Source organism: Diospyros lotus, chromosome 6 (genome assembly GCF_014633365.1).
Source record: "Diospyros lotus cultivar Yz01 chromosome 6, ASM1463336v1, whole genome shotgun sequence".
NCBI lineage: Eukaryota > Viridiplantae > Streptophyta > Magnoliopsida > Ericales > Ebenaceae > Diospyros > Diospyros lotus.
The window spans coordinates 3,396,127-3,453,610 of NC_068343.1; the positions used below are offsets into that span (position 1 = coordinate 3,396,127).

Genomic DNA, 57,484 nt, shown 5'->3' on the forward strand with positions numbered 1-57,484 from the left:
TTTTTAATTTTAGTGACTATTTTAGAATCGTCGCAAAAATTAAAAATAAATTAAAATTTTAATTGCCAGGCACGCGCGCAAGCGTGGGCAGCTAGGTCATGCACTCGGCTGCCTGGGCCTAGCCTTGCAGGCACCCCCGCTCGCGAGCGTGGGCTCCCACGCTCGACTGGCCTCTGCGCGCCACGTGGATTCATGTTCGCGTGCTATGTGGCGATACTGAAATTAACTTCTCAGCCTTCTGCTCCCTAATTTTGAACTCAGGACCTCCCCTATACTTGCGAAGCGCGCGAACCATCTGATCTGTGAAGCTCCTTATTATATATGCGCGCATATAAATTATATACTAATGCAACAACTATTTTTTAGAATTATATTTTATATTTTTTAATATAAATTTAAAAACATTAATTAATTGATTAATTTTTAAAAGAATAAAGGAATAAATTAATTGAGTTCAATTAAATAAATTAATTGATTAAAAAATAAAAGGAAGATTTTATATATTTTTTAAAAATTATTAAAATTTTATATATTAAAATTTTGTTAAATTTCTTTTTATTTTTTTAAATTAATTTTTTTAATGAATTTTGCAATTAATTTAAATTTCTTTTTAAGATTTTATATTTCTTTTTAAAATTTTATATTCTTTTATTAATTTAATTTTTAATTATTTTCTTAAGAAAATTTAATTTTTTAATAAATTTTATGGCGATTTTTAAAAACCATTACAAATGTTAATTTAATTTTAATTTTAATTTATTTAATTATTTTTTGAATTTAGCGACAATTTTTGTCAAAAAATCACAGCTAAATTCAAATTTTTAATGAATTTCACAGCGATTTTTAAAAACTACAACAAATGTTAATTTAATTTTAATTTTTAATTATTTAATTATTTTTAAAATTTCGCGATGGTTTCTCAAAAATCGTCGCAAATGTTAGTTTAATTTTAATTTTGAATTATTTAATTATTTTTTTAAATTTAGGGGCGGTTTCTCAAAAACTACCACTAAATTCAAAATTTTAATGAATTTTGGGACAATTTTTCAAAATCGTTGTAAATATTATTTTAATTTGAATTATTTTTGACTTTAACAGTAGTTTCTTAGAAATTGTCGTGTAATTTTATTTTATTTTTAATTATTTAATTATTTTCTTAATTTAGCTGTGGTTCTTTGAAAATCGCTGTAAAATTAAATGTTTTAATTAATTTTGCAGTGATTTTGAAAAATCACCACAAAATATTAAAAAAATCGTCACAAAAAATTAATTTTTTTGTAATGTCAAATCAATAGAATAGATTATGAAGAAACCTTTTACACCAGTTGCCGAGCTTAACTCAATTAGAATTCTATTGACTATTACTGCTAATTTAGATTTAAGACTACACCAACTAGATATTAAGAATACTTTTCTCAGTAACACATTAGAGATGGAAGTATATATGAGAGTTCCTCCTAGATTTTAAGCAAAGGGAGATTCAAACAAGGTATGTAAGCTAAAAAAAGCTCTTTATATTTGAAACATTCACCTCGAGCTTGGTTTTTACGGTTTAGTACTGTTATGATGGATCTTGGATACAACCAAAGGCAAGTTGATCACACCTTATTTGTGAAGAAGAATAAGTCAAAAAAACAAGCAATACTAATTATATATGTTGATGATATGGTGATCACAAGTGATAATGAAATGAAAATTGGAAATCTCAAAAATAGAGACTTCAAGCTAATTCATGATAAAAGATCTTGGGGAAACTTAGATACTTTCTTGAAATGGAGATTGTAAGAAGTCAAAAGAGATTTTCATTTCACAAAGAAAGTACACACTTAACTTAATTAAGGAGATATGAAAACTTGAGTGTAAACCTTTTATTACACCATTGGAACGTAACTGGAAGCACAATGTGTCAGATAGTGATCCTCTAGTGAATAAAAAGAGCTATCAACATTTGGTAGAAAATTCATGTACCTATCACTCACAAGATCAAATATTGACTTTAATGTGAGCGTGTAAGCCAATTCATGCATGCTCCTACAAAAAGACACATGGATGTAGCAAACTAGACTCGAGGTATTTAAAGGGAAATTATGGCAAATGATTATTCTTTAAAAAGACTAGGAGTCATGGATGGTGCTAGTTTTTTCAGATACAAACTAGGCATGAGTTGTTGATGATAACAAGTCAACAATTAGGTATTGCACAAAAGTTTGGGGTAATCTAGTGACATGGAGAAGCAAAAAACAGTCTGTGATTACTTGAAGCAGTGTAGAAGTAGAGTATAGAACCGTAACTCAAGGAACATGTGAACTCATTTGGATACAGAGATTGATGAGAGATTTAAACATGCTAGAAACATGTCATATGAAGTTGTTTAGTGATAGTAAACCAATTATCAATGTAGTCTATAATTCAATTCAACATGATCGGATGAAACATATGAGGATTGACAGAGACTTCATCGAGACCGAGATTAAGAATGAGACTATTGTCTTGTCTTACATTCCTACCAAGTTTTAGGAAACTGATATTCTAATCAAAGTACTTCAAAAATCAAGTTTCAATATCTGTATTTGCAGACCAGGAATGACTTATATCTATTCTTCAGTTTGAGAGGGAGTGTAGGAAACGAGGACAAATGATCCACAATTTTTGGGTTTTGTTTTTCTACCTTTTAGTTTGAATAATAGGATGATTAGTGAGTTATTTTGTATATACCATGTTATAAGTTAATTAGGTTGGGTGTGTGTGAAGGTATTATTGTTGTATCAATTGTCTAATTATAATTATTATTAATTTATCTTGATCACGATCGGCAACGAATTTTATTGAGATTTGTTGAGTCAGGGATGGGTTAGCTCCAATTCACGAATTAATTAATTTCCAAGAAAAGTGAAAAGAAATTCAGGTTATTATCTTAATTCCAGGAGAGCGGGTCTCACTTATCACTCGTCCACAAAGAGTTGTTCTTCAACGTCCCCACACCACACGCTTGTCATCTCCTTTCACCGCGTAACTTTGTCAGCCTCTCTTCATCACACACACACACACACAATATATAAGCGGTCGATGTGGAAATATGGATTTATCAAAACACAAATAATTAGCCATTAGGAGTGTCCCTGTCGATTGATGATAAGGAGGACTTGGAACAAAATTTTGAAAGAACTAATGCTTACCGTGTCTATATATGTCCTGTATCGATGCTCTTCCAATAGCCGGCACCGCTTGACTACTTTGGAGAGCGAGCTCGTGAGATCTCCAGTGAATCTCTCTCTCTCTCTCTCTCTCTTTCCCTCTCGCCGCCTAAATGGAAGCTGAACGACGAGACGCAGAGTCTCTTGCCATTCCTCTACTGCTCGAGGAGGATGAGAAGAAACCGCAGAAGCTTGTTGAGAAGGATACGGACGTAGAGGCGCAGCCAATCGGCCACTACTCTGCCGCCGCCGGCACCACTTCTTTTTTCAAGACCTGTTTCAATGGTCTCAACGCCTTGTCAGGTTCCTTTTTCTTTCATCTGATAATTAAGCAATAGCCAGGGAAATAATTCATCACTCTGATGATGACGACGACGACTTCTTCTGTTTTTAATCAGATCTCTCTCTCGCTAAACTCACGCGCCCCTTACTCCTTTCTTAAACTCGATCTGTCGAGCTATTAATTCTTCAACTATGTCTGTGTATATATATGTTGGATCCTGTCCACGAGCAGCAGCTAAAACTAGTAAATTTTTGTATGTTATTTGTTCAGGAATTGGGATATTGTCGACTCCACATGCACTATCGTCGGGAGGTTGGCTGAGCTTGATCGTCCTCTTTCTCATTGCCGCTGCAACTTTCTACACCGGCATGCTTATAAAAAGATGTATGGATGCAGATCCAAATGTCAAAACTTATCCCGACATCGGCCAGCTAGCCTTTGGGAAAAAAGGGAGATTAGTGGTGTCCGTTTTCATGAACTTGGAACTGTACTTGGTTGCAACAGGTTTCCTCATTCTAGAAGGAGACAATTTATATAACCTGTTCCCAATTGACGGAGTCGAAATCGCAGGGTTTAGAATCGAAGGGAAACAAGTATTCGTCATAGCTGTGGCTTTAATTATATTGCCCACAGTTATGTTAAATGACATGAGCATGGTTTCTTACATCTCTGCCACTGGAGTTTTAGCTTCTATAATCATCCTTGGCTCAATCTTGATGGCCGGAACTTATGACGGCATAGGTTTTCATGAGAAGGGAAGGCTTCTAGACTGGAACGGAATCCCCACAGCTGTGAGTTTATATGCGTTTTGCTATTGCGCGCATCCAGTTTTTCCCACCCTGTACACTTCTATGAAAGACAAGAGCAAATTCTCCAAGGTAAAACAATGTCCTTGAATCACCCAACTTGTTTTAGCTCTTAATTCAAAGCTCTAAACTTGAGAACTTTCTGGCCATTAATTGCAGGTATTGCTACTATGCTTTATCTTTTGTACCATCATCTATGCATCGATGGCTGTTTCTGGGTACCTTATGTTTGGTTCGAATGCCAACTCTCAGATAACCTTGAACCTTCCTCTCAATAGAATAAGCTCCAAAGTGGCGATCTACACTACTCTAATCAATCCCATCGCTAAATACGCACTGATGGTAACGCCAATTGTTAATGCTATCGAGGATCGACTTGCAGACAGCATTAGAAAATCAGCAGGCCCTGTGATCAGAACCAGCTTGGTGATCAGCACTATGATTGTAGCTTTGGCCATCCCATTTTTCGGGTCTCTAATGTCACTCGTGGGAGCATTTTTAAGCCTGACTGCTGCGGTGATACTTCCATGCTTGTGTTACTTGAAGGTTTCGGGTACTTATCGGATATTCAGGTTGAAATTGGTTGTCATAGCGGGTATATTGTTAGTTGGCATCTTGGTTGCAATTATTGGTACATACACATCACTTGCAGAAATAATAGGACATTTGTGAATAGTAGATCTCTTATTCTTTCTTGTCTACTACTGAATTGAGCTGTTGTAGCCTATGTAATCTGCATGTAATTCATCCAAATGTTGGGAAAAGGGGAGTCTATAAACCTCTCATAGGATTTTAACCAGTCTAGAGTCGTTCAAATGTAAGCTCAAAATGGCATCGGAACATACAATGGAATCTTCTTGACTTCTTCCCACAGGATTGGAGATTTAAAGCGCTTCTCTTCCACGGCAAACACGTGCAGATTGAATACACATGTTTCCTCAAACCATCTTATCAATCTAAACATAAATCAACAAATACAATATCTACCCATAAGTTACTTTACTCTCAGAACTTTTTAAGCAATATATCTAGCAAGTTTATCTTACAAAAGTCATTGACATCATCTTCTAAGAGCGTCTCTTGTTATCTCTTTGAGTTGCAATATTACGAGTTGAGAATTTGAAATGTTTTGAATCGACGGGACTTCTTGTTAGGATGATAGTGTTGGCAATGAAGCACCTAACGACACCGTTTCTTACTTAAGAACCCGGGGAGGAGGGTCAGCTGCAACAGTGCCACGTGGCACTGGAGGGCAGCTCGGCAACCGCTCGGGCGTCCTTCATCTCGATCGTGCCCCTTGTCTCGTCCTCCTGCAATATGAACTGTCGATGTTGCCTTTTATCTAGTGCAATCTAAACCCTTCAAATGCATCATGCGACCCCTATTTATTTACTGTGCATCGGGATATGTAATGTGACAGACGAGAGAGAGAGAGTGTTGTCGTTAGGGTTCGAGGGGGTCTTTCTCATTCCATGAATCAAACTCTCTTCGGCTCCTTCTGGGTCTTCTCTCTGGTTCGAATAGGGTAAGCCTCTGATCTATTTCTTGTTATGATTTTGAGGCGTTTTTTATAGAGAAATTGTTTCTGTAAATACGAGTGATTGTGAGGCTTGTATATAGTGTATTTGTAAACCCTATTTTTAACTCCGATAGTGCAGTGAGCTCAACGTGGACATAGCCCTTTCGGGTGAACCACGGTAAATCTCTCGTGTTCATTCTACTTTTCAATTTTATTCATACTTGTTTGTGGTGTATGTTGATTTTCGATTTTGACTCTGTTATATGTTAGAAAGGGTTTTATATCAAAGATTCAGAGTGTATATGTTTGCGTTGCCTTCTGTTTGCGCAACAGATAGATATTGTTGGTTTGAGCCTGATGAAACCAAAATGGTGATTTTACTTTCAGCCGGTAACTTAAAAACTTGGGAAAATGGGTCCATTCTACTGTCCAGCAATATTGTTTGTAGATTATTGGAATATAGCCCAGATGGGCGTCAATTCTTTCTTGAAATACAGCATCTGTACAGGATCCTATGTAAGTTAAGTTGTTATATTGATGTATGTGAGATCGGTGTACAATAGGTAAGAAGTTTTGTGTTTCTTTGAAGGGTTGTTGAAAATGGAAACCGCTAAAGACAACTTACCCATTATACATTGATCAAACAGAAAGCATTACAACCACTTAAGTCATTATGTAGATTTCACATTATTTTTATTTTTATTTTTATCTTTATTTTTATTTTTATTTTTATTTTTATTTTTATTTTTATTTTTATTTTATTTTTTTGGTCTCATAAGCTGGTATTGGCATTGATCGTTCAGGCAATACCAGAAAATACATAAGTTTGCATCATATCGGAGGTAAATATTTCAGGCAGTAAAACATGACGAGCTTGGCACCCAAAATGATTAGGAAGCAATCCAAACAACTTGCAGCATACTTTCAAAACACAAGAGAATGAGCACCTATACAAAAGCATTGTGCGTGAAAAAGAAATAGCATGGGAAACAAATAGTTTAGTCACTCTTCATCGTCTTTTATGTGCAGATATAATCCATCTAGTAAGAGATAGATGTTTTCAGAATTAACTTGAGAGTGATCCCTAGAAAGAAATCTATACGTAGACCCACCAACCTGAACATAGCTCATCCCGGCTACCTTCTTCAACCCTCCGTCTCTCATCGCGCTTCTCACATGATGCATTTTCTCCCACATTCCAACTTCAGCATATTTGTTCGATATCATCACGAAGTTCCCACTCCTCTTCGGCTCCAATTCAAATAACTTCTTTCTTACCTTCTCTCCCACCCCACCAGAGTCGTTACAATCGTGAATGTTGCATGCACTAAGCAAGGTCCTCCAGACAACTGCATCTGGCTCAACAGGCATGTTTATAACAAAGTCATATGCTTCTCTAAGATGGCAGGCACGACCCAAACAATCCACCATAGCACCATAGAGTGCCATTGTGGGCTTGATCCCGTACACATGCTGCATGTCGTGGAAGAATTGGCGCCCCTCCTCCACAAGTCGAGCATGGCTACAAGCACAGAGGATCCCTAGAAAGGTTACATGGTTAGGTTGTATTCCACAATGCTGCATTCTCTTGAAAATGTGGAGGGCATCCTTGGCAAGCCCATGCTGTGCTAATCCCATGATCAGTGAACTCCATGTCCATACATCTCCTACAATCATCCGATCAAACACTTGACTGGCACAATAAAGATCTCCGCACTTTGCATACATATTGACAAGGGAAGTGCCTAATTCACAGTTTACAAGCAATCCTTTTTCTATTACTTGAGAATGAACGCATTTCCCCAAGTCCAGGTTCCCCACCTCTGCACACGCTGAAAGCAAAATCACCATTGTGGTTTCATCAGGCTCAAACCCAGAATCTCTCATCCTAACAAAAAGCGCCATCGACTCAAAGAACTTCAGATTCTCAACACCAGCAGAAATAACGGAATTCCAAGAGACAATAGTCCTGTGCGTCATTTCCTCGAACACCTGGCGTGCATCGACAAACTCCCCACACGACCCGTAGAGACGAATCAAAGTGTTCCGAACATAAACATCGGAATCCAAACCATGCTTGACGGTGTCTACGTGTATCTGCTGGCCCTCTTTGAGGGCTAAAAGCGTAGTGCAGGCCTTGAAAAGGAAGGGGTACGTGAGCCTACTGGGCCAAACACCTCGGAATCTCATTGCAAGGAAAACCCGGATGGCTTCTATCGGGAAACTGCTCGTAGCATAACCTCTGATGAGCTTGTTCCACGAAGGCACGGCCAAGTTATCGGAGTACTCGACAAGGAGTCGGCCATGACTCAAGCTTCCCGAGGGACGCGAAGCGCAAAATTGGATGATTTCATCCATCAAATTGGGGTCACGGTGGAGTCCAAAGATTTGGATCTGAGCATGAACTTGAAAGATCTCTTTCATGGAAGAGCATTTCTTCAGGGAAGAAAGGCATTCTAGCTTCTTGGAGGCCAAGTTCAAGTTATCTCTGTAGCTTCTTGGTGGGCAAATGTGACTAGCCGTCCAGATTGCAGGTCGAACCATGCCATGGGGCATGGGCCGCCTAACCGGAGTCTAATTTCACCGGAAACCTTAAGAGGCTGTTTGGCTGAGCGGTGTAACAGGTTATAAACTATGGGTGAATTTTGGATGTTATTTAATTATTATATATTTATTAAAAATTAAAAAAAATAAACATTACCAAAATTAAACGTTATTTGACAATATTTTAAAAAATTTCTTTCAATTTTTCTTAAAAACACTGTCCATTAATACAAATGATTCCACTCTGCATAACTCAAATTAACTAAGACGTCTCAAAATTAAGCACCATAACCCTAAATACATTAAATTCAATTTTATAACCGCATATCTTTTATAAAAAATAAATTTTTACTTGAAGCATTCTTAAAAAATAGGACATTTACTTTCTTTCTTAAGGGTGGGAAACCCACATGTATGGATGCCAGCTGAGCTGGGGGCTGGCCGCGCAGGGCACGTCCCCTCTAGACTGGATTGATAATTATATATCTAAATTAGAAATAGAAATAGAAATACCAAACGACCTCTATCGTTGGTCGCCATGCCCACTGCCACTGGTGTAATTGTCAGGTATTGAGATATGTGGGTCTGTTGGGCCCATAGCTGGGCTTGGGTATCCGCCTGCCCAGAGTCCACCCGTTTATTTTATTCTTATGAAATTTATAATATTTTAAAATTTTATAAATTTAAATTTCTAAAATAAGCACAAATATATAAATTAAATTTTATTAAAACGACTCAAGCATCTTCAAAAATATATATATATATGTATATATATTGGCAAACTCCACCAATTAAAATAAATCAGCAAATGAACCTCTCCTTCACTTCAATTCATTTTGAATTTTAATTCTCATATTTAAATTTCAAGATTGTGACATCTGAAATTTGAAGTTTAAATGTATATAAATCGATATAAAATTTTCAATCTCAAATAAGATAAACATTTGAAATTTTAATATGTATCATTGGAAATTTTGAAATAGGTATAAATGTTTAAATTTGAATATTAAAATGAATTGAAAATATTTAAATAAGATGCTTAAATAAAAATGTTTTTAGAAAAATTGTAAGAGGTACCATTGATATTTGAAAAAATATGATAGGTATCCCTTAACTTTAATATAATGTTGTAATTTTTTATTTTATTAATTACCTAATTAAATATTTAAAAGCAAAGTCAACACCCCTCGTTTGTTTCTCTCTCTCTCTCTTCTCAAATTCCTTTGGCTTGTCTCTCTGTTCAAATTGACAATGACAATAGTAAAAGTGACATACGACAATGATAGTAAGTCTCTTTCTCTCATTTTTCATATTTATTTGAATTTAACTAAACTGCAAAAATATAAGCTTCCATCAAACCTTAAGGCAATTGGGTTCATTTTAACGTAGATAAATTGTTCATTTGATTTTTGTTTAACCCAAACACACTTAAGTTTGTTGGATCCCAAATAATTGTTTATATAGTTTTGTTAATTTTCTTTATTTTTCTCTATTCAAATGGCACATGGATATTAGTAATCATTAGTTGCTTGTTTTTTTATTTTTATTTTATTTTTTAAAATTAAAAAAAATAAAAAAAAGAAAGATAAGGATAAAATAATCATTTAAACTTATCTTTAATAATAGAGATGGTCATTGTCATTTTTAAATGTAAAGAAGTTTCTTATAATTTACTAAATTTCAAATGAGTTCTTTACAATTTACTCATTTAAACAAGTAATTAAAAAAATTATGTAGCACAAGTAATCTTATCATGTCAAAACTTATAAGGTATTTCAATTAATTAAATATTAGAGTTATAATTGAGTTGAGTCAGCCTAACACATTTGGGATGATTGCTCTTGCGCAACTCCAGTTATTCGTGCTTTTGATTCTAGTAGAGGAAGTTAATCACAGATATAAAGCTTTACTTCACTGCATAAGATGATTATCGAACTCACGAGTTACTAATACAAACTTAGTATATCGTTTATCTGATCGTTTGATCTATACTCTAGATACATCAGCCTAACACACTTAAGTCTAAATTCGCTTGCTTAGTTTGAAAATTAATATTTCTAATTTAAGTGGAATGCCTGCCATTTTTAATTTTTATAAAAAAAAAACTAATAAAAGTTATAAATTTTGATTTTCTCTGTCATATGGCCTAAACAAAATATAAGATAAACTTAGTACAATTCAATTAAGACACATTAATTAATTATGCGTAGACAGGTAATTAAGATATATTTTAACTTATGAGTTTAATCTCATAATTTTATTTGGCCTCACTTAATCATGTTTAACTAATTAACTTCAAAATAATAACAAAATAAAAGGCGAGACAAGACGCAATTCCCAAAAGGCTAGCCTTTTTTCCCAGTCGTCAGAGCCCAAAAGGCGTAAAAGCCTACAACAGGCCATCCCCTGGGCGGCACCGCTCGCAGTGAACGCTGCCTACTGCTTCCGCAGAGCGAATCAGGAAAATATGTTTGGTGGTCAGCTGGCATCATCATCCAAATTCGTGGTTTCTACTATGCGTTTCCCATTCTGGGACAATCAAAGCCTCACAAAACACCTCCATTATTTCCCATTCGGTGGGGACCTGAATCAAGGGATCTCCAACACATAGACGAGCTTCGTTGTTTGTTTGTCCATGGTTTCCCCTTCATTTCTTTCCAAGCTCCAGCAATTACCTTTCCTGCTTCCCTTCCCATATCTCGTAATCCTGTCCGCCATTTCCGAAAACATTAATCGGGTTTGTTATCCGTCAGTTTCCACTTAGTCGCCTCAGTCCTTCGAGGCCTCCAAGTATTACTGGTACTCAGAGGCAAATTGTCAAACAGTTGGTCACTTACCATGGAGAGCTCAGTTCTTCTTCATTGTGCGATTCTCGGGCGACCCAGGTTACCTGTCTTTCCTCATCGGCGGAGGAACCTTCATGGTTCTACGGGTTTGAACTGTTCGACATTTGGGCACGCGAAAGTTGTGCATAGAGATGTTGCCGGGGCGTCTTTATACTGTGCGAGACTGAAGAAGGGATGGGGAGAAACACGGCTGCAAAGGATCAAGAGTCTGAAGGCAAAAGGTATGGGTTCTGGGGAAAGACCGGAAGGCGAGGATCTCGATAAGCAGGAAGATACCCTTCAGGCCACGATTGAAAAAAGCAAGAAGGTTCTCGCTATGCAAACAAACTTACTGCAGCAGGTTTTTCTTTGTTGATCTTATGTATTCCTTTGTGGCGTGCTTGTCTTGACATTTGGTTTTCATTTATAGTTATCCTTGATGTTTGTCTAATTTTGATTGAACGTGGTTTTTGATTCTAACTGAACCATTGGCTAATTAAGTATCTACCTATTATATATAATGAAGCCGGAGAAGGGGTAAGTAAACTAATGAATGAGAAACCGAAGACGGGGTTTCTCAATTTTCTATTAATATAATTAGTGTGGCTTAATTAGTGGAAGATTGGAAAAAGTTCATGGTCTCTGACTGTCTCCCTCAAAAAGACACACCCATTGAAAAGATTATGTCTTTTAGGATGGATAACAGTTATAACCTTTCAGGAACAACATAATTCTTAAAACTAAAATTTTACATAACATGTCTTTTAAATTTAAACCAAAGGACATGTCTCTTAGAAATACAAGTATATATATTCACTCGCTCATTCCTTATAATATCTATCTATCTATCTATCAATGGAGTTTTTTTTTTTTTTTTAAAGAACCCCTTGTTTTAGACTTATCCTAAAATGTAGGTTATAATCGAGAATATCTTTATCAAATTGGTATGATGGCCCCTAGAAAAAGGTGTTAGTTCAGCCACTGCTTTAGAGGAACATCACAGGATGATTTATGATGTCTACATTTACCAAAAATTAGCAATTATTTTTCAACTGAAACAATCTGTTTTTTAGTTCAAATAAGTATTTGCATAGGACCAGTCAAAGCTTACTAATAAGCAGATGCAAAAGAAATAAAATATTAAAGTGGAATGAAGAATAATAAAGTTAAGCAAGAAGTTGAAACTGAAGCTAATGTCATCAAGGAATCTCACATTCTATGATGTAATAATCATCTAAGCCTCTAAGCTTGTCCTTCTCCTCAATGGCTCAACCCAGGATGCAATAATCATCTAAGCTTCTAAGCTTATCCTTCTCCTCAATGGTTCAACCCAGGATGTAATAATAATCTAAGCTTCTAAGCTTTTCCTTTTCCTCAATAGCTCAACCCAGGATGTAATAATCATCTAAGCTTCTAAGCTTGTCCTTCTCCTCAATCGCTCAACCCAATGTTCTCATAGGATATATAGTCTATGATAACTTTGGTCCTATTCCTTCTTTTGCTTTCTTTTGGATTTATTGATTAATCCTCCTTATTATTTGTTGTAATATTTGCAGGATAAATATTTAGTCACATATAAAATGGTTTATGAAGTATCCAAATAGACTTTTATTTTTGAGACAAAAAGACCATTTGTATTATATAAATTATGAAGAAATATCAAGACAGTGTTTAACCACTTAACATAAGCCTATGATTATTGATATCTATACTGGAAAATGGTGGAAGAAGTTTGAGAGGACGCAGAGTTTACAATCAAATGGTAGGAATTACAAAAAACAAGTTATTTTCAAGGAAAAAGTGTATGGTAGAAGAGATTAAATTGTGAAAAGTGAGGCTAATTCAATTTGGATAGATGGCTATTGCTATTCAAACACAACAAAGATATTCTAGAATACAACAAGAATAACAATTATTTCAAGTTTTAATCCCACTAACTACATGAATGTTAGTTTTTCAACCGTTTTTATTCATATATTGATTTTTCTAGGCGCAAATGGAAAGTCCTAAGCTAAAAAGGCTCATGATGATAGATTGGAGGTACCAAAGAAATCAAGACCAAGAAAGTTTGCTACAAGACTTTGCACATATACTTTAACAAGAAAAAATTCAACTTATATTTTGGCTAAACATAAAAAACAAAGAAGCCAGTTAGCAAAGTCAAAAGTCTTAAAAATTTGTACTAACAACTTAACACTAAAGACAAAAAGGGTATATATATATATATATATATATGTTAGCTAAAGCAAGGGGAAAAAAAGTGGAAGTCTAGCTCAGTAAAATGCATAAAACATGAAGATCAAAAGGTGTTAGTAAATAAGGGATGAAAAAAACGAGATGTGAATGAGTATTCGCCAAGCTACTTGATGAATATATAGAAACAATTATTATGTTGAGAGATTTTGATAATTTTAAAGAAGATACAAATTACATGTTTTGTAGACATATTTACCCCAAAATAATGAAGTCGCTGTCACAAGACGAGGAGGCCAAATTTTGGCCCAATTTTGCTGCAGATTTTGGTTGTTATTAATCGTTTTCTTTACTGCTTTTAATTGTAATTTCATTTTCCAGTTGGTAGTTAGTTAGTGTCAAAAGACCAGGAAAAACTTCCAATCTATTCTACATAGCAAAACCGAACACAAGATATATACAGAGAGGTTGCCAAGTTTAGGATATCTCCTAAGTTGGATACCTTCCTAAGTTAGCCTAAATGAGTTAGGCAACTCTCTAACTTAGCAATCTTCCTTAAACAAATTAGGAAGCTGCTTAAAATAAAAGATTCTAATCTACAATTTACAATCAAATAAAAGATTACAATTTACAATCAATCAACTAAGAAAAGGAAATAATATAACCAAGAAAAGGAAATAATATTAGGACAAATCAACTCATTTGCTAACACTCCCCCTCAAGATGGAGAGTGTATGTCATACATTCCCATCTTGCTGAGGATCTTGTGAAAAACACCACCCGATAAGCCTTTGGTAAAGAAATCAGCAAGCTGTCCACCAGTAGGAATGAAAGGAGTGCAAATTAAGCCATTGTCAAGCTTCTCTTTAATGAAGTGTCGATCCACCTCAACATGTTTAGTCCTATCATGTTGAACCGGGTTGTGAGCAATGTTAATGGCTGATTTGTTGTCACAATATAATCTCATAGGAGCTGTCCACCGAATCTGTAAGTCATCTAAAATAATCTTGAGCCATAATAACTGACAAATTCCCAATGCCATAGATCGAAACTCAGCTTCAGCACTAGACCTTGCCACCACATTTTGTTTCTTACTACGCCAAGTAACAAGATTGCCACCTAGAAATGTGCAATAACCGGAGGTGGACCGCCTATCAACAAGGGAACCAGCATAGTCGGCATCCGTATAGGCTTCCAAAGACATAGGGCCACCCGTCTTAAATAAAATACCTTTACCAGGAGCACTCTTAAGGTAATGAAGAATACGATGCACAGCTTTAAGATGACCCTCCTTTGGACTATGCATAAATTGACTTACTACTCCCACAGCATATGCAATATCCGGCCGAGTATGAGAGAGATAGATTAGCCTTCTTACTAACCGTTGGTAAGACTCTTTATCAACAGCACCTCCCTCCATGTCTTCACCAATTCGATGATTTTGCTCAATTGGAGTATCAAGAACCCTGCAGCCTAGCATACCGGTTTCTTGCAAGAGATCTAACACATATTTATGTTGAGAAATGAAAATACCTTTCTTAGACCTAGCCACTTCAATGCCCAAAAAATACTTTAGGTTCCCAAGCTCCTTTATTTCAAATTCTTGAGTCAAACACTCCTTCAAGGCTACAATTCCATCTTGATCATCACCTGTCACAATTATATCATCCACATACACTAGCAAAGCAGTTAGTTTACCAGTTGGAGAGTGGTGGATAAACAATGTGTGATCCCCTTGACTTTGCTTATAGCCCAAACCCAACATTACTTTGGCAAATCTCCCAAACCAAGCTCTTGGTGACTGTTTCAGTCCATAGAGAGCTTTGTTCAAGCGGCATGCTAAGTTTTTTCCTTGATTAGGAAACCCAAATCCAGGAGGAACCTCCATGTAAATCTCTTCCTCTAAGTCACCATGTAAAAATGCATTTTTAACATCATATTGATACAAAGGCCAGTTTGAAGTGGCTGCCAATGATAATAGAACCCGAACCGTGTTCATTTTGGCCACCGGAGCAAATGTTTCAAGATAATCCACGCCATATGTTTGGGTATAACCTTTGGCCACCAACCTAGCTTTGTACCTTTCTAGAGAGCCATCTAATTTGTATTTGACAGTGAAAACCCATCTACATCCCACTGGTTTCTTGCCTTTAGGAAGTTCTACCAGATTCCAAGTATGGTTCTTTTCAAGAGCATTCATCTCAACTCTCATGGCTTCCTTCCAATTCTCACTGCTTAAAGCTTCAGATAGGTTTTTTGGAATTGGTATGGAAGAGACATTGGTTAAGAAGGCCTTGTAAGCTGGGGACAGATTAGAATAACTGAGAAACAAGTGTAATGGATGCTGGGTGCAGGCTCGGGTTCCCTTCCTTAGGGCAATTGGGACATCTAGATCATCTAAATTGAGTGTAGATGGCTGATGGTCAACTGGAAGAGATGCTGGTGAAGTAGGTTTAGCTTTAGGAGAAGATGAAATAGAATTCTGGTGGGAGTCAGATGCTGGACTGCACTGATCAGGACTTAAGTTAGATAATTCAGCATGCTTAGATGGAAGTTCTGGGGCTTTTTTTCTTGTATACACTTTCAATGGTTTAGGATGTGACTGAATAGTTTCTCTTACATCAGTATTAGCACAATCCTGAGGATTAGGACAAGCTGAAAGAGTGGAGGAACATCTAGGACAAGTTGAAGAGGAACATGGAAGAGTAGGAAGATATAACTCCTTTGCATTTCCACCTAAGAAATCAGTCTCCCCATGAGTGTAGAAATTCTGGAAATATGACTGATCTTTCACAAATTTAACATCAGCTGAGACAAAGAATTTTTTGGATGGAGGATGGAAACATTTATAACCCTTTTGAGTAGGAGAATAGCCAACAAAGACACATTTGAGGGCCCTAGGATCCAATTTTCCCCTATGAGGAGAATGGTTATGAATAAAAACTAAGCTGCCAAACACTTTAGGACACAAATCTGTGGGAACAAAGTTTGGAAATCCTTGAGTAAGAAGCTGAATTGGACTTTTGAGACCAAGGTTTCTTGAAGGAAGCCTATTGATAAGATAAGCTGCAGTTAGAACAGTCTCTCCCCAATAGTGTTTAGGCACATTATTATGAAACAACAATGCTCTTGTAACGGTTAATAAGTGACCATTCTTCCTCTCAGCTAGCCCATTTTGCTGAGGAGTATAAACACATGATGATTCATGGATCACACCTCTCTCTTGAAAGAAATGGGAGAGAGTTTGATTGAAAAAATCCTTGGCATTGTCGGTTCTCACTCTTTTAATTTCAACACCAAATTGGTTTTTAATCATGGTGTAGAAATTTTGAAAAATGGAACAAACATCTGATTTGTTTTTAAGAAGGTATGACCACATTACACGGGTACAATCATCAACAAATAACACAAACCACCTTGCACCCGAAATGTTAGGGATAGGAGAAGGACCCCATATGTCACTATGAATTAAATTGAAAGGAAGAACACTTCGAGTATTATTAAGAGGAAATGAAGCTCTTTTATGCTTAGCAAATTGACAAATATCACATTGAAATTCCCTACTATCTAATCCCTTGAACAAAGAGGGATACATAGATTGAAGAACCACAAATGATGGATGCCCTAAGCGAAAATGATGAAGCCATAGGGTATCCTTATTGGATTTAGCTAAAAAAGACATAGGAGGAACATATTTCAGTTTACTAAATCCTTCAAGATAGTATAGCCCCTCTTTCACCTTAGCATGCCCAATCATCTTCCTCGAGTCCCTTTCCTGAAATTCACAAGAGGTTGGAGAGAAGATAGCAAGGCAATTAGCATCTTGAGTCAGTTTTTTAATAGAGATGAGGTTGGTGTAAAGTTTAGGAACATGAAGAACATCTCTTAGGATCAAATGATTGTTCACACTGATGTCCCCTATTCCAGCAACAGTAGTTAGGGATCCATCAGCCAGAACAATCTTTTTGGTGCTTGGACAAGGCTTATAGGATAGGAATTTTTGGGAGGAATAGGTCATATGGTCGGTGGCACCAGTGTTGAGAACCCAATCTGGTTTAAAACTTAAATCTGAAACTTTTAAGCTGGAAGAATTGAGAGTAATACCTGTGAGAGCAAGATTTGAAGAACTTGCTCCTAGTTCCTTCTCAAGTGAGCCTAATAGGGTCCTCAACTTCTCAATTTCTTCTTGTTTCAGCCCCATAAACTCAGCTTGTTCAATGCCTTTGCCTTCCACTTGTTGTCGGCCATTGATCTCTCCCGATCCCAGCTGACTGTTAGCCATATATGACTGCCCATTAGGCTTAGATTGTGGATGTTGTCCTCCTCTAATTGGTTTTCCATGGAGCTTCCAGCATTTATCAACTGTGTGCCTCGGTTTTTTGCAAAAAGTGCACCACAAATTATCTCTATCTGTGGTACTTCCATTTGAATCCACCTGTCTTCTATCTTCTTTAATCCACCTTCCACGACCAGCCCCCTTTATAGTGAGTAATGCTGATCCCTCTAACTGTGGATTCTCTAACATCACTCCTCTCCTACCTTCTTCCCCTCGAATAATAGCAATAACTTCATTTAAAGAAGGTAGGTCAGATTTACCTAGGATTTGGATCCTAACAGCATCATACTCCAAGTTTAGCCCAGCTAAGAAGTCATAGATCCGTTCTTTCTCCACAAATCTCTTTTGAATGACTGCATCCTCGCTGCACTTCATCTGGATGCACTGATAGTGATCCAATTCTTGCCACAAAATCTGCAACAGATTAGAGTACTCAGTAACAGATCGGTTGCCTTGTTTTGTTGCTGCCACTTTTGTTCTAATTTCATAAATCTGTGCAGCATCATTGATTTTGGAGTAGGTAGTCCTCATAGCATCCCATATCTCCTTAGCCGTAGTTAGAAACATTACGGTATCGCTAATCTTTGGATTCATAGCACTCCAAAGCCATGACATGATTAATGAGTCTTCTTCATCCCATGCAGCGTACGTGGGATCCTCCTTTTGAGGCCCGGTTCCCTCCAAGTGGCTCAATTTTCCCTTGCCTTTCAAGAAGGTCTTGATTAATTGAGACCACTTGAGATAATTTTTTCCGCTCAACCTATAAGCCGCTTGAATAATCGGAAGCTCTCCTCCAGTACTTATCCCATGGCTGGATCCCCCCGTAACAGCACCTGTGGCTGTGACTTCGGTCGTACCTTCCGATTCTCCAACGTCGCCCATACTATGGTTGGAAGGAAAAATGGATCAAGGTATCTCGGCTACAAACAATCACCGAAACCCTATGGCTCTGATACCATGTCAAAAGACCTAGGAAAAACTTCCAATCTAATCTACATAACAAAACCGAACACAAGATATATACAGAGAGGTTGCCAAGTTTAGGATATCTCCTAAGTTGGATACCTTCCTAAGTTAGCCTAAATGAGTTAGGCAACTCTCTAACTTAGCAATCTTCCTTAAACAAATTAGGAAGCTGCTTAAAATAAAAGATTCTAATCTACAATTTACAATCAAATAAAAGATTACAATTTACAATCAATCAACCAAGAAAAGGAAATAATATAACCAAGAAAAGAAATAATATCAGGACAAATCAACTCATTTGCTAACAGTTAGATAGTACAACCAGGTGTAAAGGTGACTAGAATAGGACAAAATAGTTGGTTATAGGAGAGGTGATATGCTGTGGCAGCACCCTAGAGCAAACTATATAAGCTTTGGGCTCCTCCTATAAGTGGTTATCGAAAATCAATCAAGAATCTGATTTCTTACTCTCTCTAAAACTTCTCTCTTTCTCTCTTATTCTCTTCTTCAATCTTTCCCATTCTTCTTCACTGTTCTTCAACAACCCCTTCTAATTCACACTGAATTAGAAGAGTTGCTATTGTCACAGCATAATTGTGACAGTTGGTATCCTAGCTTCGATCCCAGTAAGAAGCTTATCAAGGACGAGAGAGATGGCCGAAGGGACTCGCATGAAGAATATGGAGTCACAACTCCAGCAAGTTAATTTGGCCATGGGGGAGTTCCAAAATCGGGTGGACCGATTGGAATGAGGCTTCGAGAAGAACTATGATGCAATAGGGGGATTGGAACGGAGGCTCGATGGTGGATTAAATTAGATGAGAGAAGACATCAACCAGATGAGGGAGGAGATGAGAAACCAACTTCAACAGTTCATGTTGATGTTTACCCAATAAAATCAGGTAAGAATGGCCCTTGACTTTCCCCCTAAAACTAGAACAGAACCGATTTTACATAATGAAAGGGTGAACCAAGGAAATGGGACATCTGAAATTGAAGTAGAGCAGGAGGATGAGGTCGAAACGATGACAAGAAGGGGTTGGGAAGACTGGGTTAACCCACCTCAGCCGGGGTTCCTCATGCCACAGATGGAAATACCCGTGTTTGAAGGAACTAATCCCAGATGGTGGGTTAGGAAGTGTCAACGATTGTTTGAATGATATAATGTATCAGACGAGAAAAGGGTAGCTTTGGCTGCTGCCTACTTTGATGACATGATGGCTGCATGGTTCCAAGGATGGACCTAAATGAGGGGGAATTATATATGGGGGGAATTTATTGAAAAGCTATGTGAGAGATTCGGAGAAAGGAGCATGTTAGATACCATAGAAGTGTTCAATAAGTTAAGGCAAGTTGGGGACGTTGGGTCATACTTGAGAAGGTTCAAAGAGTTGAGGTTATTAATGAGCAACCATGACCCTCACTTGTTGGAAGCATGTTTTGTTTCTAGCTTCCTTAGCGGCCTTAATGAGGATTTGAGGCCTATGGTGAAGATGATAAGGCCACGAATAGTGGAGCAAGCAGCTGAGAGTGCCAAATTGCAGGAGTTGGTAGTTGAGGCCTTGATGAAAAAATAGAGGCAACAACAAAAGGTTGTCTCCATGGGAAATTGGCGGCAATGGGGTAGTAGCAAAGGGTTCAATAGAGAATCGATCAAGGGAAATGCAGGGAGAAGAAATTTTGGAGGTCCATATTCGGGGGGAAGGCCTAATGAAACCAAGAGGTAACTCGGTGTGTGTTACAAATGCGGGGATAAATACTATCTTGGGCACTAATGCAAACGCTAGTTGTTACTGTTAGAAGGACTAGAAGAGGAAGAATGAGAAGAGGTAGAAGGGTTTAGAGAAGCTGGAGGAGAGGACAATGGAGAGATATCTCACCATGCACTCAAAGGAATCACCAATAACAAGATAATCAAGGTTGAGGGCATGGTGAAGGAGGGCAGTTTGTCAATTCTTATTGATAGTGGAAGCATACATGGCTTCCTCAATGAGAGCATTGCCAAGAAACGCAGGTGTCCACTCATAGGCACACTGCCTATGAGTGTAACTGTTGCTAATGGAAACCGAGTATTGAGTAACTTGGCTTGCCTTGGATTCATGTGGGAAATGCAAGAAGAGAAATTTGAGGCAGATCTCAAGCTACTCCAACTAGGGGGGTGTGATGTTGTTTTAGGGGTAGATTGGATGAAGGGGGTGAGCCCCATAAGCTTTGACTTCAACCTGATGGAAGTGTCCTTTGAAAATGGGGGTAGAAGAATGACTCTTACAAGTGGGAAGGAGACTACTTCTTGCAAGATGATTACTGGTAAGAAGCTGCAAAGGGTCCTTAAAAGCAAGTGGAGTCAACTCACACAACTATTTTCTATTGTGGAAGTAGAAGAGAGGCCTAATGGAGAAGAGCTTGGGGAGCTACAATTAACTATTAGCTACCAGCAAGGTGGTCCTGACCAGGTATACATGCTTCCCCTTATTGATGAATTATCGGTAGAATTTAAGGACCTTTTTGTGAAACCAAATACCCTTCCTCCTAGTTGTGTCTTGGACCATTAACCTAAAACCAAATGTTGAGCCAATCAATATTAGATCCTACCATTATGCCCCTGTTCAAAAAACTGAAATTGAAAGAATGGTGAAATAAATGTTGAACCAATCATTTATTAGACCAAGCCAAAGTCCTTTTGCTTCCCCAATCCTTTTGGTAAAGAAAATGATGATTTTTGGCCTTTTTGTGTAGATTATCGCCAACTTAACACCTTGACCATTAAGGATAAATTCCCCATACCCCTTGTGGAAGACCTAATGGATGAGTTACACCAAGCCAAATTCTTTTCCAAACTTGACTTGCGCTTGGGTTACCATCAAATTAGGATGAAGCCTGAGGATATCCACAAAATTACCTTCGAACCCACCATGGCCATTTTGAGTTCTTGGTGATGCCCTTTGGGCTCACCAATGCCCCGACCACCTTTTAGTCCCTAATGAACCAAATATTTGAGCCCTACCTAAAAAAATTCATACTTGTGTTCTTTGACGATATCCTTGTCTATAGCCCAACTTTGGACCACTTAAGAACCACCTTTGAGGTCCTTAGAAGCAACCGATTTTCATCAAAAGGTCTAAGTGTGCATTTGGTCAGAACCAGGTAGAATACTTGGGGCACTTAATATCGGGGGAAGGGGTCAGTACTGACCCAAGGAAGGTGGAGGCTATGTTGAATTGCCTAGAGCAAAAAAATATCTTAAGACTTTTAAAGAAGATGATACTAAGGCCTTTGCACTATAAAGCAAAAAAGTGTCTTAAGACTCAAAAGAAGATGATTCCAAGTATTTTTTTGGTTACAGTTGGATTAAATTTAGAATTTGCCCTAAACCTTTATCAGATTGTTCTAATAATGGTGTCCTGGTATATGTTATTTTTAAATGATATTGTCTTGATGGATGAGGGAAAAAAACATGAATGCCAAGCTTGAGTGATCAAGTATTTTAGAATCCTAATATTTCATGTTGAGCAGGTAGAAAATTGAATCTATGAAAAATAAGTTTAGTAAAGATGGAAATATATATGATGTTGTGGTGGGGCTTGAATATTGTGCATTCTAACAAAAGTTCAGTTCAGGTCTGGCCTAAGCCACTAGGTGTCCTTGAGAGAGAGAGAGAGAGAGAGAGAGAGAGAGAGAGACAGTTTATTTCCATAATTAATCAGGGAATCAAAATTTTACATCTCATTCTCAGGCATTATTGTTTTGTCATCTTATCTGTTTGCTCTTCATGTAGTGTTGAAATAATGCACTTAAACATCCCTATCCCATTGCAGATTGCTGAAAGAAGGAAACTAGTTTCATCTATCAGAAGTAGTACTATTGAACCTGAAAGTGGTGAGGTTCCTTACAAAGAGAGGATGAGCTCTTTTCCAGGTGAAGATACTCCTTCAGATGCCAGTGAGGATGCTAATGAGGATTATGCTGGTACTGTTTTATCTAGCAGCAAGGTTAACTTGACAGTAAATGATTCACGGTTAACCCTACCTCCTGGTACTAGTGAAGTTACAAAACAACCTGAAAAGAATGTGTCTCATGGAAGAACATCACTGGATGTGGATTCCCACAGACAGTTTAAAGACAGAACTTCAGAAACAGTTTGGTCTGATGAGCTGCCTTCCTTTCTTTCATCTACAACATCTACTCTAAAAGATGAAGAGGATGAAGATTTGCAAGAATCAAGTTTAAAGGATGTGAATGATGAAACAGATATGCCTATGAGTGAAGACGAGAAGCCCCCTCCTTTGGCTGGGGCCAATGTTATGAATGTGATATTAGTAGCTGCAGAATGTGCTCCTTGGTCGAAAACAGGTAATTAGCCAGAATCTTAATGGCAATGAATAATCCAAGAATTTTACCCCATTAAATGTGAGAGATTTTCTTTGGGATACGTCTGAATTTTTAGTTGTGAACATACTTGTGCAATAACTTGGCCGTGTTTTACTGCTGTAAAATTCTGTTCACCTATAGAAAAACAGTTGTAGATAAAATCTTAGTACACCCTGTTCACATTCATGTTGTAGTAACTAAAATCATACAAAAGAGACAGCTAATGACCACTATAGCTAGCATTTGAACTAAGAAATTTCTCTGTTATGTGTCATTTAGTTGAGTTATATATGAAGTTGACTTGAGAGGTAGTACCAAAATATGTTGGTGGAATAAGTCATTCATCTTTTCTTTAGTGTAAAGCAGAGTCTAACAGGCTGTGCTTGCCTGAACTCCATATTCTCAAGTAGACTTACATTTAGACTCGTTAGAATTGGTGTTGTACATATATAATATATATGCTGGAGAGTGTTGTACATATATATTAGAAAGATATGTTGTCTCATAGTTGTACCTTGTAGATTAGTGTGTGTGTGTATGCCTCGTTGTGAATAAAAATTACCTGAAAACTTTTCTCCTCTCAAAGCAATATGGTATCAGAGCCACTTGACAAACCCTAACCCTAGTTCCAGCTGCCGCCGTCATTGCCGCCACTACCACCGGTTACTCTGTCAGCTACCACTGCCCAACATTGGTCTCGTACATCTCTCCAGCTGACTTGATTCCTGGTGACATCTCGCGCATCTGTAGTCGCATCTCTCAGATTTGGTGCGCGTCTTTCTCCTCAATCGGTGACTCTCAGATCTCTCTCTCTTTTCCAGACGACCCTCATCTTACAATTCTCAAGTCTCTCAGATCTCTCTTGGTGAACTCGACGAGATCCTATTTCGATCTATTGTCACTGCCATTTCTCCTTCTGTCACCATCGACCACTTCCGTCATCGTTAGCCACTTGAACCAGCTTTGGGCTTTATAGTTTTAGATCTGGTTTGCAGCGCCATCTAGTTTCAAATCTGGGTTTTGCAGTTTCAAATTTGGTTTGCAGCAGCTTCAGATTTGTTTTGGGTCATCAGGTTTAGATCTGGTTCACAATGCTTTGGTTTGTAAGATTTTGATTCAAATTGGGGTTGTGCAATTGTTGGTTGGGCTTTGGTTTTGTGCTATGGCCTCTTCAAATCCTAGAGTGGTGAGTTCCTCTTTGACTATGACCGTTCTTGTACCTGTATCGTCTTTTTCTAGTATTACAGCCATTACCACTGAAAAATTGAATGGTAAGAATTATATGTCACGGTTAGCATTTGTTTGAATGTGGTTTTGCGGGCATGGTGTTAGTGACCATTTGACTATGAAGCTTTGTGACATCGCTGAAGCAGATAGGATTGTATGGGATTGCATAGATGCACAATTGGTTACATTGTTGTGTAGTCAATAGATGTTGATTTAATCTCCTTATTTCATGTCTATGAGAATTCTTTCAATAGTTGGTCTCATGCTCAATAGCTATATACTAATGATATTGTGCGTTTATACGATATTATTAGTAATTTATTCTGTATTCAGAAGGGGGACTCAGATGTGCCTAATTACTTGGGTCGTATTTAATCTACTGTGACAGATTTTAATGTTACGCTCCTTGTTATAGCCAATCTCACTGAGCAGAAGAATCAAAGAGACAAAGTTGTTTATGGTGCTTACCCTCGTAGGCCTTGGGCTTGATATGGAGAGTGTTTGCACTCAAATCTTGAGTAGTCTCACTATACCTACCATGGAAGAGGTGTTTGCCCAGATCCTTCGTAGTACACAAACATTTTTTGAGGTTTCAATTGGAGAGCAATCTATACTTGCTTCTCAAACTCTTGGATCTTCCTCTGAGATTTGACCTAGAGATGGTCGTGGTAGAGGTGTTGGGCGTGGCTGCAACTGTAAGCGCCTTTATTGTAATTACCATCGTCACCCTGGTCATTATAAGGATACATGTTATGCACTCCATGGTTGCCCTCCCAAGGCTAATGTTGCAATTCTTGAGGGTGCTAGCTTTTACATATACAATCGCTGTTGAGGAGTTGGTTGAGTATCGTCAGTTTCAAGCAACTTGGTAGGCCTCATCCCCCGTAGCTTCTATTGCCCAAGGATCTCTTTTTTCTGCTCAGTCACCCACTGGTACTCCTCATATATGTCTTATTCATGCTCAACTTAGTCCTTGGATTCTTGATTCTGCTGCTTCAGACCATATTTCTGGTAATAAATCTGTATTCTCTCATTTTGATTCCTCTGCTTCCCTTCCTCCTATCACTATGGCTGATGGGTCTAAAACCTTTTTCATGGTATCAATAGGGTTGATCCTCTTCTGTCTATTTCTCTTAATTTTGTTTTACATGTTCCTAGTTGCCCATATAGTCTCAGTCGTCTCACTTATTCTTTGAATTGTCGTGTCATCTTTGATTTTGATTCTGTTCTTGTGTAGGATCGAGGTACGGGACAGATTATTGGCACCAGACGTGAGTTTGAGGGACTTTACCATCTTGCCCTACCGTTATCTATGGCATCTGCTTGTGCTACTACAGGGGCATCTCCTCTTCAGTTTAATTCTTGGCTTGGTCATCCTCATTTATCTACTCGACAAATGATACTTTCACTGTCTCTATTAACTGTTCTAGAATGCAAGTCTTGTTAGTTAGGAAAACATGTTCGTTCTTATTCTAGTCGTCTTAATAAACGAGCTGATGCTCCTTTTGATCTTGTACATTCTAACATTTGGGGTCCTAGTAGAGTCAGGTCTAAACAAGGTTTCTCCTATTTTGTTACATTCATTGATGATCATTGTAGTTGTACTTGGCTTTAATTAATGAAAGATTGTATTGAATTGCAATCTTTATTCACTTCCTTTTATAATGAAATTTCTACTCAATTTGGTCGTGCCATTCGGATCATTCGCAGTGATAATGCCAAGGAATTTTGTTCTCATGCATTTCAGGTTTTTCTCTCATCTCGGAGTATTGTTCATAAGTTCTTGTCCTTATATTCCGCAACAAAATGGGGTGGTTGAACATAAAAATCATCATCTCATTGAGATTACTCGGACGCTTCTCCTTTACATGCATGTTTCTATTGTTTTTTGGGAGGTTGCTTCTCACTTTTGGTTATCTGATCAACTCAATGCCATCCACTATTTTGAATGGGGCCATTCCACATACTTTACTTTTTCCTTATGATCCCATCTATCCTATCCCCCCTCATGTCTTTGGATCAACTTGTTTTGTCCATCTTCTTTCCCTTGGTTGTGATAGATTGTCTCCTCGCTCGATCAAGTGTGTGTTTCTAGGCCACTCTTGTTATCAGAAGGGATACAAGTGTTATTTCCCTTAACTTGGTAGATACTCTCTCTTCTGATGTCACATTCTTTAAGTCTACACTTTTTTTCTCTTCTTCGTTTGATGGGTATTCCTCCCTTCATGAGGTTCTTTCTATCCCTTTTTTTCCTCCTCTGGTCCTAGTACCTATTCTTGTTCCTCTTCAAACTTATCGATGTCGTTCTAAGTCTCCATCAGTGCCTTCAGCTCCAGCTCCTCCTATTGCTGATGATGATATTCCTTCAGACTCGTGTCTTCCTCCAGCTGGTGCCATTATTCCATCTCCCTTCGACTCTGCCTAAGCTCCTGTTCGCTGTGGTACACGTTCCACTCGAAATTCTCATCCCATTTATACTTTTGTGAGCTATCACAATTTGTCACCTGTTTATTCTACTTTTGTATTTGCTCTCTCTTTTGTTTCTATTCTTAAGACAGATGTCGAAGCTCTTTCTCACCCTTGGTGGCAACATGCTATGGATGAGGAGATGTCTGCCTTGCTAGCTAATGAGACGTGAGATCCAGTTCGTCTCCCTCCGAGGAAGTCTACTGTTGATTGTTAGTGGGTGTTTACTGTTAAGGTTGGTCTAGATGGCTCTACTAATCGTATGAAGGCTCAGTTTGTTGCTAAGGGTTATACTCAAATTTTTGGCCTGGATTATGGTGATACATTCTCTCCCATGTGTCACATTCCTAGGGGTAGTTTGGTCCATACCCGAAATTTTGATAAGCTATATCGAGGTGTACCAAAGTTGTTACCGGCTGTGCTAAGTAGGAGTAACTTCTAGAAGGGCCCTTAACCTACTATAAATATGTAAAGGGGCTATGCCCCAAGATATGATTGAGAAAAGATTATGATTCTCTCTCTCTCTCTCTCTCTCTCTCGTTGTCTCAGAATTCCCTCTCAGAATTCTGCTACTGCCTTTGTCAATTCCTCCAGTATTGACACTGAGGCTAAGATTGCTTTTGTTCGTGTTTTTCTTGCTATGGTCGCTATTTAGCAGTGGCCTCTTTATCAATTGGATATTAAAAATGCTTTTCTTCATAGCAACCTTCAAGAGGAAGTGTATATGGAGCAACCTCCCAAGTTTGTTGCTTAGGGAGAGTCTGGATTGGTATGTTGCCTGAAGAAGTCCTTATATGGCCTAAAGCAATCTCCTCGGTGTTGGTTTGGTTGCTTTAGTTCTGTCATCAAGTCTTTTGATATGAGTAGAAGTGAAGCTAATCATTTTGTTTTCTATCGACATTCTCCTAGTAGAGTCATATTATTGGTGGTGTATGTAGATGACATTGTTATTACAAGAGATGATGAGGTTGGTATTGAGCAGTTGAAGACTCATTGGCATTCTCATTTTCAAACTAAGGATTTGGGCTCGTTGAAGTATTTTCTTGGCATTGAGGTAGCTCAATCTGCCCATGGTGTGTGCATATCTCAAAGGAAGTATGCCTTGGATATTTTGGTAGAGACTGGTATGCTTGATTTCCGGCCTATAAATACTTCTATGAATCCTAATGTTAAGTTTGTACCAGGACAGGGGAAGCCATTGGAGGATCCTTGGTGGTATAGAAGATTGGTTGAGAAGCTTAATTACCTCACCATTACACGGCCATACATCTCTTTTGTTGTTACTGTGGTAAGTCAATTCTTGGACTCCCCTTGTGATAGTCACTAGCATGCTTTAGTGCGTATCTTGAGATACATTAAAAGTGCTCCTGGTAAAGGCTTGTTATTTGAGAACAAGTGACATAAGCAGGTTGTTGGATATACTGATGCAGATTGGGCTAGTTGTCCTACAGATAGGCACTCTACCTCGGGTTATTGTATCCTGGTTAGAGGAAATTTGGTATCTTGGAAGAGGAAGAAACAAAGTGTTGTGACTAGATCTATCGCAAAAGTGGAATGTCTGGCCATGGCTTTAGTCACATATGAGTTGATTTGGCTCAAACAACTTCTTAAGAAGCTAAAATTTGGAGATTCAGGGCCTTTGCATCTTATTTGTGATAATCAGACAGGCTCTTCATATTGTCTCTAATCTAGTTTTTCATGAATGGACCAAACATATAGAGATAGGCTGTCATTTTTGTGAGACAGAAGTTGATTTCTAAAGAGATTAATACCTCATTTGTTGGCTCTAATGACTAGCTGGTTGATCTTCTTACCAAAGCATTATGGGGTCTACGACTTGCCTACATTTGTACCAAGTTAGGCACATATAATATATATGCTCTTACTTGAGGAGAAGTGTTAGAACTGGTGTTGTACATATATAATATATATATATATATGCTGGAGAGTGTTGTGCATATATATTAGAAAGATATGTTGTCCCATGGTTGTCCCTTGTAGATTGGTGTGTGTGTATATATATATACACCTCATTGTGAATAAAAATTATCTGAAAACTTTTCTCCTCTCAAAACACAAAAAGACTTAACATGAGGATATAATTTAATTTAATCTTCCTCAAATTCTCTTAGAGATGACTAGAAATTGAGCTGCATCACCAAGTAGTAAAAATGCCTTGTGAAGTATTGTACTAGGTGGATGGGAAAATGGAAGCAAAAGAAGAGAGAGCAAAAAATGGAGGAAGCAAACAAGACCAACATCAAACAAAATGAAATTGGTAAATAGATGTTTTCTTTTCTTATGCTTTTTCTTGAAAGCCCCAAATTGGTGCATCCCTTGTCTAAGGTAATTGTGTGCAGATTTGCAACTCCTTTTATATTAGATATGGCATGGATTGAAATTCTACTAGCTTCTTCCTTGCATGCTGTCCTTCATTATCCAATTATCTTTTTACTTTCTAAAAGAGTAATGATAATAACAATAATAATTTATTTTCTTGGTTTGCTAAGCATTAGACCATGCATGATAATAAAACTCAAAAGAAAAAACAAAGACACACACCAAGCTTTAATCTTGGTAGGTGGGGTCAATTACATAAGTTATAGCTTACCAATGATCTTTATTGGTGATTGTATTTTCTATAAGATCATTATTTCTCATGTCATGTCTAAGATTTTTCACTATTTTTTTTTTGGGGGGGGGGTCTCTCGTGATCTCTCTTACTACAAATTTTTTCCAATCCATGTTCTCTATTCACAAGAGCATTTATTGGTTGTCTTCTCACATGTCTAAACCATTTTACTTGTTAGGACCCAAGCTTGGATAGGGATAGGAGTTGTGTTAGGTAGCCCACAACCAGTATAAAACTCATTGGATTAAACAAGCACAAATTCTAGACAAATGAAAAATTGTTGGGGCATATAACCCTTACAACACACTACACTACTTGCATGTATGGACAATGAGGCGCTGCACCGATGCTCAAATGTAGTTTTAAATTTGCAAGGGCTCTCACAATTTCATGGACATATGTGAGTAAAGAAGTTAGTCCAATATCAAAGATTAAGGATTGGAACATGGAATATCAGGACTTTTGTAGATGTGATGATTAGGAGAAAAATTAATATTTTACATATATTGGTATGTAACTGTCAATACATTTTGTGCCTAACAATACAGCTGGTGTTTAGCCATGCAATAAAACTTTTCTTTTAGTTTTAAAGGGATGTTACAATCGTATAAACTCTAGAAGCACTTTTCCACTAACAAAAACGACGACAACAACAAAGGCTAATTATAAAATTATGGGGAAAATAAAAAAAGATCCATCAACAATAGATACATTTCCAATTAAACCTATAGGCTTCAGACTAGTTTGAAAACGAGCTATGACAACCATGGTCAAGGCTTGCTAAAATAAGAGCTTGAATGCCAGTTATGTGCTCCATTGAAGAACCAATTGCCCACATTCTTCAAGAATTAGAAAGAGCCTCTTTCTTAAAAGTCTCCCTTTATATCTGTGTATACTTCTGCAGAATCTAGTCTCTCTTACCCCTGTTCCTTTATTTATTTGTTACATTTATTTTTGTTTTTTCTCTGTGTTGGCATGTCTACATATGTATATCTGTCTGTGGGTTTTTGTGCAAAGATGCATACTGATATGTGCTGTTTGGCATTTAATTAAGACACTGACTCGTAGCAGTTCTTTAGGTGGGCTTGGTGATGTTGCTGGAGCTTTACCGAAGGCACTGGCTCGGCGTGGACACAGGGTTATGGTAACTTAATTTCTTCTTATAAGCATGGCTTTATGTTGAAGTACCTTATTGAACACTGGTTGTTGCTAATGTGCAGAACCTATATTTTGAAATTTCAGCCTTTGAGATTGAACTGAGCTGAATTAAACTAGATTTTGTCTACTTTATTCGTTATGTTTAGTCAAGTTGAATGTGCTATATAAATAGTTACATATTTCTTTCTTATGGAAAAAAGTAAAAGAATTTTTTTTTGTCATTTATCAAAATGACAGGAATGATATAAAGAATATTAACAGGCCTGCACTTAACATTTTAGTCGCTAAAGGAGCAATTAATATTTTTGGGACCAATTAAGGACATTAGTATTATCTTTTTGTTGAGATGTTAACAGTGTTATTCTTGTGTATTTATTATTTTTTTCTTTTAACTCTTAGGTTGTGGCACCTCGATATGGTAATTATGCTGAACCCCAAGATACCGGTGTTAGGAAAATGTATAAAGTTGACGGACAGGTAACAAGTGTAGCAGTATATATAGATGTAACTAGTTTGTTATTGGTGTATGATTCATATAGCCATAGACTCATTGCTTCCTTATTCTCTAAATCTGCAGGATCTGGAGGTGTTATACTTCCAAGCTTTTATTGATGGTGTAGATTTTGTTTTTATTGACAGTCCTATGTTTCGGCATATAGAAAATAACATATATGGAGGAAAGCGTGAGGTAAGATTCATCTTCTTGTGTTATCTTTAGTTAGTCTATCTTAGGGATAAGCTGACCACTTTTTTTTACTCTCATTTCTATATACACACTTCATATGCCTTAATGCATTTTGGTCATTGGTACTTTGCATCAGGTTTTTTTTTTTTCTCAGAATTTTAGTAACTTCTTTGTCCTTTTTTTTCTGTTGTTCGCCTAATTTCTCACAATTTAAGCATATGAAAAATCCCTACTATCAAATAACAGTTGTTGTGATGAGTTGTTCCATGCATACCTTGTCTTAACTCTCTGTTTGGTAGACAGTTAGCATCTTTGACAGTCAGATACATGCCCAGATATCCTGTTGGATTGGCTGTTCCTAATTTTCAGCCATTTCCTTCTTAACTTTGCAGGATATTTTGAAACGCATGGTCTTGTTTTGCAAAGCAGCTATTGAGGTATGTCCTTAAATTAGGTTGCAATGGACACGACAACAACATATCAAGCCTTAACCCAACAAAGTGGGGTCAGCTATGTAAATTCTAGCTCGTCAATCATGTCTATATATGGCTTTATTGTTTGTAAGACCCTATCAATTCAGATGACACTTAATAGTCTCATGTCTGAGGCACAAAGATACAACTAATTTGAAGATTTTAAATACTTGTGTCATCTATTTAGTGCAAAAATTGTGTTTATAAACTAGTGTGAATGCTTTTTTATACATAGATGAGAGTTTTATGCATAGTTTCCTAGCCTGTACCCAACTACTCATGGTAGACGCATATCTATATTTATGTCTCAAGTCTTATGCACAAGTAGTTCACCAATTTAGAGAAATCCATTTTAGCTTCTAGTGAACCAGCTAGTCATAGTTTATTTTACACATGCACAGGAAAAACTCAAATAAAAACAAAAAATAAACTCAGTCAAGTCCAGATATAAGTAGCTCAGTCATTAAAGGGAGCCACTTGTATTTGAGAAATGTTAGGGACTGGACTTCTAGATGCTCCTACAAATGTTTTTAATCATTATGTGATGCCTCTTAGTTTAGAAAGGAATTTGTTTATCTCAAATATTTCAACATCCATTCTACCAATGACTTAAGATGTGAATCTCTTAACTGGACCCTTAGCCAACATTCTTTGATTGCAAATTATCTACCTTCTGGCTTGGCATATTTCTGAAGCAATGCAGCATGTGTGACTAACATAAAGTTTTCAACTGGCAATTTTTGACACCATAGATTCAGTGAGAAAGCTTTGAATATGGTTCTACAGATATAAAATACAATTTCCATTGTTTTGCAATTTGTGATGGAAACATTTAGATAACAGATAAACTAATTTTAATATGCACAAAAACGCATATGAATAGCTCACTATAATTTATATAACCATGTTTTCTCCATATTCATGTCTACTTACAGATGAATGTGTTAGTATTATTTTGTCTCTGCATTTTACCCATGTCCATGTACATGCAGTCTATATTGCTTTATTCTCTACTGCATTCTTTGTATTTTCCTATGAATGCAAATATTATATAAAATGAGTATTGGTGACTTCCAGGTTCCTTGGTATGTTCCATGTGGAGGGGTCTGCTATGGGGATGGAAATTTGGTTTTTGTTGCCAATGATTGGCACACTGCATTATTACCAGTTTATTTAAAGGCATATTATCGTGATCATGGATTAATGAAATATACGAGGTCCATCCTTGTGATTCATAATATAGCTCACCAGGTATGTTTCCTCTATTCCTTGATTGATTGTAATACTAGTAAATTCTGAACATGGAGTTGGCCTTCTCTAGCCAAGCAACTTTTTGAACATGCTGTGGGTTGAAGGTGAGATAAAGGCATGAAATGGACAGTTTGAAATTGATCCACACATGCACACACCCTGCCGCCACCACCAACACCAACATTAAGCTTTAATTGACTATGTGTGGTGATCACATGCACAAACTAGGACATAATTATCAGGGATTGTAAGTATGCTGTATGTTGGAATTGTTTGTGCTCATACTGTTTGTCTTTAGCTCTACCTTTGTATTCTGTGCTTGAGTAGGATGAGTTGCTATTTTATTGGCTTGCCAGGCTTGTTAAGACATTTCACAGGATGGGACATCTATTTCTCTCATCATGCTCCTGTAAAAGGCTGGCAGAAGGAATGTCCTGGTCATCTTTCTTATAGCTTGTGTTGTCCATATTCTCTTGATCAAACTGAGAGATGCTTTTACATGAAGTTCGTTCAAAACAAAGATTCCCAGCCATACATTATTCCCATGCCCTAATCTTGACCATTTTATCATTTAAGATGTTTTCATCAATAAATATCTATCAGTTCCAAGACACAAGTTACCACACAAGAATCAAAAGCATAGTTAATGATCGTGAAGTTATGTTCTAAACTTGTCATAAGATATCATCCAATTGCTTGACCTCGTGTCCTCTACAAAATGTCTGTATATAACATTCACGTCAATCTACTTTCATTTCATGGACATATTATCTTTATCTGGTTGCTTCAAAATTCTACTCAATTATCCGTGATTTTGTAGTAGTGATAATATGAATACATGTCTGGGGATGCAGTAAAGCATATATTAATTTCTTTCTTTTGGAAAGTTAAACTAGTCCTGTATAATAAATCAAATAACACCCATTTTTTTCTTTTAGCCACTGTCATATATATCCATTGTCCTCATTTTTTTGCTTTAAATAATCTGCATGTTGCATGCAGGGTCGTGGTCCCGTGGATGATTTTTCTTATGTGCATCTTCCTGAAAACTACTTGGACCTTTTTAAAATGTATGATCCTGTGGGAGGTGAGCACTTCAATATCTTTGCAGCTGGTCTAAAGACAGCAGATCGTGTTGTTACAGTGAGTCACGGATATTCCTGGGAGTTGAGAACTCCTGAAGGTGGTTGGGGTCTGCATGGGATAATTAATGAGAATGACTGGAAACTGAAGGGGATTGTCAATGGCATCGATGCAAAAGAGTGGAACCCACAGTTTGATGTTCACCTAAAATCTGATGGTTACACTAACTATTCCCTAGAGACCCTTCAGGAAGGCAAGGCACAATGCAAGAAAGCATTACAGAAAGAACTTGGTTTACCTATTCGTGATGATGTCCCATTAATTGGTTTCATAGGGAGGCTGGATCACCAAAAAGGTGTTGATCTAATAGCAGAGGCAGTTCCTTGGCTGATGGGCCAGGATGTGCAATTGGTCATGTTGGGCACAGGGAGGCCTGACCTGGAACAGATGCTCAGGCAATTCGAGGCTCAATACAATGACAAAATTCGAGGATGGGTTGGATTCTCAGTGAAGACAGCTCACCGGATAACTGCTGGTTCTGATATTCTACTGATGCCTTCGAGATTTGAGCCTTGTGGACTGAACCAGCTCTACGCAATGAGCTATGGGACTGTTCCAGTTGTTCATGCTGTGGGTGGCCTCCGAGATACTGTGCAGCCTTTTGATCCTTATAATGAGTCAGGGTTTGGGTGGACATTTGATAGGGCTGAGTCTGGTAAGCTAATCCATGCATTGGGGAACTGCTTGCTAACATATAGGGAGTATAAGAAGAGTTGGGAAGGAATCCAGAGGCGTGGAATGATGCAAGACCTTAGCTGGGACCATGCTGCTGAGAAATATGAAGAAGTCCTTGTAGCTGCTAAGTACCAATGGTGAGCATCCAATATGTATGATTCTGTCTCTGGTGTCACTAGCTGCATAGGTTGTTATTTCAGAGTAAATACATGTTGGGTTGGGTGAGTTCTCCTGCCAAGGAAAGAAGAAACTATTGTAATTGCTGGGTTTATATATGTACATGAATCAAGAAGCTGCTTTCTTGGTTTTCTCCAGCCTAGTAATTCATGCTGAACTCCTCTATATCCATTTTCTAGTCCAGTGACTATATATATGGGAGTGTATCAGAAATAAGATCGGTCACAATTCTCCTGTTGTTTCTTGCTCTGCTTATGACAATAGAGAGATCATGTAGAGTGATCTTCCGCATTTTCTAGTTGTTTCTTGGTAAAATTGTATCTTTGGAACTTTGCTGCTATTCTGATATCAACTGAAATTGTCACCTTATTTCCGTGAGTCCTGCCTCCATGTTTGCATCTCTTTGACCTTCTTGACATGCAATGCAATGCAAATTTTCATTTATTTATTTATTTGGAATTTGTTTCTTTTTTTCCGCAAAATCCAACTGCAGCCTAATATATGTGTACTGCAATGCATGATATCCCAGTTGGACATCAAGCTCTCAAACAAAATTCTGGGGGGGTTGCCAATTTCAGGCGAAGTTTTTCGCTGATGACTTCTGAAAAATGCTATTGGTGACTATAGCATAGATTATATTATATATTTAAAATATGATGAGACGACGTGAATGGTGAGACGCATAATTAAAATATCCTCACTCAATACGATAAGACGGCACAAGACATTGAGGCATAGTGAGATGAAGTGATGAAACGCGAGAGATATTTTTATCATTTATGATATATTATGTAATCTATGATATATCTAATAGAGTACTTATAACATAGTCCATAACTTTTTACGTCGACGTTTCAAAATCTGCAGGGAATACCAAAATAAAAAATCAGGGGAACATTTTGACTTAATTTTTTCGCCAGAAAATTCATATAGGTTTAACGAAGATAATGCAGCCAAACCCAAATCTCCCAAAACTAATTCTAGACCCATTCCTAATTCTTAGAATTTAATTTAGCCTTATTAAAATTAACTCATAATTATTTAAAATCTCAACTCTAATACCAATTCTGTCCCCCAAGGCAAAAAAGGGATCCATGAACCCCGGTAAAATACTGGCTTACTAGGATGATCAAGCAGACCTTGTCCATTGTGCCATCAAAATCCATTCTAATTGCCAACAATTAGAACAGAAAAAACTGAGAATATATGAATAAGAGTCTATCCACGCAATAATACTAAGAAGTGTATGAATGCCTCAGGTGGACTCGGTTCGTCGATTCTACGAGATAGTTAAATATATAGTAGTAGTAGTAGTAATAATAATAATAATAATAATTCTTTAACACTTTAAATCTTAGCGATCATGGCAGGATCGCAACCGTGTACTGCTCTTCCGTTCAGCTTTGACACTGGAAGTGTAATACAATAGAGGTTACAGTGAGTCCCAGAAGTACTTTACATGGTTACAACGGATGGTGCTAATTTTCATTTCTGCCTATCACCCACCCAACACACGTGTATGACAACAATAATTAAACCTCACTAAAATCAAAAAAATATTAAAAAAAAAAAAAAAAAAAAACCCTTGTCCACCCCCAATAAGCTAAACACTGGACAAACCCCCAATCACCTGGCCACCCATTACAAACTGCAGTTTAATTTATCAAAACTTGACTGAGCCAGAGGGCAATAACAGGAACTACAGCACTATTTAGTTATTTCGTTTAAAAAAAAAAAAAAAAAGAGGAGGAGGTGAGAAAGCATGAATCCATAAATAAGACATCCCACATACAAGAAAAAAACAAATTAGAAGCACAAGCAAAGTAAACAACGGGGGCTCATGGCAGGTATTCTCTATGCTTGTTATTTTGGCAGATGATCTATGTATAGGACGCACTCCTTTCCCTATCGCACCGCAAAAAAGAACCACCTGACAATAGCCCCGCAAAGCCCCTGGACAGACAACCTTCGACAGCACACGGAGATTTCGAGCAACCTAACCGACCATTGTGTTTCACAATCTCCATGTGGTCATCTGATGCATTGCCCGGTGGGTTCTGCCTCCAGTTCCCCGGTTTGACTACAAACATATGCCTTCTCTTAGGAGTCTGTAGGACATTTGAGCCACCAAATTTATATGCAGATTCCACTTCATTTATCTGCAAGTCCTCACACAACTTCCTCTTCAGACCTGGAAAAAATTTCAATCCTGCAATATAATCACAAAGTGGTTGGGTCAAGAGACTGGTTTATATTTGAGAATCCAATCGGAACAAGGCAAATGGTTTACAGAAACTCTGAATACCAGGGAGAGGATCTTCAAATGGCTGGGCATCTGAATCACCACAGTTGCAGTATACGTTAGAATTATCGTTGGATCCCATGGTCCTGCAATGTACAGGACAAAATAAAATTTCGGGTGCATCAATCTCATTTGTTATTTTTACTGTTCCCAGAAGCAGTGTTGATCTCATTTATGAGAAGATGCTTGAAAATAAACTTGAAAAAATAATAAGAAATTTCTAGGGGAACCAAGTACACAGTTCTTTTAACAGTTCTATCATTCAGATTAATAGAGAGCATGTAGCTCCGGAAGTTCTGGCGCAAAATTTAACAAAAAAAAAATTACTTCATATGTATCATGCATACCACCAAGAGAAACAAATAGTTTGAAAGTGCCTTAAAAGCAACTGAATTCATATTGGTTGATAATGTTCTAACATCTGATGACACAGTCGCAATAATACTATGATTTAGTGACATGACGCCATTGTCAAGTGTTAATACACAGCAAATGCCAATAATCAAGACACGGGACACAGCTTCTGTGCACGTACCAAATAGTGACATTTATTCCATCCATACATGAAGCTTGAGCGGGCTCATCTTCCGAAGTTGAATTAAAAGGCTTGCAAAATCTTCCAAATGAGGGAAGAGAACCCCCATAAATAGGACAAGGCAGAGAGAGAGCAAATCAAACTTAAGGCATTTCTCTCAGCAGCAACTATTTTTTATTATTTTTTCACTTGTCTTTCATTGGCACTAGAAAAAATATGCTCATAAATCAAAATTATTGATGAGCTATAATTCTATAATAAAGCTGACCCCACCTAGTGAGATTTAAGGTTTGATGTTTCTTTCTTTCTTTCATTCTACAATATACTAATATTACAATTCAGGAAGGGACTAAATTTAACATATCCTGTATACGAAGTCTGATTTTTTAGTAGACTCTGCTTCTCTATAATGTACCCATTATTTTTCCACTCCTGTTCTCTTTCCTGCTTTCTTTTTCTCTGCTTGCACTTTACCTCTTTACTCTAGAATCTATTTGCATTAAGAACCTTTTAACTCCTCATCGTTTTGCTATTTCCATGACAACCCCCTTTCAATTCTTCCTAAGAGGGTAGTACTAATTTTAGAATAGATTGTCCTCAACTCCACTTTTAAATGCACACATAAAGGGGCTTGTATTAAATCCTCAAAACTAAAGGTTCTGTACATGGTGCACATTCTTGACAGCCATTTCCCAAAAAATCATACTTCTGATGGCCCCACTCTTCCTCTGTTCTCTTAAATTTTGATTCTATTTTTCATTTCATTTATGTGTGTCACATCCTGCCAGACTTCTTGTTTCCCTTTCCATTATAGATGTTTGGCAGCTTCCTTGACACCTTTCACTCCATTTAACACCCTGTGGACATCCTATCATTTCTTCATCTTCTTCTTCTTCTTCTTCTACTACTATTATTATTATCACCATCTCCATTTCCCTATTTATTCTCTACTCCTCTCCATGTCTCTCGTCTCTTCTTTTTCTCATCATCTTTTTCCCCATGTTAACTCTCAAAAGTAGGAGAAACAAATGGAATTTGGAAGTTTTGATCTGGGTTCGAATGCAGTGGAGAGAAGAAGAAATGGTCAGCTGGTCAAAGCTCATTAACTAAATCCAGATCTATGTTTTGTTTAGAAAAGAAGAAAATTGAAAAAAAAAAAAAAAGTTCAAATTTTTGTAGTTTAAGGGCAACATGATCAGTATTAATTAAATCGTTAAACATATTTAATCACTAAATAAAATAACCAAACATCAAATTTATTTCTTGTTCAGTTCTTGCTTTCAAAATGTAGAAAAAAATAGTAACAAAGTTATTATGCAATATGTTTGGATTTCATGTTTCTTCAAAAAATAAACTAAACTGGAATGCATAACAAAATGAAACTACTGTTTTTGACACATCTCCAAATTATACACATTATTTATTCAATATTTTGATAAATATCTCATGAGATCACACCCATAAACCAATGACTTGGACCTTCCTCACAAAAACCAGAAGATATTAGCAGTATTGACAACAATTCTACTAACAATAACAACCATAAAGAAAACCTTACAAATCTATGATCAAGTAATCAGAGGATAGAAAACAAACCTATACATGTGCTCAACAAAGTCATCAATAAGAACAGGCCAAGCCCCTGTTAACCCCCCAAAAAAGAATAAAACCATTAATACTTTGCTTGCTAATACAGTAAGCTCAGCCATTTAAACACACCAAATTTCTAAACAAAAACTCAAAACATTTTTCTTTTCTTTTTTCTTTTTGGTGGCAAGTAGAAACTCAACATGTGGCATAAAGTGGGAAAATATGTGACATGTAGAAACAACAGGGAAGGGGCATTTAAGTTCCAGCTAGTAAACAATAGATATCGGTTAAGGTTTCCAACACTAAAAACCAAATGATTACACCACAAGTGGTACTTCTGAATATCACTGTTAAATTGAAAGATGATATGAAATTGAAATGGCATTTATTCTTTAGTCCCCAATATAAACCATATATTGCACACCCCCACAGTATTCTAAGAATATACAACGCCGGGAATCATTGATGAGCAACAGAAGGTATGTAAAGTTAACTAAAATCAAAGAACATCATGCAAGAAATAATAAAAAAGATTAATTCATGAAAAAAATGCTGAGCAACAATGTGGAAAAACACTGATATGATATCAGTGCTTTTTCCTGCTTCCCAACAAAATATTGAAGGAGAAGCAACCTTGTACTCCCTCTGGGTAGATCAGCAGACACAAATCTCAAATTCAGGAACATATATGTTGACCAAATTTGTTTGCACACAAATTGCATGTTGAATAATGGCTTATGATCATTGTTGTTGTTGTTGTCTTGACCAATTTTTTTTGCGGAAAAACATCAAATATGACCCAACAGATTGACATAATCAGTCAAGCAATTAAGCAACAGTATGTATTAGCCAAGCCACACAGACAACACTATCAACACTTTATGGGATGAAGACTAAGAGATTTAGGTCCTCAACATGACCTATACAAGTATGGCTTGAAGAATAAGTTGCATACCTTCAGGATCGTATCCTTCCAGGTTTTCATGTACACATCGGCTGAATGCTAAAACTTGCCTCCACGTGTCTTCGGAGATGTTATGCCGCTGATTTTTCTAAAAGAAACTCCATAAATGAGTTGTTTTCTACAACTTTGATAAAATTGGTTAATAGCTGATTCTTACTTCCCAGGGAAAAAGAAAGGGGGAAAAGGGAAAAACATTGGGTGACAAAGCATGCCTACTTAAACCATATTGCAGAAACCCAGGTAAAAGAGGCCCAAAAGTATTTCCAAAAAAAAAAAAGCCGGACATGCTCTGTGTTTCCTCATATATCAATCATAAGGTCAAAACATCCCTAAACATTCTTACTGTCTTGCAGGAAAAGGGAGCCACTATAAAGCAACCAAACTTATTAGGTTGTACCATGGGGTACAAAAAGCAAAGTAGGACAAGGAACAATAAATATAAAAATATATTTTATGCTATACATGAATAAAAATATTCCTGTATCAGTTAAACAAAATACAGACATCTATACAATATCAATACACCAAAATATCACTTTTTCACATTTTCAATTATTTTTTCTTTAAACTTCTATCGTTTTTCATCAATTTGTTAATAACGGACGCATGTCTCATGTCTTATAGATGCCTGACAAGTGTCTTAACTCTTCAAAAATTTTAATCAGATAATGACACATTTGGACGACTATCATTGAGTGTTTGTTGGCCTTACAGATGATACGAGTGTTTGTTGGCCTTACAGATGATACCGTCACAGATATAAATGAATAAAAAATTTCACCTTACCCAATGAGGATAAGCACTGACACATATTAGGAAGTGACCTATTACAGATTTGTGATTAAGTAAAAATATTCTAACACGCCTGCCCCGTAGCATGCTAGTAACCTGGAGAAGAAAAGGCTGGAAACACTTCTAAACACAAACTACTGATCACAAGGATAATGCAAGACCATTTTTAGACCTTAGGAATGCTACCAGTCTGTCAGAGGAATAAATTTGAAAATATGAGGAACCATGTAGGAAACAGAAATGAGGAGTTACTTGATCCTTTTTAACCTTGACCATAAAAAAATAGAAACACAGTAATATCAGCAAAATTATGCTTCATATTCCATTTTATGGACTTAATATCGTCATACCTCCACAAAGTCACACCATTGTGTCAACAATCTAAACCTCCCTGCTAATATTAGTCTCCAACTAGCCACTGCCCTGCTTACAGCTGAAAGTGATTTGAAAAAGAAACAAGAATAAATAGGGTGTGATGTGGTCGAAGTTAAATACCTATAAGCCATGTGTCTGAATTGTAAAACTAAATCATAATACTTACTTATGTTCTTTTGACCATTTTCACGGCAAATGAAAAACACAAAATCATAGAAGCGTGCAAACTCTGAAAAGTCTACCTATAAGAAAATTCACAATAATTACTGCATATCGCAACTCTAAAGAAGATGCACACAAAAGAAATTCAAAATTGTAAATACACTTCAAATGAAGAAACAATGCTTAGTGAAAGGAAAAGAAAAAGAAAAAAACCAAGAAAAACCTTCTTCACTAGACAAATAATTTAATATCTCACCATCAGGTCTAGCCTTGACATGAGCTTCAATATTTCATCGAAAATCAACGTCCTGTTACAGGAATAGCAGAATATTTTTTTAAAAAAACCACTTAGAAAACCAAATGACAAAAACATTAATGCAAGGAATTTTTTATTAAATTAATATTATTTTTTATTTTTTTCCCAAAACTAGCATCTGATTTGGCATTTCTACAAAAGTAGCATCAATGGTATCTGAGCCTTGGCCAAGAGAGACCTGCCGGCTAGCCAAGCAAACACTTGCTAAGTGTCTGGGCAACAATTGATCCGCTAGTTACACTGGCAGGTCCCAGCTGCCCGAACACTTAGCATTTTTGCAAGTGTGGGAAAAGACACCAGGCTCAAATGACATCCAACGCTAGTTTAGTAAAAAAAACCCCCAAAAAATGTTAATTTAACAAAAAACTCTACAGCAAGTACAACTATGACTAAAACAATATCAGCAATCACAGTAGGTCAAGACCAGAATGCAACTAACCCAATTGGGAACACTAATAAAACAACTTAACCTTGGATCAAACTTGATGGAGTAGCTGGACTTGATTGTGAACTCCAAATAAGTCACCTTGTTTTTTGGGTTTAACAAAATGGAAAATCACATTCTATTCTTTAACAAGATATTTCGAGTTTTCAAGAATAAAGCAACATAAATAGAACATAAAGCTTATATACACTATATGATTATCTTTCATGTTAAATATATATTGTCAATTTAAGCACCTCGCTTCACTCACACAGGCGACTGTTTTTTGGGCACCTAGTACCTCAGCCAATATGATGTCATAGTGCCTTAAGAAGTGCCTTTCACCTCTGACTACCTTTAAAAGGATAATAATTAATCATAAAATATTTCTTGCATTGCTTCAAGAAAGAGAAAAAAACAAAAACAAAAAAAGAGGCTGTGTACAAAAATTGTCCTCCCCTGACAATCACAAAAAAGGGAGCCTTGCATATTTAACACCTTCCTTTTGATGGCTCTTGGTCAAGAGTTGCACTCAGCTTTCACACAATTTTTTAGCTGCTGTTCTGCATCCTCATTATGCGTGTACAAAAGAAGATTAGTCAATTCCATTTCCTCCCAGCATGAGATTCCACAAACCACAATAATAAGCATCTTGTGGCTTTAATTTATATAGTTAAAAGGCTGAGAAAATATTCTGATTTAGTTTGAGTTGGGCTAAAATGTCCCCCCCCCCAAAAAAAAGAAGAACTAACAAAATCGAAGAAAATACTCAAAACACTACCTCCAACTTCAAAAATATCTCCCCTTAACCACCTCATCCAATCCTAATAAAATTCTGAACAGGAAAAGGGTTTCCAGAAACAGTAACCAAAAATTGTTACAACCCTGGCCAGAGCAAGTTAAGTTGACTAAAATGAATCATTATCTAATTGGACCCATGATACCAATTCAAGCTACTGTTACAAGAAGCAATGTTGCAAATCTCATTTGAAAACCCCTTCCATGGGGTTACGCAGAAGTACCTTGCGTGCATCCTCGACTCCATCAATTTCAGGAGTTGGTTCAACGCCTCTCTGGTGCCTTTCTGCAATTCACCACCATCTGGGCTGTAGCCCTCCTCTCCATAAGCATACCTAGATGATGTAATGCCTGAAATGGACAATTCATAAGCCGAATCAATCAAGCATAATCAATATTATTCTTGGTCGTGGCTTCTTCCACGGAAGCAACCGACATTATTATTGGTTAATTCTGAAATTATTGCCATCTGTTCAAATAAAATCCTACACGTCCCCTTATTACATTTCTTTCCCGCTGTAAAACCAACAATTTCTCGCTCTCGATTGTACACGCCTAGAATGATGCACACTTTTCCATTCGACAATGGTTGAATTCCAAATCATAGACAAGAAATGAAACAAAATACGCCAGAAGTAAGTCATCCAACACCTTTTCCCATTAAATTCCCCAATTATGCAATTGATGGATCGACAAAGAGGATGAAATAAGTAACCGAGGATCTGAAAATTAAAATTATAAGGAAAAAGCGAAAGTATCGAGCCCTGACCGCAGTAACGACTATAAATTTCCAAGATATCCAATTGATTCGAACCAGGGGTGTCCATCGCCTCTGTATATCGGACTTATATCGACCTAGGGTTTATCAGGAAAGTGGTCGGCAGCTGATTCGCCAAAAACGAAACCCTAGACCGACCACAACAAAATCTCCTCCCGAATTGTGTGTACAAGCGAGTGTAATTTAGGCCAAGAAGGCTTAAGATATATCTTTTGCATACACTAAGATTAGATGCGATGCGATGCGGTGCGGTGCGATGCCCCCTGAACCAGAGAGAAATGCACCGTTCGCCGTTGTGCAGACAGTCCAGGTGTTCTCAACGAGGAGCGATGACTGATGATATTCGAACTGAACCGGATATCATTGTCGGCTACACCGGCTTTCTGCGATATTTTCTGGTTTTTTATATCGAATATATTATTACAACAGTAATATATTTTGTATTAAATTTTTAGTTAAAATCCAAAATATTAGTGTTAAATTTAATAAAAAATAAAACTAATTGGTTTTGGTTTAAAATTTTAATTTTAATCGAATAATGTTAACCGACTGAACACGTTGCCGATGAAATATAAATTAAGAGAAATCACAGAATATAATAATTTATTTACAATTAATGATAATAATAATAGTAAGTGTTTAAATTTATTTTAAAAGACCTTAATAGTTTTGACCGTTTGAAATGAGACCCAATAGAATTAAAAAAAATATCATTAAAAGTCCTTATAGTGTTTTATTTTGTCACATACCCCGTTTATTAAGTTAAAACTTAAAAGTTTAAATATATCTTTTGATATTATATTTGAATTATAAAAAATTAGTATGAGCCCAAAAATATATAAAAATGATCAAAATTAAAAATAAAATAAAATTTAATTAAACCACTCATATGAGTTGTTTTAAAACATAAAACATATCTCTGTTAATCAGCCTAACACAACTTTTTACTATTGACTATCACTATTTTTTCATTCGTTGTTCACAATTATTAGTTGGATTATGATATCCCTTCATATTGACTATCACTATCTCTTATTTCACCATTATTGTCGTCGATTGAGTTTTTAAATAAATTAATTTTTATATCTAAATTTAAATAAATTCATCAAACCTAAATAAATATGAACTTTCTAGATTTGAACGAACTCGCCCAGATGTAAATAAAAATGAGCATTCATTGAAACTTAATCTAAACCTCTTTATCTATCTCAAGGGTTCAATCAATTCAATCAAACCATTATAAATTCAAACAATTATGGGTTTAAAATGAACTTATATCTAAATTTATTTTATGGGTTCAATCAATTCAAACCTAAAAATGAATTTGAAAGACTAATGGCATTGGCGGGATTGGTGGTTGAGCACCTCTTGTCGTAATTATTTTTTGTCATTTTATAATAATTACATTAAAAGAAATGAAAAGGGCATCATGGGGTAAATTACATTTATCCTAAATAATAAGGCACATATATATATATATATATAATTGACAAAGTTGTGCTAGTAATTAAGGTGGTCTCGGTCGTCTATAAACGAAAAAAAAGAAAAAAAAGGCCTTAATAGTTTTATGAATTACATGCCACGTTCGTATTATTTAGTATTTAAAATATTATTGATATTTGGTGTTATAAATAAAATGGTGTTGGGCACAAATTTCAATCATCAAATTTGATATTGAGTGAATAGTATAATACTAAATTTGGTGTTATATTATTCACCAACACCAATTTTTTTTTTTCATTTTATTTTCAATTTACCCTCTTTGTATAACTTCAAAACAAATTATTCTCTTTATATTTTTTTATCACTTTTATTATATTTGTATATCTTGATTAATAATTAAAAATATAAATTAAATTGTTATAAAAATATATACCGATAGAAATATTTTATTAAGATCTATAAAATGAGTATAATATTAAATATATTTTATAAATACCATGTTAATATAAAATGAATTATTTTTGTTTATGTATATGAATTTTTTTATTTTAATAATTACTTAATAGAAAGAAAATATTTTTAATGTAAAAATTTAATAATATAATAAAAAATAATAACATTTTTATTAATATTTATTTATAAAGTATTTTTTAAAAATTATATTTTACACTAATTTGGTGTTAGATATTAGAGACAACGTCAATTTAGTGTTAAAAATTTTGATATCAACCTCTCTTAGACACCAGATCAACGCTGAATTTGACGTCAAACATTGGAATTGCTCTAACAATATAGATAGATAGAGCAGTTCGGACGACGAAACGCGTGGATATTTAAATTACGAAAGAGTCCCTGCCAAACCCCAAGTTAATGACACAATTGCCACCGATCATGCATTTATTACCAACCCATCCCTCGTCGACCGCCATGGAATCAAATCACTGCTCCACGGCACAGAAACAGAGTTCTCTTGGGACGCGGAGTAGTTGGGTTAATTACTTTAAAAACTCTATTTTAAATTATTAAATCAAAAGTTATTATGAATCGATAATTTATTTGAGAATTAATTAAGATTTATAATTTTATAGTAATAAATAAAACAATTCAGACTCTTAAAGACATAATTCTATTTAGAATCTGAACTAACAATTGATTTAGCGATTTATTAAAATTCAAAACCTAAATTAAATTAACTCAAATAATTTTAAAATTATCAATTTAAGAATTCAAAGGTATTTAATATAGTGAATGTGAAGAATTTGATATTTTGTTGGTCACCCCTTAAACGTTAAAATCCTGCACGCAACGCGAACATTCGAGACTTCTCCCGTAGCATCCTAGATGTTCTAGATTGTTCCTCAACTTTCCACGGCCTCTCTCCTTCCCCCTATACAGCTCGCGCAAGTCTCAACGCCCATTTCGAATAATAGTGGCAACTGAATAGATTTTTGATTCTTTACCTCTGTTCTCTCCCTCTCCCTCTCTTCTCCGCTTCCGAAGCGGAAATGGCGACGCCCCAATCACCAGCTCCCGGCGAAGAAGCGCAAAGCAGAAGATTCGCCCTATTCCTGCCCTTAATGTTTGGTTTGCCCACATCTGCGGATGCTGGGTTGCAACCAGGCGAAAATCGAACTACGGTAGGCGAGCAAGTCGTGCTGATTAATTCGTTTATAGGGTCGTTGGTGGTGATCCAGGGTTCTGAAAACGCGGGGGGTTTGTCGAAGGGGGGGCCGTTGCCGGCGTCGAAGGCGGCGATAGAGGCGCTGCCGGTGGTGAAGATAACCGAGGAGGAGGAGGAGGAGAGCGAGTGTGCGATATGTTTGGCGGAGTACGAGGTGGGTGGGGAAGCGAAGGAGATGCCTTGCAAGCACCGGTTCCATCCGGGTTGCATCGAGAAGTGGCTGGGGATCCACGGGTCGTGCCCGGTTTGCAGGTTCATGATGCCGGTAGAAGAGCGAAACGATAGGAAGGGAGGTGAGGGTGGCGAGGGAAATGGAGGCGAGATACGAATTAGCTTCTTCTTCGGAGGCCATGGCGGCGATTCAAGAGATTCCGATTCGAATTCAGCGGCGGATTCTGGCAGTAATTAATTCGTCGATCGCAGTCCGCGGCGATGATGCCGCTTCGGCCGATCACGATCGGAGTTGATTCTTTTCCTTTTCTTTTTTTGACTTTCATTCTTCCTTCCACCTTTCTGTCAGATTCTTAGTCGACTGCTTGAAGTTGTACAGAGATTACCAAGTGCTTAAGAGATGCAGATTTCATGATTGAAGTGTTAATTTAAATTTGAATGATTGTTCAGGTATAAATGTTCCCTGTGTCTGTTGTTTCCAAACTGAGACATGGTTTGATTTCCTTTACGCGAGAATTCTCAGTTCTTCAAATCAGTAGAAAATTATTTGTGTGAAGAATTGTAGGGAAGATGAGCCATTAAAAATCTGCTTAACTTGGTTTCTCCTCATTCATTGATAACGGCAAAAAGTTCAGAGACAGTTAGCAGAGCCAAAATTCATTACGCCGACAGAGTGAATCCCATTTCCATCTGTAAATGGGAAGCAGCACGCGAAAAGCTAAAAGGGCAAAGAAGATGGGATTCTCATGAAAGACTAATATTGAAACTGAGAAAGGAGACACTTTATCAATCTGAGATATCTAATAGGTGATTAATATCTAAACAACTTAATTTCTATAATTATTACCATATGAAGTTTAATTTCTATAATGACTACATTTGTTGAAGTGATGAAAAGCATTCCCTGTGAGCTTTGGAGATATTCCAATCCACAATGCTAGGAATTCACTCACAACCCAGAGGAGACTAAAGATCTTAAAAGATGATCAGATGAAAAATCTAAGAAATTATAATAAGCAATCGAAAAAAAGAGAAGACGACAATGGAGGATTCTTATATTTGCAATAGCCAATTAGGGATTATCCTTTCAACACGAGCTTATTAAACACACATTATTATTCAACTAAGAAGAGGCAGCACTCTTCTCCCTCTCTCTCTCCATTATAGCTCTCCTCTATGAAAGCAAGAACAGTTCTTCTACTTCTTAACCTTTCGAGGTTTCTTGGGGCCGGGAACTTCCATTTTGCCAACAGAGCAGCCACATCTTGCCCGAAAGACGAGAACGGCTCGTCCATTTGGGGGTGCCATCTGACGAAGCTCAGCCTCCAGTTCTCGGTGATGATCGCGCGGTAATTTGAACAACCCTTTCTTCACTCCATTTTTGGCCAAGCAACTTGAACTCTTGACGCAATCCTCTGACTCGAGCTGGATATCGAATTCCGCCGCCTTCCTCAGCCCGCGACAGCCCGGTTTTCCGCATCTCCCACTCGTGCAGACTGTAATCGCCGAGGCGGCGGCCGCCGTGCACAAAATGCTGAGCCCCAAACAGCCGTAAATAGCGGGAGCACGCAAGACTTCTTCGCCGGCCACGTGAACTATTCCCACGGCAATTTGAGCGGCGTTGGACGATAACAGCTTTATGTAGGGAAATAACAGGAACCCACAAGCCCCAATCACTGCTATCAAGATGAACACGTCGACGGCGGCCGATTGAGAGCGCCGGCAGAGCGGGATCCTCGAGTGATTCGGCGAATTGGGTGCCCTTTTATTCCTTGATTTCGGACAAGGATCAGTTGAATTCACCGATTTCTTCATGTCTATCTGATTCTGATGATGATCCACCGGGACGGAGACGTGGAAACAGACCATTAGGACAGAACCCAGAAATCGGAACTGATTTTTAACCACTACCAGGCAGATTAACCTAAATTAGAGAGATCGAACTGAATCGACTCTACTAAAGTTGAGGCTGATCTTCCTTCAAGGAGCAGCAAAAGACGCGAATTTGAGTGCAACGGAAGCCCGGAATTTGTCGGTGGCCGATTCTCCGAATGAATTTATTCACGGAGAACATAAGCAGTCGAGTGCTGTTGGGGGATTGAAGCAAAGGTTGATAGACGAAACAAGGTTTGAAACCAATCGAAGTGATTCATCAAACAACACGTCTTTATGGAATCGTTGGAAGCTCTCCAATGTTAGCTGTTCGGTTGTGAAAGAGATAAAAAAGGATTGATCGAACATACACGCACACGGCAAAGCAATTTTCTTTTTTATTTATTTATATACATTCTTGTGTTTTGTTTAATCGTGCAACCGTGGACTGGACTCTCTGCACAAATTGAATGATAGAGTAATGATTCTGGCGGAGGAGAGCAATGGCTGCCCCAAAGGGGCTGGGCCTTGGCCTGGCCCACCTAACTTATATTGTAATCTCTCATCCTTTTTATGGCTCATTTTCTGCATTACCTTACTTTCCAACTCTTTTCATCTTTTCTTTTCGCAGGCAATTGATTCGGGTATAAATCGTTATCCTTTTGTTCGTCCTTTTCTTGATTAAGCTCCCTTTCTAAATCAACTTCCCTTTTTTCTTTGATTTTTCTTCACCACAGATGGATTTAGGTGTTTCATTAAAAAGTTTAGACCGACAGTTATCAAATTTGATTAAGATATTTTTTAAGAGTCAATTTGCAGAATACACACAAAAAGGGTAACGATTATAAGTTATTGTCGTTAACTAAAGTTCTATTTATGTGGAGAAAAGTGTTTTCTTTAACAATGCTTTCTCTATTTTTTAGTGTTTTAAAATAAGAAAATACGAGAGTTAACGAAAAACTAATTATAGTTAATGAAAAATCTAACTTAAAACAATACACAAGTTAAAAAAAAAAAAAGGACTTCTCATATATCACAAAGAAAGTTGTTATCTTTTGCCCTAAAGCATCTCTCTTGACTTTCTTTGTTTTAAAATACCTCAATTAGCCTCTTGTATGATCATCCTCATCTACGTCACCATCTACCTCGTTGTCAATGTTTTTGTTTTTTGTTGCCATCTGGGTTGCTATTAAGCCCTATTGTTGACCCTCTTTTCAACGCTCTCTCTATTCAGTCTCTTTCTCTCTTTCTCTTCGTCTACTTTTCTCTTTAGCTCTTCTTTCCTTTTTATTTGATTCCATGAAATACCTAATTTCTTATGTTATAGTCAAGTAATATAAAACATATTTTAAAAAAATTATTTTCTTTGAAAACTATTTTTCTTAAAAAAATACTTTCCCCCAAACTTAAGTCAATTTTAAAAACCATTTCATGTCTTGAGCTAGTTGCCAATCCACCAATCCAAAACACTTTTTTTTTATTATTATTATTATAGGGGACTTTTGCAAACAGAAGTTGAAAAAAAGAATTTATTAGTGCATGATATGATGAGAAGCCTGAATAAATCTCCAAATTGCACTTGTGTATTGAAATATAGTTGCAAGTTGTTCGGGGTGTGATACTAAATAAGTCCAAGGCGATTATGGTAAGATCGGATAAGTATAAAATTATTATGGGATTTGGCTCGAGATTGATAAATTTAAAGGTTCAAATCCACTTATAGAAAACCCGATAAATAGATGGCTTAAGTAAATTTATCTTGTTTTTGAAAAAAATCGGGCCTGACCTAATTGCTCAAACAAGAACCAAGTTCAACCCATTTTGATCTAAACCCATTAGCTGCCATATCCTATTATTCTCCTTATCTTTATCTAGCCTATTAGCCCATTACTCATCTTATTTGATCTAGCCTATTTGAAGATGTTGAAAACTTGGTCATCCAAGCCATTTAAATTTAGGTTTGTTATTCCATTTTTCCTTACCATCATCTCATTTTTTTCGGATACCTATGGAGCTTATCCTCATTTTGGTGAAATGTTATCTGGCTCTTCGATGGTTATCTACATATATTGTGTTTATGATGTGGTTTTTGAAGAGGTAAGAAAAAGAGAGAGAAAGATAGTGATAGAGATAGAGATAGTCGAAGAGGAGAAAAACGAGTGATCATTGGTATTCATTCTTGGGTTGGGGTTATTTTCCTCGATTAGACAAATTTGGATTCGATCTAAGGCTGGTTTTGGATTTTCTTTATGATCGATTCTTAGTTTTACCTTAGTAGGTCTTGGACTGATTGATCTGAGCCTTAAAGTCTCACATTCATCTCCTCTATCATCAGCGATTCATTGGAGCACAATAGGAAAGATTTTTTGTTTTGCTTTTAGAATTCTTATTCTGTTTTTTAAACTCACTCTTTTGTGTAAGTTTTTTGATTTAGTTTATGAATTTTGCGAGGTTTTTTTTATTACACAAGCTAATAATAATAACAAGTCACTTTGTTTTAAAATATAGTGCATGTTACATTTTGAGATATCGAATTTGAATATTTTATATATTAGAAATTAAATATTATCAATTTTAGTTATTAGAGCGCATAATAAGCTAAATATGTATAATATACAAATTATTTAAAATTAATATTAGCTTAATACTCCTTAACATGAAGATAAATGTTATTTGAACGGAAAACGGGGCAACCCGATTACAGGATCTTACAATTAATTTATAAAACAAAGAGTAATGATAATTATTTTAAGTTTTGCAATATTTTATTAATTAATTAATAAACAAGTAAATTCGTGGAACGGGTGGCACATCCCTGTGCTTTACTTTTACACGTGTCGTGAGGATGCTAATTGTATGGAAATTTTGAGTCCCTGACCGAACTCAAAAAGTAAATAAGGCGCTGAGCCCGCTTAATTAGTTGCCTGATAACTTATCAGTTATCAATCGGCAAATCACAAGGGAACACGAAGAAAGATAAAGATAAGCACCAGCTTTTTGCCGGGACACGTGTCAGTTCCTGGCAAATTTCCTCCCGAAAGCGAAAGGCAAAGCGTAGCCACGAGAGGCAGATTCTGTTTGGCCGGGTTCGCCAGGTGCTACACACCTGTGAGAAGAGCGACACGTGGACTCATATATATATATATGTGTATATAATATAAAGCACAGGGTGAATAGTAACAATGAATTCAGCAGCCTCTGGACATATAAATGGCTTAACAATTGATATTTGTGCTTTTTAGACTACATTTTTGTTTATATAATATAATTAAAATAATAAAAATATTTCTTTGATAACATGAGAAGGTGAGATACATAATTAAAATATTTTTTATTTAAGATAATACGAGATAATAAGATATAAATAATATTTTAATTATTTATATACGTATATATCGATTAAGATATAATTTCTAATGATCTTAAAATATAAGTTAAACGGTTGAATTATGATAAATTCATATTCATATTATTACGTTATAGGTTTGATTTATTGTCTTACATAAAAGGATAAATTTTTCACATGTAATTTATTTTTTCTGTTAAAATTAAGAATATAAACAACAAAAAAAATTACATAAGAGTGAGTGAAAATCTCGTGATATAATTTCTAATGTGCAAAGAATATGAACGTGTGGCTTATGCCTTCTGCCACTTTTACTTTTGGAGTTGGGCCCATGTTACTAAATGGGACTGAGGTGTTAAATATAATTAATTAATTTACATTATAAGTAATAAAAAAATATATTTTTAAAATTTACAATTGAATAGTTGTATTTGTTTTGGTTTGGAGGATGGGGTTGGTGACTGTGGGGCCGAACCCACGTGTTCAATTTGAATCAGATGTTGACGTGGACTTCGATGGTTCCTAGGTCACCACCAAAGACCTCTCGGCCACGAAGTTGCTTGGTCCGCGGCACAAAAACTCGGCAAAGGCAAATAGTCGGCTGACGTAGGCTGCCATAAAAAGCGCAACTTTTTCTTTGTTTCTTTTTCTTTTTGGGTTCTTTTTATGGCGCAAAAGTCAAGAATTTATTATACAAACCAAGTTTACATGAAAATCCAGCACTCTCCACCAGAAAAAAAGTACACCCAAAATTAATGTGAATGGGAACGCAAGTACATTAAACAAAAGGGTAATTTGGATATTCTTGAGTTGACATAATTTAATAATAATTTATTACGTGGTTAGATTGAGTAGTTTAAAATTTATTTAATATACAATTAATTAACATGTTTTTGAGACCTAAATATTTAGAAAATTGTTATTGAATTGTGATTATAGTATATTATATTAAATAATTTATTATTAACATTTTTGGAAGGGAGGAAAATAGAAGGTAAGAAAAGAAATAAAATAAAAAATGCTGAGTCAGAAACGAAGAGCCGTCCACTACTCCACTTGGAAAGAGAATCGGCGGAGAGAGGAAGTGAGGGGCAGAACCACAAAGGAACTTGTGGCTGAGAATTGGTTTTGAGATTGGGTGCTGACGGGGCGCACCCAGCTGGTGAAAGCGGATCCTGGACGTTGAATAATGGACGGCGGCGATCGCGCAAAGAACCAGAACACAGCCTTTCTACCCAACCCAAAAGCCTCGCCATCCTAAAAAAAAGTACACTTCCAGCCCAAACACCATCACCACCGGCACCGTGGCTGTGTCAGATCGATCCAATCCCTAAACCGAAACCAAAGCCGAAGCCACCCGATTTCTCTCTCTCTCTCTCTCTCTGCTCTGCTCTGCTCTGTCCTGTCTGAGAGGTACTTTTTTAGGCTTTTTCTGAACTTTTTTCTCTGAGGACAGACTACAGAAATGTTGGAACCAAAAGACCCGGCGATTAAGCTCTTCGGCAAGACGATTCCCCTGCCGGAGATTCCGGCGCCGGCTGCGGCCACCGTGTCGGTTGGAGATCCCTCTCCTCCTTATCCTCCGTCGTCTGATACTCAATGTCCAAATCAAGATCTTCCTTCTTCGCCTGAACTAGACGACAACTGCAACCGAGAGATAGAAGATCAAGAACCGGATAAGGTTTGGATTCGGCTCGATATTCCTAATTTTTGAATCGTTTAGGAGTAGAGGCTGGAGCTTACTGTTACGTGTTCTGGATGGATGATCTTCGGAGTAGTGGACGCTCTTGTTAGGGCATTTCGGGGTCTAAATTAGAGCTCTTTGTTTTACGATTGGGGAATTCTGATCGAGGTTTCTTTATCTGGTGTGCTTTTAATTGGAGACTTTAAGACTCTGGTGTTTAGGTTTTATATTCGAATTATTCTTTTGTTCTTTTAGTTATCATGATGATAGTCTTTGCAACCGCAAAATTTCCAAATGCATAGGGATCTTTTCCGAATTATTTGCTCCTTTTTGGGGGATTTCGTGTTGAGTTAATTATTGTCTCTTTTGGCTGACTTTACCTGCAGTTTTAAACTGTTCGATTTCTTTGAGTTTGCTTGACTTAGGGCTACTGATTCCTGAACTAATAAAGTTAGGTTGCTGTTTCTTCGTTATTCATTTAATTGTAATCCGTTCTCTTAACCAGCTGTCAAACATTTGGTGCTTCGAGGATCTTGCTTTCCCTGTTAGCCCTTCATTTTACTTCAAATCTCTTCTTGTTTCATTTTCTCGATTTCCTCGTTAGTATTCCTTCTTCTTTGGTTACTACTCTACTCACGGATGTTTAAAATCTAATTCACAATTAAACAAAATCTAAATTCACCTTACAAAAAGTAACTTTCTAAATTTCTTCATTGAGTTGATTGCTAATTAGATTAGAGTTATTCATTTGGAATTTTGGCTTACAAATTATAAAAGCACATTTATAAGTTTGGAATATAGTATTGATACTTTTTTTTCCCATTAAAAGTATAAAAACCAATTTTATTAATTAACATAGCTCGATCGTGTTTAGTCTTAATTTTTCAAAAATGCCATGTCCTGTGTCTGTGTCTGTGCCCATTCTTCATAGCTATCGTGCACTTTGTGGCTGCTTTGTTCTCTTCATTTCTTTTAAGTTCTTTTTGATTGTTGAGGATTTGTGTCCAAGAAAAAGAAATTTCGCCTGTTTCAGTAGTGTCTCCAAGCCCCATCTTGCTTAAGATTTTAGGTGCTCACTAACTAAAGGGAAGATGCTTGAGCTGATCTTCATCCCTTGCATGATATTCCGGTGACCAAAAGTGCTGGTAGCACCTTCCTTTGAAGAGACTAAGTTCTTAACATATATCTATAGAGACTAAGACAATGATTAGTTCAATTTTCAACTGTTCAATCTTGTTCTGAAATAATGAAGGAGTTGCTATTCAAATTATGGGACAGTTTAGTTCTGATACTTAATTTTTCTTCCGCATAACAGTTTAGTTCTGATACTTGATTTGTCTTCCTCATTGAAATATGTTTATTAATCCAGGCCTCAGCTGGTGAAAAGCTTACTAGCGCCAATCAGGAGGATGGATCCCAGCCTATTATCTCAGAGGAGATTACTGGTCCGAATGCAACTGCAGCAGTGAACGATAACTCAAAAACACCTTCTGCTGACAGTGAAGCTGCAACACCAAAAACTACAAAGACTGAAGGAGAACAGAGCGAAAGTAGTAACTCACAAGAGAAGCCCCTTAAGAAACCAGAGAAGATACTTCCATGCCCCCGCTGTAATAGCATGGACACCAAATTCTGTTACTACAACAACTACAATGTCAACCAGCCACGGCACTTCTGTAAAAATTGCCAGAGATACTGGACAGCTGGTGGAACCATGAGGAATGTACCTGTGGGTGCTGGTCGTCGCAAGAACAAGAACTCTGTTTCTCACTACCGTCACATAACTGTGTCTGAAGCTCTTCAGAATGCTCGACCAGATCTTCCAAATGGAATCCACCATCCCGCTCTAAAGCCCAATGGCACTGTCCTCACTTTTGGCTCAGACACACCCCTTTGTGAGTCAATGGCTTCAGTTTTGAACATTGCAGACAAAACCATGCGGGATTGCGCTCAAAATGGTTTTCATAAACCAAAAGAACTGACAATTCCAGTCCCGTACAGAGGCGGGGAGAATGGGTATAATCACTCTAGTGGCTCTTCAGTCGCTGCTACAAGTTCAAAGGACGATGTTGGTAAAACAGGGCCTCAGGATCCAACAGTTCAGAACTGTCACAGCTTTCCTCCTCAGGCACCATGCTTTCCTGGGGCTCCATGGCCTCAACCATGGAATTCTGCTCAATGGGGCTCTCTGGCCAGCCCACATCCTTTCTGCCCCCCAGGCTTTCCGATGCCATTCTACCCTGCTCCACCTTATTGGGGTTGTACCATACCAGGCACTTGGAATGTGCCATGGATACTACCTCCAACTACTTCTCCAAACCACGCAGCTTCCAGTTCGGGTCTGAGTTCCCCAACCTTGGGGAAGCATTCTAGGGATGAGAATGTGCTTAAGCAAACGAACCCTGAGGAAGAGGAGTCACAGAAAGCAAATAATCCTGAGAGGTGCCTTTGGATTCCAAAAACGTTGAGAATCGATGACCCGGGAGATGCTGCAAGAAGTTCTATATGGGAAACCTTGGGGATTAAAAATGATAAAGCCGACACAATAGGAGGAGGAGGTCTCTTTAAGGCCTTCCAATCGAAGGGGAATGAGAAGAATCATATCTCTGAAACCTCTCCAGTGTTACAAGCAAATCCTGCAGCATTGTCTAGGTCAGTCAACTTCCATGAGAGGTCCTAATTGGCAGCCTCTGAATTTTGCTACATTATGTAGTGAGAACGGGAAGCCCTTGGCCACATTGCTTCTCCGCCTCATCTTCAAGAATCGGTTCCCAGAAATAGCCAAGAGGGAGATTTTAGGTTAGTATTTTGTCAGGGAGAAGTTTGGACAGGTATTATCAATTTCCTACGTATAGATGGTTTGTTGCCAAATTAGCTCATGTACATATTTGCATGTGAAAAAGGGTTAATAATACAGTGAGTTTGTGTATCCCCGATGACACAATAAGTTTGGGAATGAAATTCAGATCTTTTTTCTTCCGTATGATACATACTTCTCGTTAGGGTTGCAGAAATGAGATTGAGATTATCATGTCTTCCACTTAGCTGCATCAGTACTGTGGATGTCACTATCAGATTACTGGATTATTGATTGTTGCTGGCTCATTATGCATTTGTTTGGCAAACATCTAAAACCTAAGTATTGTTAAAGATTGTTTTAATTGTGATATGAAATTCAAATTTGACTGCAGTTAAGACTTCATCTACAATTGAATATTTATCTTCATGGCTTATCAACATTTGTTTTCGTAATTCATCATCTGATCAAGATATAAATTTTTAGAAGTTAATCATTTTTTGTATACATCTATAGATAAGTGGTAGATCTAT

The 57,484-nt window shown here is 37.0% G+C and overlaps 7 protein-coding genes across 9 annotated transcripts; 4 read left to right on the forward strand and 3 right to left on the reverse strand.

Annotated features, from left to right (window-relative positions):
* The first annotated feature begins 3,196 nt into the window (after window positions 1–3,196).
* Window positions 3,197–5,285, forward strand: LOC127803486 (amino acid transporter AVT1I). Its single transcript, XM_052339731.1, has 3 exons — window positions 3,197–3,497; window positions 3,748–4,355; window positions 4,443–5,285. The coding sequence occupies exons 1-3, from the start codon at window positions 3,308–3,310 to the stop codon at window positions 4,953–4,955; spliced, it is 1,311 nt and encodes a 436-aa protein (XP_052195691.1). The 5' UTR covers window positions 3,197–3,307; the 3' UTR covers window positions 4,956–5,285.
* Window positions 5,286–6,689: 1,404 nt separating this feature from the next.
* LOC127803484 (pentatricopeptide repeat-containing protein At2g36730) lies at window positions 6,690–8,411 on the reverse strand. The gene has a single exon (XM_052339730.1). The coding sequence runs from the start codon at window positions 8,356–8,358 to the stop codon at window positions 6,805–6,807; it is 1,554 nt and encodes a 517-aa protein (XP_052195690.1). The 5' UTR covers window positions 8,359–8,411; the 3' UTR covers window positions 6,690–6,804.
* Window positions 8,412–10,709: 2,298 nt separating this feature from the next.
* LOC127803483 (granule-bound starch synthase 2, chloroplastic/amyloplastic) lies at window positions 10,710–35,373 on the forward strand. Of its 2 annotated transcripts, none has more exons than XM_052339729.1 (8): window positions 10,710–11,499; window positions 22,482–23,016; window positions 30,439–30,503; window positions 30,917–30,994; window positions 31,095–31,205; window positions 31,595–31,639; window positions 32,753–32,926; window positions 33,929–35,373. In XM_052339729.1, the coding sequence occupies exons 1-8, from the start codon at window positions 11,185–11,187 to the stop codon at window positions 34,883–34,885; spliced, it is 2,280 nt and encodes a 759-aa protein (XP_052195689.1). In that variant the 5' UTR covers window positions 10,710–11,184; the 3' UTR covers window positions 34,886–35,373. The 2 variants fall into 2 exon arrangements, with proteins under 2 accessions (XP_052195689.1, XP_052195688.1); XM_052339728.1 differs by having other exon boundaries at window positions 10,711–11,532.
* A 1,278-nt stretch (window positions 35,374–36,651) lies between these two features.
* LOC127804223 (defective in cullin neddylation protein AAR3) lies at window positions 36,652–44,320 on the reverse strand. 2 transcript variants are annotated; one of them, XM_052341034.1, is made up of 9 exons: window positions 43,949–44,320; window positions 43,404–43,530; window positions 41,898–41,949; window positions 41,646–41,721; window positions 41,455–41,537; window positions 40,304–40,400; window positions 39,355–39,400; window positions 37,227–37,309; window positions 36,652–37,130 (listed from the first exon to the last, which is right to left on the reverse strand). In XM_052341034.1, the coding sequence occupies exons 1-9, from the start codon at window positions 44,004–44,006 to the stop codon at window positions 36,802–36,804; spliced, it is 951 nt and encodes a 316-aa protein (XP_052196994.1). In that variant the 5' UTR covers window positions 44,007–44,320; the 3' UTR covers window positions 36,652–36,801. The 2 variants fall into 2 exon arrangements, with proteins under 2 accessions (XP_052196994.1, XP_052196995.1); XM_052341035.1 differs by lacking the exons at window positions 41,455–41,537; window positions 41,646–41,721.
* Window positions 44,321–46,767: 2,447 nt separating this feature from the next.
* LOC127804995 (E3 ubiquitin-protein ligase MPSR1-like) lies at window positions 46,768–47,702 on the forward strand. The gene has a single exon (XM_052342140.1). The coding sequence runs from the start codon at window positions 46,906–46,908 to the stop codon at window positions 47,488–47,490; it is 585 nt and encodes a 194-aa protein (XP_052198100.1). The 5' UTR covers window positions 46,768–46,905; the 3' UTR covers window positions 47,491–47,702.
* A 576-nt stretch (window positions 47,703–48,278) lies between these two features.
* LOC127804994 (uncharacterized protein At5g19025-like) lies at window positions 48,279–49,578 on the reverse strand. Its single transcript, XM_052342138.1, has one exon. It carries the CDS (start codon window positions 49,119–49,121, stop codon window positions 48,450–48,452), a length of 672 nt encoding a protein of 223 aa, XP_052198098.1. The 5' UTR covers window positions 49,122–49,578; the 3' UTR covers window positions 48,279–48,449.
* Window positions 49,579–53,742: 4,164 nt separating this feature from the next.
* LOC127805006 (cyclic dof factor 2) lies at window positions 53,743–57,137 on the forward strand. Its single transcript, XM_052342162.1, has 2 exons — window positions 53,743–54,151; window positions 55,524–57,137. Exons 1-2 carry the CDS (start codon window positions 53,936–53,938, stop codon window positions 56,832–56,834), a joined length of 1,527 nt encoding a protein of 508 aa, XP_052198122.1. The 5' UTR covers window positions 53,743–53,935; the 3' UTR covers window positions 56,835–57,137.
* Window positions 57,138–57,484: the final 347 nt, after the last annotated feature.

Bases quoted from the DNA above. Each gene is read 5' to 3' on its own strand.
- LOC127804223 (XM_052341034.1), bottom strand. From the start codon at position 44,006: ATGGACACCCCTGGTTCGAATCAATTGGATATCTTGGAAATTTATAGT. The intron at 41,538-41,645 runs GTAAGTATTATG...AATCACTTTCAG, and splicing joins AAATGGTCAAAAGAACATAA to CTGTAAGCAGGGCAGTGGCT. The intron at 39,401-40,303 runs GTATGCAACTTA...GGGGGTTAACAG, and splicing joins GGAAGGATACGATCCTGAAG to GGGCTTGGCCTGTTCTTATT.
- LOC127804995 (XM_052342140.1), top strand. From the start codon at position 46,906: ATGGCGACGCCCCAATCACCAGCTCCCGGCGAAGAAGCGCAAAGCAGA.
- LOC127803483 (XM_052339728.1), top strand. From the start codon at position 11,185: ATGGAGAGCTCAGTTCTTCTTCATTGTGCGATTCTCGGGCGACCCAGG. The intron at 31,206-31,594 runs GTAAGATTCATC...TTAACTTTGCAG, and splicing joins TATATGGAGGAAAGCGTGAG to GATATTTTGAAACGCATGGT. The intron at 31,640-32,752 runs GTATGTCCTTAA...GGTGACTTCCAG, and splicing joins TTTGCAAAGCAGCTATTGAG to GTTCCTTGGTATGTTCCATG.
- LOC127803486 (XM_052339731.1), top strand. From the start codon at position 3,308: ATGGAAGCTGAACGACGAGACGCAGAGTCTCTTGCCATTCCTCTACTG. The intron at 3,498-3,747 runs GTTCCTTTTTCT...TTATTTGTTCAG, and splicing joins TGGTCTCAACGCCTTGTCAG to GAATTGGGATATTGTCGACT. The intron at 4,356-4,442 runs GTAAAACAATGT...CATTAATTGCAG, and splicing joins ACAAGAGCAAATTCTCCAAG to GTATTGCTACTATGCTTTAT.
- LOC127804994 (XM_052342138.1), bottom strand. From the start codon at position 49,121: ATGGTCTGTTTCCACGTCTCCGTCCCGGTGGATCATCATCAGAATCAG.
- LOC127805006 (XM_052342162.1), top strand. From the start codon at position 53,936: ATGTTGGAACCAAAAGACCCGGCGATTAAGCTCTTCGGCAAGACGATT. The intron at 54,152-55,523 runs GTTTGGATTCGG...TTATTAATCCAG, and splicing joins AAGATCAAGAACCGGATAAG to GCCTCAGCTGGTGAAAAGCT.
- LOC127803484 (XM_052339730.1), bottom strand. From the start codon at position 8,358: ATGCCCCATGGCATGGTTCGACCTGCAATCTGGACGGCTAGTCACATT.